Source organism: Dipteris shenzhenensis, chromosome 3, assembly GCF_047967505.1.
Source record: "Dipteris shenzhenensis isolate YYH24624 ecotype China chromosome 3, Dip_SZ_1.0, whole genome shotgun sequence".
NCBI lineage: Eukaryota > Viridiplantae > Streptophyta > Polypodiopsida > Gleicheniales > Dipteridaceae > Dipteris > Dipteris shenzhenensis.
The window spans coordinates 32,301,521-32,373,609 of NC_141598.1; positions in this window are offsets into that span (position 1 = coordinate 32,301,521).

Genomic DNA, 72,089 nt, shown 5'->3' on the forward strand with positions numbered 1-72,089 from the left:
CATGACAACATAAAAACAAAGAAGGACAGCATGGTTTGATAGAAAACTCAAAGACAAAGACATCAAGGAAGGTGACCTGGTTCTATCGTACAATACCAAAGTCCATAAGGGCAAGCTCAAATTTCTAGGTCAAGGACCTTATGGAGTTAAAAAAATGAATCCCATCGAAGCTGTGCTGCTAGAAACACTGGATGGAGTCTAGTTCACAACAACAATAAATGGGAGCCGACTAAAGCACTACTACATCAACATGCAAGCCATCCCCGACAATAATGAAGATTTGGGGGCCCCAAGTCTTCCATAGTTAGGACTAGATTGTTTCATGAGAACTCACTAGCATATGTATGCCTTCGTACATATAGGTATTTTCAATTGATTTCAACCTAGGGCTCAGAGGTGATGATTGAGTCCTAGTTCCCTATGATTCTCTTAGCAAATTAAGCATATAGGAGGAATGCCCACCTCACTAGTCATGCATAGCACACCCACATGTTTCGAGCACCATGAATAAATTAGATCCCCAAGAGATACTTGTTTTGATTCACACACGGGGCACCCTCATCACAAAAAGAGAAAAATGCATTAGCCACTCACAAAAGAAACAGGAACTCTTAGCACATAGCACTATATTAGCAAATGTCGAACTGGGACCTGATTCATGTGTGCAATGCCAGGGTGAAGACAGTCCAATAAGATGGGGAAAAGGCATACAATGTCATAGACAAAGTGACACCATGGCCCAAGCCTCAACAGGGCCTCAACCTCAATAGCCCTACTCAAATCACCAACTTGAAGAAGGACACGGTCCAGACACCAGCCCAGAGGTTAGCACCAAAATGACCACGGCTAATGGTTCTAGACAATGATACTAATGAGCAAATAAATGCTTGAACATGCCAAGAAGAAATGCCATAGAACCAAAGGATTGTAGAGGCAGGAGAAATTGAGGCATAGCAATTGACTATGTAGGTTGCACATGCAGAACACCTTGATGTGAGCAGACCAATAAAGAGCTAGCAACAGATGGAACTATACAACTTGTATGGCTATGAGTCTCAATGTTCGCCATGTCACCCGATGCTTACAATTTCTTACAGTCAAAGGGACTAGGTAGTCTTTTTTAGAAGCTAAAATCCTTCTTACCAACACCTGCTATGACAGAATACATTTGTCAATTAACACTTATTTCATTAATTTTGGACTTGTCAATGTACAAATTCATTTTTACATATACTTTTGGACTAGTTTTCAAATAAGAAAAACCCAATCTTCAAAGCACATATAAAAACACAAAAACAAGCATTTTTAAATATATTTTTTAAGGACATGAAACTAAAATTATAAAATTTAATGCAGCCTACATAAGTTACATGAAAAAATAAGATTCGGTTGTTGTAAACTCTCTTAATATTTAATGGTGTTAATAAACACCTTCAAAAGTTAAGCCTGAGATTTTCAAGACTACAGCCATTCAATTTGATGAATTTTCTATTTTCAAGTCCTTAGCCTAAATTCAACCCATTCAAGAGCTGAGCTCATCTCTTCCTCATTGATGTAGTTAAAATTATAGAAGAGAAGTAAGGATTGATGAATTTTCTCCTGCATAACACTTTGTTTATTCCGAATGGCTTGCACTTCCTTGGGGGAAAATCTTCCATAACGAGCCACACGTGAAGATATCTCACTTCGAAAGTCTATCAACTCTCTGCTATATGACTGCAATTTATCTATTTCAGTAGTAGCCATACTTATTTTTCTTTCCTCTTCCTTCTCTAAGCCCTTTTGACAAGCAAAGTCATCCTTCTCGTACTGGGTTAATGGAGCTGGATTTTGCTTTCTCTCCTCTCTCTTTCCTTGGTTCTCGGCAATCCATTCTTTGAGGCTGCTAATGGCTTGCTCGACAGAATCGATTACCTTAAAAAGATCCATAATGGCTGCAAGATGAAAGGAGTATGCTTGAGAAGAGGAGGTAAGGCTTGTTGGAAAACTGAAAGGAAAGGAAAGAGTGGACACAAACTCAGAATACTTGCATTACTTGCTTGTAGAATGAAGAAGAGTGAGGTCCTTAAGTAGGCACCTCATACATGCTCACTGACATCACTGATGACTTCAGAGCTCCACAATCATCTCCTCAATCTGCTCCTAGATTCTCTCAATCATCCTATGTGGCTCTCCACCACCTAACTGTGCTTATGGGCACCTAACTGTGCCTCTAGCACTCACACATAGAAACATAAGGTGTGCCTGAGGCATACACCTTGAGATATCCCAACAAACCCCCCTTCAAGGAAATGCCTCAGGCTATGTCAAGGATACATCTAGTCTCATAGTTTCTCATGCCATCTCATGGTGGTCAAGGATTAATCTATGGCTAGGTTCTCATGCTAGCAAGGGTTCCCTTGGGTGTAAGGTAAACAAAAAGGGATACAAAAAGACCTTCCAATGGTTATCTCCCCTGCATGTACATGCACACAATGTCTGCAGGAGGTACCATGGAGCAAAACATACACATGACCTACATCATAAGGTGACCAGAGGTGTTTACAAAACACACAAAACACAATAGTTTATTTTCATTCATTTTGGAGGACTATCCAGGCTGAGTACCTTGACATAAAAAGAGAGATCTAGAGCATACATAGAGATGATTTAAAATGCATAATCTTCGAAGGATGCCTCATCTTGTGGAGGCTCATCAACTGAAAGTAGATTTGCATTTTCTGTCTTTAAGGTTGCTTCCTTTTTGGCAACCATTGTTTTGGCAATCTTCAACAAGGAAGTCAGATTGGCATTTTCATCCTTTGTAGCATAACAAGACATTGCTTTATGTTTTGGCTTTTCACATATTTTGCATAAGCAAGCCATGAGAGGGTCTAACCCAGGTATTGGGCAGTGTCTTCTCTCTTATAGGGCTTAGAATAACAACTAAAATGCTTCAAAATATAAGCATTTAATGTAGCAAAGTCTTGTGACCAAATTTCAATCAATGATGCTTCTTCTTACATGCTTCATAGAAGAGGCTAAAATGAATACTTTCCAATCAAAACCAGGTCTAGCAATTCAAAACAAAACTGAAGCCACACTTGTACTGAAGTTATTGAAAGTTTCAAAAAACTAGAAATGCTAGAGTAGCATTTTATGTAGCATCATCTTCAAAAACTTGTCCAAAACTGTCAAAACTGAAAAGCTGAACTTGGAGGGCTTGTAGCTCACTCTTCAAACCAAGGAAAAGAGGGCTTTCTGAAGCAAAAAAAATCTCATATACCAGAGAGGGTCCAGCATAGAGGTTGGACGAAATGATGCGCACTTTTACCCGGGAGAGTTGCTACAGGCTGAAACTGAGTTTTGACGATTTCTCCCTTGTTACTAAACCAAATGACCTGAAAAATGGCTCAAAATCTTTGTCTTGAGGTCGCCCATCTACTCCTAAGAGGGCTCAAGCAATGGCGGAGCAGGCAGGGAGTATTGAGCAACAGAAGAAATTCGCTTTTTGGAGAATGGCAGCCACCACAGATGTTTTTTCTTCAATTGCTTGTAGGTGGAAGTTTGCCCATACCAGAGGAGTTTTCAGCTCAGAGGGTTTGGGCAATGGTCGTTTGTAGGTGGAGAACCAAGCTCTCAAAGATTTTGGGAAGAAAGAGGAAAATGGAGAAGAAGAAGATGAAGAAGAAGATGATGATGTGGCAGAAATGGGCTCAAGGGGGATCAAAGGGCTCTGATACCATGTTGGAAAACTGAAAGGAAAGGAAAGAGTGGACACAAACTCAGAATACTTGCATTACTTGCTTGTAGAATGAAGAAGAGTGAGGTCCTTAAGTAGGCACCTCATACATGCTCACTGACATCACTGATGACTTCAGAGCTCCACAATTATCTCCTCAATCTGCTCCTAGATTCTCTCAATCATCCTATGTGGCTCTCCACCACCTAACTGTGCTTGTGGGCACCTAACTGTGCCTCTAGCACTCACACATAGAAACATAAGGTGTGCCTGAGGCATACACCTTGAGATATCCCAACAAGGCTGCGGGCAAGATGGAAGGAGCAAGCTTGAGGAGAGGAGTAAGATAAGAAGAGTAAAGTGGAAGAAGTGTGGAGAGGAGTAAGGTAAGAAGAGTAAAGTGGAAGAAGTTTTTGCTGCGGGTGAGATATAGAAGATGAACGAGGTGAGGAAGGTAACGAGAGTGAGGAAAGATATAGAAGATGAACGAGGTGAGGAAGGTAATGAGAGTGAGGAAGGTAACTAGAGGAGATAAGGCAAGATGGAAGGAGTATGCTTGAGAAGAGGAGGCAAGGCTATGAGCAAGATGGAAGGAGCAAGCTTGAGGAGAGGAAGGAGCAAGCTTGAGGAGAGGAGTAAGGTAAGAAGAGCAAAGTGGAAGAAGTGTCTGCTGCGGGTGAGAGATATAGAAGATGAAGGACTACTAGGGAATTTATAGAACTACATATGCAAGACCGTAATGCGAGATGACTAGATGCAAGATCGTAATGCGAGACATTATAAAATAAAATGATGGGATGCAAGACCGTAATGGGAGACATTTGAGACATGTAAGATAGTGATAGTATATTGAAATCTATAAAATAAAATGATGGAACACAAGAATGATATAATTAATAGAATCTCATCATGAGAATTTCTTTTAATATAATATAAGTTAGTAATTATTAGAATCTCATCATGAGATATTCTTTTAATATAATATAAGTTAGACTTGCTGTACATAATAAATGATAGATTTTGAGTACATTGAAATCTATAAAATAAAGTGATGGAACATAAGAATGATATAATTATTAGATTCTCATCATAAGATATTTATTGTACATAATAAATTAGACTTTCAAAAAAGTAAAACCTAATGTATTGTAATGAATAAATATCATAAAATATCCTAATGTATTGCAACATTTAACATAAGTTTTAAAAACACTATCATTAATCAATACAAACAAGATAAAAATCTTCAAGGACTCATGTTTCTTTCTACATGTTTTACAACTAAATAGAGTCTGATGAGTCCTCTTGAGGCTGTGATTCTCTAAGAGTACATTGAGTCTCTACTTGTGTGGATGGTGTACATTGAGATTCTACTTCTGGTGCAATCGGGATAGACTTAATCTCTTCCTCCTTTACAAGATGTGATGTTGTAGATGCACATTGAGTCTCCACTTCTTGTGTAGGAAGAATGCATTGAGTCTCTAATTCAAGTGTAGAATTCAAGTGTAGACTGTAATGCTTCTACTTGAGGCTGTGATACAGAAGGAGACTGAATTGTCTCTTCTTTTTCTTTGGCTCCCTCAGGTTATTCATTGAGTCCATCATGTTGTTTCCCAATGATAGCAGTTAGATAGTGAACAGTCTTAGCCACAAAATCTTGTAGCTCGAGCTTGGTATATGCTTCTATGGAGACATGTTCAAAAATTTCATTGAGATACAACATGAAGTTGTAGGCAATTCTCCACCCACTACTAAACATGTCTTTTTGCTCCACTGCGAGGCGTGTCTGGAAATTTGGTTGGTCTTGATGCTCCCTGATTTTCATAATCGCAGAAACTAACTTGTTTGCAGACCTATCCATCATGACATATGACAAAGTGAATTTGTGTAGTAAATAGTAAGATGCATGTTCATAATGATATGATAAAAGAACACTTACCTGAACACCCCGTGAAAGCCTGTAATTGAGTTGACAAACCAACAATGGTTGTCATCAAGGTCCCATACTATCAGGCTCCAATGTGAACTACATCACCAATAAAGAGCGATAAGATTTATCACAATATTAAGTATTAATTGACACAATATTATAAATAAGAGAGTAAAAGAAAGATTGAGACCATACTTACTTCTCATAGTATGGCATAAAGACAAGTAGTATGCCATCCAAGTCTAAAGGTTGTAGAATTGAACAAACATCATCTACTGTCTTCTTGGTATCACTAAGTACAGCTGAAAGAAGAGAATCGAGCATACAGACGCGATTCTGTACTGATCTAGGAAAATGAGATATAACCGTACTACAGCAATAAATAAACAAATGTTAGAAGCAGATTGAATCAAATGATTGAAGTATCAAGCCAAGAGATGTTCATATCAAACCTGAGGATGGCCATCATGACTTTGTCATTAGCCTCTTTCAAAGGGTCGGAGAGGATTGTAACTTCCTCGCTACCAAAAGTCAAAACACGAGGTTGCTTGCTAATGATGACCTTAACCTCAGAAGAGCTCCCCATTTCGTCCAATACAGCGGTTACATCAGGACAACTTATGGGCGTAGCAACCAATGTTTCCTCTGGATGCTCCACCACGTTATCAATAAATGCCTTAATGATAGATGACATAAATGCATATAGATGCAAGTCTGTATATGTGGACAATGAGGTTTCACCGCCTCTCAAATTAAAAATTTGAGCAAGGAGCAAAAAGCAATTATATCCGACTCTCCACCCACAACTGTGGTCATCATTCTGCTTCGCTGTAGGGCATGTTACATACTCTATTTGATCTTCCAAGTCACCCTCCATTTGCATAAGTGCATCTATAGCACTTACCAACTTTCGAGCAGATCTACACATCAAAATAGAAAACATAAATGAATGTGCGCATTGCATAGGATGCATCTCATTGACATAATTATGACACAAGTAGGTTATACTTACTCTGACACACTGCCATGGATAGATGCTATTGAATTGACAAAGAAGCATTGCTTGGCTAAGATGTCCACAATTACCAAGCTCCAATGCAAGCTGCAGTATCAATTAAGAATAATTATTATTTGATATAATCCTCCACAATGTAAGAGATAAGCTAGGTAGGGATTGCTACTCACTCCTCGTGATATGCGGTAAAGATAACTCACGCCGCAGTCAAATCAATAGGTTGCAACCACTTAAAAACATCATCTATGGTCTTCTGCTTATTGCTAAGTACACTAGAAACAAGAGGATCGACCATATATGCACATCTTTGTATATATAGCGGAAGCTGTTGTAAAACCATACTGCAATAAAAAGAAAAGAATATTAGTTCATTTGATCCAATGGAAATACAAAAGCATAAAGTCAGTAAAAAGTTTGTGTCAAACCTGAGGATGGCTATTATAACCTTGTCATTGACCTCTTTCTTGAAGTTTATGAGGATTGAAATGTCCTCTTCATCGAATATAAAAGTAAGAGGTTGTTCTCGAACTTGAAACCTAACTTGAAATGACTTCTCCATTTGCTGCAATGTATGATTATTTTCTAGAGTCATCCGACGGATAGCCAGAGCAGCTTTGCTTTCTTGAGATGAGCTTTCTATATTCTCTGCTCTAGCTATGTCCTCCTCATCCTCCTCCTCTCCCTTCTCCTATAAAAGGATAAAATAATTATGAGATTCAAAATTTTAAATTAATTATAAATTTAAAAAGACCTTTAAATGAATAAATAAAATTAAACATAAGTTTTCATACCTCTACATATCTTTGTGGTCTTTTTATGTAACCTTCAGAGGCAAGGTCAATGTCATATCCATCTTCTTTTGCTTCCTTGCTATCGCTGGTGTCCTCACTATTATATCCAGAGCTTTGATCATTTTCATCATCTTTCTTTCTCTCATCATACATGATCATCTCTATGTCATCCTCTTCATGTGAGATCGGACCTTTCTTATCAAACTTTATTGTGCGAGAAGCCACGGTATCAAGGTATTCCAAGCAAGCAGGGCTCTCAATAATATTTACATTGTGTCCTTTTCTGATAAGAGCTTCAAATAGATGTCCCATTCGGCACAATGTGACTTCCCATCTGGACGGTAGCAAAAATTCCATCATACTAATTAAAAGATTAGCACTTTTTGCTGGCCTTTCATAGTGATTTGCGTTGCGATGGAGGGGACTTGGAGCTTCATGCTCTTCCAGCAGTAGTTGCAATCTCTTTGCATTCCCTCTTATATTGTTTTGTAAGGAGTGATCATTGTAAGGGCTCTTCATGCACAAGAAAAAGGTTTCTAGACTCCGTATCTTGAGACTGCATTCTCTCTTGTCCCTTTTTCTTGAGTATATCCCATTGTAAATCTTGAGCTCATTGCCATATTGTTTTTCTAGGGTAGCAGACATTTGTTCCTTGTCATCTTTATCAGCAAATATGACTATATTACAATGTCCCACTCTACCAATGGTGGTATGTAATATTCTGTCAAGGAGTTGACGGATGTCATCCGGTGATATTTCATAGACAAAGAAAAGCTGAGGTCTCTCCCAAGCAGTGTCGTCGGACAAAAAATCATTCAATGAAACTCCCTTGCACTCAACACTCTTTCCAGACTCTGAAATGATTTCATGTATGAAATAAAAGCCCTTGTTCAAAGTTTTTTCTTTTCTGAGAGTGTGGTTATTGATGACTTTTTGTGCATATGCATACACATTTTCCGGAATGTCACTTCTCATAGAGGGAGTAATTTTAGATCCATCATCTTCTACCTTCACCCATTTATGCGCCCAAGCCTTTTGTTTAGCTTGACGGTAAAGCTGATGCCATCTGCCTCACAATGTTATGATCAATTTTACATTGTCTAATTGGAATATTTTTTTCTCCCAATAAATATTCAATTGCACTCTTTATTGCATCACGCTTGACCTGTTGGATGATGCAATCTTCCATGCAATGATCTTTATCCTTTTTGCCAAAAAACCATTCTTTGGACATTAATTTCTCTGCAGCAAGGCTTGCGTATTTTTCTGGTAGGTTTCTTAAAGGCCTCCACATCCGAGCTGTCATCTCTTTTTTCTCAATCTTCTTTGCCTTCTCTTTAATCAATGATGGAGCCTCATATGTAACATCTCCTTTCTCACATGCAAGACACACATCTTTGATCTGATGAAAAACTTCATCACTATGGAAAAGTATGCTTGTGTAGTCTTGATACCTATCCCTTACTATCTTGAAGCTTGTAATCACCTCTGCTCTTTCCTACTTTCCCCTTGGTACAATGGCACTCAAGCATGTGTAGAAGTCAACAAGATTATCCGCTTCCACTTTAGTTGCAGTTCTTTTGAGAGTGGTCAAAGGAGAATTAAAAGTTTTCCATATGGTCCTAGCTTTGAGCAACATCTCTGAAGTGGAGGTGATTTTTCGTAGTGCATAAATGTCATGATTAAGTCTTTTCGACTCAATCAAATATTTTTTCTCGTTCTTGAAGATATAGATGCATGCAGAATAGTAGTGAAATTGAGGCACACTCGCGAAGGTTTGATAAGTAATTTCTCCTTTCTTGTATGCATCTCTAGAGCGCTCATTACAAGCATAGGCATAGTGCTGACCATCTATTGCCTCAAATGTACAATGAGCTAAGAAATTTCTCTTGGCATCCCTTATATGTCGTTCTGGATCATTCACTGAACTCTGTCCTTCTTGAAGTGAGGGAACTTGTTTTCCGAGGAACTTAGTGAATTGCATCTCAAAATCTATAGGCTGAGAGAAATTGATGGATTGACTATAATCTCCCATGACTGGCCAAAATGTTCTTGGACGGAGTACCAAATTAGAAACAATTGGTTTTTTTCCATCAATCAAAGCCTGAAAAATCTTTTCAGCATAGGCTGTATCTAAGGTCCTGCTGTTGGTGAAGACACTTGCTTTGACCACTCTTGAAGCATGTATAACTTGAGTCTTCTAGCCCCATATATATCCTGGATCCTCATCTGTCACAGCCTCATTCAAGCGAAGATTTAGGTTCTTCATTGATAACATTTCTACTTCTAGATCTGACTCCATTTCAAGACCCTCCGCATCCTCTTCATGTTCTTCCTCTTCTCTTCTTTGCCCTTTCTTTGTATATGAACGACCTCTTTTTCCAGTTATAGGACTTGAAACTGTAGCTCGTGAAGTACTTGCCTTTTGCATTTGACGTCGAGGTTTATTTTTTAGGGGCTCAATGTGAACTGCTTTAGATTGCCCTACTTCTTCTTCTATTGCCTCAACTTCAGGTATACTTAAGGGCTTCACTTGCTCTGTTATTCCATCAACTTCATGAGTTACACCATCTAAGTGAGTAATACCATGAACAAGAGATGTGTGTGCATGTCCTGTCTTATCTGATGCATGTCGTGTCTCACTCAATTCAATTTCTGTCTGAGATGCATGTGCATGTCCGGTCTCCACCAATTCAATTCCTGTCTCAGATGTAGATCCCTTGTAAGCATCCACGTGTACAAGACCCTCATCCATTGCTACAATGTGTTCTGTCTCATCCATTCCACTTCCTCTCTCATTTGTATTACCATGAACCAGGTCTACATGGTGTGTCTCATCACTTCCTTTCTCATGTGTGGATTCTTGCACCGTAGGTCCCTCCATTGAAGTTGAACCTTGTTGGATGACACCCTAAAAGTATTCAAGGATAATCTTTGACTACATTTTTCTTGCTTCCTCAATGGGAAATTCCTCCCACACATGTTGAAGGATCTCCAATGCAGGAACCAATTCAGGAAATCTAGGTGCTTTTGGCGGCGGCATCACAGAGCATTGCATCTTTCTTAGAAAGAAGAAACGATCTGTTGCTCATTCTTGACTTTGTGTAAATCATCATTGTACTACTGTCTTTTTCAATTTTTATTCCTACTAAGGTGCCCCCTTGAATCAAATTGCTCTTTGAGAAAGATACATTTGATGCCCACTCATCTTTCTCCAACTCTCTCTTTGTCATCACTAGAATGAGATTTCCTTTACTTAAGACCAAGAACCATGCTTTCTTTGTTGTGTCAACAACTGTCCAGTTTGTGAAGTCCTTTGGGGCATAAATTCTTCCATTGTATTTCAGTGTCATACCATTGACAAATGTTGTAGCCTCAAGATCCATCCTGTATTCAAGCACAACACAAATTTTAAGTACTTTGACAAACTACAATTACTTTGAAAAATCAAAAGTACAATGAGTCCCATTAATATACCTCAAGTTTTTATTCTTCCCAATCATATAAGTATCAATTTCATGCTTTGGGAATAGCCTAAAAGGCTTTATAAGGCTTAGAGCATAAATGCTTTGGGAATAGCCTAAAAGGCTTTACAAGGCTTAGAGCATAAATGTGAAAAAAAATAAGGATTTACAATGATCTCTGAATACAAATTTGAAGTCTGTCATATATAAGTGCAGAATGCTCTGTCAACTCCCGCAACTGATATAAGTGTAAAATGCTCTGTCAACTTCCACAACTGTAATCTGTCATGTCCACTGATACAACTTTCAATCATCTTGAAAGTTTAAAAACCTTAATCGTTGCTTAAATGGTAGGGTTGTTGTGACTGTGAAACCGAATGTGAACGAATGGACTGACTCCGATTAGGAACTAGTCGGGAAATTTTAAGCATGGCTTTGATTGGTTTTTTTGGAGTTCTCTCCTCTAAGGACAAACTAATCTATGCTAATCTAGACTACACCAACTGTCGAAGCGAAGAAAAGAAAGAAATAATTTATTTTCCATTGTTCTTTTAAATATCCTTAGGTTGCGAATTAAAAGCAAAAAATAATCTATTTTCCATTATTCTTTTTAATACACTAAGGTTGTGAGTTTAAAAAAGATAAAATTTATATTTTATCTTTTTTAAACTCACACCCCTTTCTCTCTCTCTCCCCTCCTTCTCTCCCCCCCCTTCTCTCTCGCTGCCGCCCCCATCCTCCCACCCCACCTCCCCCATTCTCACTCCCACGCCCACGTCCATTCTTTCACCTTCCCCATTCCCACTCCCTCTCCCACTCCCATCCTCCCACCCCTTTCTCTCTCTCTCCCTCCCCATTCTCTCTCGCTGCCGCGGTAGCGGCCCCCCCCCTTCTCTCTCTCTCCCTTCCCCTTCTCATTTTAAAAAAGATAAAATTTATATTTTCAAAAACTAATTTACTTACAACTCATAAGAATTGAACATTCACATTAATAAGAAGTTAAAATCTTAATAAATTTGAATTTAAATAATAAAAACTATAAAGTAGTTTAACTTAAAGTTTATGAAAAAATAACGTAAAATAAAGAAAACAAGACTTAAAATTAAAAATTTAATATTTACCTAGAAGAATATATTAATTCTCCCTAAAAAGAAATAAATTAAAGTAATAATAACGAATGTAAGTTAAACTACTTTTAAAATTTTAATTTAAAATGTAATAAAATTAAAATTATACTTTTTATATTCCAAAACAAAATGCATTATAGTCTAAATTAAACTAGTAAATTGAAAATGAAAGTGAAACTCATTTTAAATTCAAAAACAAAGAAAAATTTAAAATTCAAGTTTCTACAAGTTTTGCTTTTAGCATACATTTGTCTTTTCACATCCACGAGTTTGTCTTTTGAAACACAAGGTTGTCTTTTATCACAATTTTCACATCCACGTGTTTGTCTTTTGAAACACAAGGTTGTCTTTTATCACAATTTTCAAGTTTTCACACGTTTATCTTTTCAAACACAAGGATTCATAGTTTAAAAAAAGGCGGGAAATTTGAAATTTCAGTTTCCACACGTTTCTCTTTTCAAACACCAAGGTTTATAGTTTTGTTTGTTTAAGTTTCGACTAAATCACACACCAATCTCCTCTAATATGCCTCATTGATCATAGCTCCCAAATTCTTCCATCAAAACATCTCTCCTTTATCTCTTCTTGATCGTCGCCCACTCATTTTTTCTTCTCATTGGTAAGATTTTCTATCTCGATCGTACTTTCTCTTGTGCCCTTCCTCTCTAAATTTTCATCAAACACCAAGGTTTATAGTTTTGTTTGTTTAAGTTTCGACTAAATCACACACCAATCTCCTCTCATATGCCTCATTGATTGTAGCTCCTTTATCTTTTCTCGATCATCGCCCACTCATTTCTCCTCTTCATTGGTAAGATTTTCTATCTCGATCATACTTTCTCGTGTCCTCCCTCTCTAAATTTTCATCTCTCGTCCATCTCTCTCACTCTTCTCTCTCTCTCTTTCCTCTCCGCTCTAGTCTACGTTTCCTCTCATCTTAGTCTACTCTCTCCCCTCCTCTTCATTTCCCCTCTCTCTCTCTCTCTCCCTTTCTCCTCACCTTTTCCCTCTCTCTCACTTGCGCTCCCCACTCTCTCTCTCACTTGTCGCGGCCTCCCCCTCTCTCTCTCTCCCCTCCCCTCTCTCTCTCTCCCCCCCTCTCTCCCTCTTGCTGCCGCGGCAGCGGCCTCCCCCTCTCTCTCTCTCTCTCCCCCCCTCCCTCTCTCTCTCCCCCCTCCCTCTCTTTCGCTGCCGCGGCAGCGGCCCCCCCTCTCTCTCTCTCTCTCCCCCCTCTCTCTCGCTGCGCCTCCCCCCTTCTCTCTCTCTCCCCCCCTTCTCTCTCGCTGCCGCGGCAGCGGCCCCCCCTCTGTCTGTCTCCCTCCCCCTCTCTGTCGCTGCCGTGGCAGCGGCCCCCCCTTCTCTCTCTGCCGCCCCCCTCCTCTCCCACCCCCTTCTCTCTCTCTCTCCCCCCCTTCTCTCTCGGTGCGGCAGCGGTCCCCCCCCTTCTCTCTCTCTCTCTCCCCCTCTCTCTCGCTGCCGCGCCCCCCTCTCTCTCTCCCCCCCTCCTCTCTCGCTGCCGTGGCAGTGGCCCCCCCCCTCTCTCTCTCTTCTCCCCTCTCCTCCCTCCCTCTCCCCCCCCTCCCTCTCCTCCCCCCTCTCTCCGCTGCCGCGGCAGCGGCCTCCCCCCTGTCTCTCTCTCCCCCCCTCCTCTCTCGCTGCCGCGGCAGCGGCCCCCCCTCCTCTCTCTCTCTCCCCCCCTCCTCTCTCTCTCTCCCTCCCCCTCTCTCTCGCTCTCGCATCCCCCCCCTTCTCTCTCTCCCCCCGCTCCTCTCTCGCTGCCGTGGCAACGGCCCCCCCTCTCTCTCTCCCCTCCCCTCTCTCTCTCTCCCCCCCCTCTCTCTCGCTGCCCCCCCTTATCTCTCTCCCCCCCTCCTCTCTCGCTGCTGCGGTAGCGGCCCTCCCCCTCTCTCTTCCCTCTCCCCCCCCAGCGGCCCCCCCTCCTCTCTCTCTCTCCCTCCCCCTCTCTCTCGCTCTCGCATCCCCTCCCTTCTCTCTCTCCCCCCCCTCCTCTCTCGCTGCCGCGGCAGCGGCCCCCCCTCTCTCTCTCCCCTCCCCTCCCCTCCCTCTCCCCCTCCTCTCTCTCGCTGCCCCCCCTTATCTCTCTCCCCCCCTCCTCTCTCGCTGCCGTGGCAGTGGCCCCCCCTCTCTCTTCCCTCTCCCCCCCCTCCCCCTCTCTCGCTGCCGTGGCAGCGGCTCCCCCCTCTCTCTCTCCCCTCCCCTCCCCTCCCTCTCCCCCCTCTCTCTCTCTCCCTCCCCTCTCTCTCGCTGCCCCCCCTTCTCTCTCTCTCCCCCCCCTCCCTCTCTCGCTGTCGCGGCAGTGGCAGCGGCCCCCCCTCTCTCTCTCTCCCTCCCCTCTCTCTCGCTGCCCCCGCCCCCCCCTTCCCTCTCCCCCCCTCCCCCTCTCTCGCTGCCGCGGCAGTGGCTCCCCCCTCTCTCTCTCCCCTCCCCTCCCCTCCCTCTCCCCCCTCTCTCTCTCTCCCTCCCCTCTCTCTCACTGCCCCCCCTTCTCTCTCTCTTCCCCCCCTCCCTCTCTCGTTGCCGCGGCAGCGGCAGCGGCCCCCCCTCTCTCTCTCTCCCCCCCCCGTTCCTCTCTCGCTGCCGTGGTAGCCCCCCCCTTCCTCTCTCTCCCCCCTCCCCCTCCTCCCTCTCCCTCCCTCTCTCTGCTGCCGCGACAGCGTGTCGTGGCCTCCCCCCCTCTCTCTCTCTCCCCCCCCTCTCTCGCGCTGCCGCGCCTCCCCCTTCTCTCTCACCCCACCCCCACCTCCCCCATTCCCACTCCCACTCCCACTCCCATTCTCCCACCCACTCCCATCCTCCCACCTACACCTCTCACTCCCACTCCCATCCTCCCACCCCCACCCCTCCCCCCCCATTCCCACTCCCACTCCCATTCTCCCACCCTTATCCTCCCACCTCACCCCTCCCACTCCCATCCTCCCACTCCCTCTCCCACTCCCACTCCCACTCCCATTTTACCACCCCCCCACCTCCCCCATTCCCACTCCCACTCCCATTTTCCCACCCCCCCCACCTCCCCCATTCCCACTCCCTCCCCCATTCTCCCACCCCACCCCTCCCACTTCCACCCCCACCTCCCCCATTCCCACTCCCATCCTCCCACCTCACCTCTCCCACTTCCACCCCCACCTCCCCCATTCCCACTCCCATCCTCCTACTCCCACTCCCCACCCCTCCCACTCCCACTCCCATCCTCCCACCCTCACCCCACCCCCACCTCCCCCATTCCCACTCCCTCTCCCACTCCCACTCCCATTCTCCCACCCCCACCCCCACCTCCCCCATTCCCACTCCCTCTCCCACTCCCACTCCCATTCTCCCACCCCCACCCCCACCCCCACCTCCCCCATTCCCACTCCCTCTCCCACTCCCACTCCCATCCTCCCACCCCCACCGCCCCCATTCCCACTCCCTCTCCCACTCTCCCTTTCTCCCACTACCACCCTCCCACACTCCCTTTCTCCACTTTCCCACTCTCCCTTTCTCCCACTACCACCCTGCCAACTATCAATTCCACTATTACTTATGAATTCTAATTAAAACTATTACTTAAATAAATGATATTACTTGAAAACACTCATAGGATTTAAGGTTTAGGATTTCGTGGTTTGGGTTTAGGATTTGGGGTTTGGTGAGTTAGGGTTTAGGGTTTAGGGTTCAAGGTTTGAGGGTTAGGGTTTGGGGGTTAGGGTTTAGAGTTTGGTGGTTTAGGGTTTAGGGTTTGGGGGTTAGCTAAGGTTTAGGATTTAGGGTTTAGGGTTTAGGATTTAGGGTTTAGGGTTTGGGGTTTGGGGGTTCGGGTTTAGGGTTTAGGGTTTGGGGGTTAGGGTTTAGGGTTTGGGAGTTAGAGTTTAAGGTTTAGGGTTTAGGGTTTGGGGTTTAGGGTTTAGGGTTTAGGGTTTGGGAGTTAGGGTTTAGGGTTTAGGATTTAGGGTTTAGGGTTTGGGAGTTAGGGTTTAGGGTTTAGGGTTTAGGGTTTGGGAGTTAGGGTTTAGGGTTTAGGGTTTAGGGTTTGAGGGTTAGGGTTTGGGGGTTAGGGTTTAGGGTTTGGGAGTTAAAGTTTAAGGTTTAGGGTTTAGGGTTTGGGGTTTAGGGTTTAGGGTTTAGGGTTTAGGGTTTGGGAGTTAGGATTTAGGGTTTAGGGTTTAGGGTTTGGGAGTTAGGGTTTAGGGTTTGGGGGTTAGGGTTTAGAGTTTAGGGTTTGGGGGTTAGGGTTAAGGGTTTAGGGTTTAGGGTTTAGGGTTTAGGAGTTAGGGTTTCGAGTTTAGGGTTTGGGGGTTAGGTTTAAGGGTTTAGGGTTTAGGGTTTAGGTTTAAGGGTTTAGGGTTTAGGGTTTGGGTGTTAGGGTTTAGGGTTTGGGAGTTAGGTGTAAGGGTTTAGGAGTTAGGGTTTAGGGTTTGGGATTGAGGGTTTAGGGTTTGGGAGTTAGGGTTTGGGGTTTAGGGGTTAGGGTTTAGGGTTTAGGGTTTGGGGGTTAGGGTTTAGGGTTTAGGGTTTAGGATTTGGGAGTTAGGGTTTAGGGTTTAGGGTTTAGGGTTGTTATTTGTTAGGGTTGAGGGTTGAGGGTTTAGAGTTTAGGGTTTTTTTGGTTTACGGTTTAGGGTTTAGGATTTAGGGTTGTTATTGGTTAGTGTCTAAGTAAATTTTCAAACAAGTTCTGGATTTTTAAATCAATAATAAAGTAGATTATTGAGAAGAGACTAATGTTCTTTATAATGGTTGTTACAGCTTGTTTGCAAAGGAAACTCACAAAGGAGATGGCTACAAAATTTATTCCGGGGATGGAGGTGATTTTATGTTGCAAAAGAGAAGTAGTTGCATTTGCTACAATCCATGAAAGTGATCCAAATTCTATTTGTCACTTTAGAAGACTTGGCGAAGATAAGGTGGCGGTTATCGTATCAAGGATTCTTAGTGCACATGTTGAGCTAAAGCATAAGTGTGGGGATATGGAAATCCTTGGAGATGTTATGCCCTATAATACTTCCAACAAAGCATTTATTGCATGGGACAGAGATGAGACTTATCCAACACATGTCATCAGGAATACAAAGTGCATATCTTTGGATTTTAGAGTGGGAGATATTTTACAAATGTTATCATTTACAAATAAGTATGTAGCAGAAGGTCAAGTCTTGGGATTTGAACAAGTTGAACACTGGACATTTGCGCAGATGAGAATTTAAAAAGTTACTGATGATGGTATGGATGATAACTCAATGTCATTGGATGGTCCCTACTATGAGGTAGGTAAGGATTTGAGATGGAGCATGCAATTTTTAAAGATTGGAAAGACTCGACATGTGGTTTTTAATGATAAACATAATGTATACTACAACATCAAAGAATTGAAAGAATATGCCAATGTACCAAGCTCTATTCCTTCAAAGATGGATGATTCCAATGCACTCAACTATAGCACTGACGTCTTATCAGAAGTCGATGAGTTCATTGGTACCGAGAAAGAAAAATATTTCCCAAGTGATGCCTTATCCGGGGTGGATGAGTTCATGCACATTGAGAACTTGGGCAAAGATGTCAAAAGTGTTATATCTTCAAGCATGGATGGCTTCATGGATACTGATAAAGTTCTTAGAGTCAAAGCAGGTAACTATGGAATTATGAAAACATGCACAATAGTATAATGAGTGATGTTCTCTCTGGAGTAGAGGAGTTTCAAGACTATGGAGTTATGAAATCCATAGAAAGTGCATCAATGAGCGATGTTCTCTCAGGAATAGATGAGTTTGAAGATCATTCTGGACACTCTATCACCACTGACTATGGAGTTATGAAATCCATAGAAAGTGCATCAATGAGTGATGTTCTCTCAGGAATAGATGAGTTTGAAGATCATTCGGGACACTCTAATGCCGTTGTGACAAGTGGTTCTACGATTGTATCAAAAGTAGGGATGAGATCAACAAAGGACTATTCGGTGTTTGACTTTGATTGTGAACTTGTAAATGTTACAAATGGTTTGACGAATGTATCAAAAGCAAGGATGACATCAACAAAGGAATATTCAGTATTTGACTGTCAGAGTGATAAGATCAAGGATGCAACATCTCATGAAAACAACGTGACAAATAAATCTTACAAGGAGAACTACACAAATCCAAATAAGAATGTACAGAAGGTCCCAAAGCGGACATACAGATGCATGAAAAGACAACGAGTGCAAGCAGATCCAGAAAAGCAACCAAAGAGAATAAGAGTAATGAATGAAGATGTTATGCTAAAAGCAATGCGATCTACATGCTGTAAGCATACATGTATGCGATCCATTAACTTACATGACATCAAGGGTTGTAGAGAACATGTCTGGCAAAAGAAAGGAAGCAGAAAAAATGAATACCTACTCACGAGATTGTCTTGCTTTCTTGTAAATGATAAGAGAAGGCGAAGTTCAGGACATCAAATAAGGCCTCTTATAAATGGAAAAAGTATATGCAATAATGCATATCGCATTATTACAGGATTATCACATGGCACATATTGGAATTTGGCTAATAAAGCAAAGTATGGAGTTAAATTTAACATTCATGGAAACATAGGAAGGCCCAAAACAAGAGCCTCAACGGTTGTGGCAACAGCAATTTTGAAAGATTACATTTATGAAAATGCTTTACCGCAACCCCACCTATCAGAAATGCATCTTCCGATAGCTTTGACCAAAAAAGAAGTATTTAACTCTATTGGAGAAACACAGAGGCAAAGAGGGCATGCACCGGCATCTTTTCATACTTTGTATACTCTTTGGAAAAAAAGCTTTGGACATGTTAAAATCCCAAAGAGGCAAAAAATGTCAAAGTGCAATGACTGTGATGATCTAAAGCGAGCACTTGAGAGTGCAACATCTCCAGAACAAAAAGAAGCTTACAAAAGAAAGAGAGAATTTCATCATGGACTTGTTCGACATTCTAGAATAAAATATGCATTTTGGAAGGAGCTGTTGAGATATCAAGCTCTATCCCCGACATATCTCCTGGATGACTATCATTTATGTCACCGCCTATGTTAGTTGTACTCGTGGTGTAGTTAGACTACCACGTATGTTTTTGGTTTTGGGTTCACATATGAACCACGTATTCTAGGTTTTGACATATAGGGTATTTCCCTCTTCTATTGTATTGTTGTTGTGTGCAAAAGTGAAGAAAGGCTTCACCCTCCAACCTTGTGTCCTCTCTCTTTTGTGTGTTGTGAAGAAAGCTGAACTTGAGTCTCCTATCTCTCTCCTTATTCTTTACATGGTATCAGAGCCTTGTTCGTGGTAAGGAGCTCAAGAAAGCTAGCCAAGTTTGTGGTGTCCTGGTAAGAGGACCAGTGTAGCTTTCCTATTTCGAGTTTGGGAGCAAATCTCTGCAGGTAGCACAGCCAGAAGTGCAGGAGTGCACTGCTTCAGATTGAGAGGCCCTTCGCGGTGCGGCCATTTCGGGGCCCGTTTTGAAGGCGGAAGTTCTTCGCAGGCACTCAGAAAAAGGCCCTGTTTTTGCTGTGCGACCACCGCGCGGCTAGTCGGTGGAAAGGTGCCACAGACATTGCATCGTATGCCTATGTGCAGAGATATTGGGAGTTGCAGATTCATGCCTGTTGCCTGTTGATGCAAAATCGTCACGAGGAAGTGACTGTGTGGTGAAATACCACTTTCGTCAGTGTTGCAGATCTGCCCCTGTGAGGCTCTTTGCAGAAGTTTTGCTATTTGCCCTTCTGAGGCATTTGCTGTGTTTACAGGTTGCTGTTGCATTTCGTGATTTGTAAAATGTCTGAGAATCTGTCTACCATTGTCAGTGAGAAGCTTGACAAGAACAACTTCCAAGCATGGAAGTTCAGGATGACAAACTTCTTTATGGGAAAGGGAGTTTGGGATTACATCAGTGGTGAAACTGCAGAACCAGTTTTGGGTGCTGCTCCCACTCCTGCTGAATTGAAGGCCTTTAAAGAATGGCATGAAAAAGCCAGAAAATGCCTGTATTGGCTGTCCGTTAGCATTTCAGATTCTATGATTGTGCATATACAGGATCTAGAGACGCCTAAGGAGGCATGGGATACATTGGTGAAGCTGTATAGCACAAATACCAAAGCACGGAAGATGCAGCTAAAGCAGGAGTTGCACAATGTGCAAAGGAAAAATATGAATATAAATGAGTATTCCTTGAAGGTGAAAGGCCTTGCAGATTCTCTTGCCTCCATTGGAGCACCTGTTGATGATGAGGACTTAGTGTCCGTGACCTTGAATGGTCTTGGGAAAGATTATGCACAATTTCGGACATCCATTGGAGTCCGTGAAACATTTCCTGATTTTCAGGAACTTATTGCTCTCTTGCTGAGTGAAGAGCAAAGGAATGGTGGTTCAGCCACCTCAACTTCTCAAGAGACTGCTTTCTACTCGAATACAGGTAGAGGCAGGGGTAGAGGAAGAGGCCGTTCTGGTGGCCGTGCAGGAAATCAGAACCAACAGCAACAACAGGAAAACCAGTCCTATGGAGGAGGACGTGGTAGTTCTAGAGGCAGGGGGAGCCAAAGAGGCCGTGGTTCATGGCAAAGGAACCAGCAAGTAAATAGCAGCACAGAATGCTATTATTGTGGAAAGCCTGGACACAAGGAGAATACATGCTATAAAAAGCAGAATGACATCAAAAGTGGAAAGTTGCAGCAAAGCAACTATGCATCATCAAGTGGGCATGGTGACGACAGAAATGAGCACCTTTTTGTGATGCAGCATATGGTTAACTCCATGTCAGGAGATGCTGCAGCTTGCAATGATGTTTGGTATGTTGATTCAGGTGCCTCTAACCACATGACCAGTCATGGTGAGTGGTTTCATGATGTCAGAAATTTGGATAAGCCAGGTTATGTTGAAACAGGTGATGATACTGCGCACCCAATTACGCAGGTTGGTAAAGTGCCATTGGCTATGCAAGATGGCAAAACAAAGTACTTGGCAGATGTACTTCATGTTCCAAAAATCACTAAGAACCTGGTTTCAGTTGGCCAGATGGTTGAGCAAGGTCTGCAGGTTAGATTTAACCCTGATGGATGCTTCGTTGAGGACTTGAAAAATAAGTGCCGCTTGGTTGCGAAAGGCAACAAAAATGGCAGAATGTTCACCTTGGATGTTGATATGCCTGAGGTGAAAGCTGCTATGTTTGCGCATGGGAGAGGTGTCATTGCAGATATTGAGATATGGCACAAGCGCATTGGGCACGTGAATATACAAAGGCTGAAATCTATGCAAACGAAAAACATTGTTGCAGGTTTGCCTAAATTCAGAGTTGAGGGAATGCAAAAGGTATGTGAAGCATGCCAAATGGGTAAGCAGGCCAGACATGCATTTCCCAAAAATGCTAAGGTGAGCAGAAGACCTTTGGAAGTGATCCATTCAGATGTTTGGACAACCAAAGCTGCTTCTATTGGTGGATGCCATTATTATGTGACGTTTATTGATGACTACACTAGGAAGGTGTGGATTTATTTTATGAAGCACAAAAGTGAAGTGTTCAGCCATTTCAAGGCTTTTAAGGCCATGGTTGAAAAAGAGAAAGGTGTGCATATTAAAGTGCTAAGATCTGATGGAGGGGGAGAGTACTTTTCAGAAGAATTTTGTGAATATCTGAAAGAACAGGGAATTCAAAGGAAGTACTCATGCAGGTCTACCCCTTAGCAGAATGGGGTTGTAGAAAGGAAGAACAGGCATATTGCAGAAGTAGGACGGGCGATCCTAAATGAGAAAAACATGCCTGATTATTTTTGGGCTGAAGCAGTAGCAACTGCTGTTTATATTATGAACAGAACCCCCACTGCAGCTGTCCATGGCATGACGCCTGAAGAAATGTATACAGGCCAAAAACCAGATATTTCTCACTTGAAGGTATTTGGTTGCATAGCTTATGTTCATGTTCCTGATGAGAAGAGAACAAAGCTGGATCCAAAGGCAGAAAAATGCATCTTTATTGGATATGCTCAGCACCAGAAAGGGTATCGCTGTTATAACCCTTCCACCCGCAAAATGCAAGTGAGCAGAGATGTTGTTTTTGATGAAATGAGCAGCTGGTATGCACCAACTGTTATGGTAGGAGATGCAGATGCAGGAAATGGGAATGCTGCAATAAATGCAGAGCAGCAATCTCAAGCCTTGAGTGGACCCAGAGAATCCTCTACTAGTGGATCTAATGCATGGACAGGGAGATTGAGATCTAGTGAATCGTCACATGGCAGTCCTGATAGTGTTGTGCAGGTATCACATAAGGGAAAAGAAAAAGTGGACCATACTCCAGTGTTTGATGTGTCTGCTGGTAGCTCTCATGTTGATGGAGAGTCAAGCGGCTCTGAAATGAGCCTTGATGAGGAACTTGGGATTCCTTCTGTTGTTACACCTGGTGCAAGGAAAAGCAGGCATGATTTAAAGACTCCTGTAACTGATCCAGTTGTACGGAGGTCCACTCGTATTAAGTATCTAGTTGACAGGCTGAGATATGATGGGTATACAGCACATCACTATGCTTATATGGTCAAGGTTCTAAAGGAGCCAGAGCCCACATGTTTTGAGGATGCAGCAGGGCATAAAAATTGGGAAGCAGCTATGGATGAAGAGATGGCTGCCTTGGATGCAAACCACACTTGGGATTTGATGCCTTTGCCTCATGATAAGAAGGCTATTGGCTGCAAGTGGGTTTACAAAGTAAAGCACAATGCTGATGGGTCTGTTAGCAGGTACAAGGCAAGATTGGTTGCCAAAGGTTTTGCACAGACATATGGAATTGACTATGAGGAAACTTTCAGCCCAGTTGCAAGGATGGCAACCGTGAGAGCAGTAATTGCTATGGCTGCTGCAAAGGGATGGTCTTTGCATCAGATGGATGTGAAAAATGCCTTCTTGCATGGTGACTTGCAGGAAGAGGTTTATATGATGCAGCCAGAAGGTTATGAGGATAAAGCACACCCCGATTTTGTATGCAGGTTGCGCAAAGCCTTGTATGGCTTAAAATAGGTGCCGAGGGCATGGTCAGACAAGATAGGGCAATATCTTGTCACTATTGGATTTCAGATTTCCAATTCAGATTTTTCACTTTATGTGAAAAGGACAAACAGAGGGATTGTGCTTATAGTCATATATGTTGATGACTTGATTATTACAGGTGATAGTGATGCAGACATTAATGAAGTGAAGCTGCTGTTGAAGCAGAAATTTGAGATGAAGGATTTGGGAGAGCTGCGTTACTTCTTGGGCATTGAGGTTATTAGATCCCCAAGTGGGATATGGCTGTTGCAAAGGCAATACGGTTTGGACATGCTGTCCAAATATGGGATGACAGGCTGTAAGCCTATCTCTGTTCCATTGGAGCAGAATGTGAAGCTCAATGCAGAGTCAGGTGAGCTTCTTGAAGATATTACTATGTACAGGCGCATAGTAGGTAGCTTGATTTACATGACTATAACCAGACCAGATTTGAGCTATGCTGTGGGGCTGGTGAGTCAGTTTATGCAGGCACCGAGGAAGCCACATTTGGATGCGGCTAGGCGCATACTGCGGTATGTGAAGTCCACATTGCATTATGGACTGTTCTATGAAGCTGGGTGTGCATTACAGGTACATGGATACACAGATGCTGACTGGGCTGGTATTGTCTCAGACAGGAGATCTACTAGTGGTTTTATGTTTTCCCTTGGGAGTGGTGCCATCAGTTGGAGCAGCAAGAAGCAGCCAACAGTTGCCTTGTCGAGCACAGAGGCTGAGTACAGGGGTGCAGCAATGGCTGCATGTGAGGTAGCTTGGTTACGGAAGCTACTTGCAGATATGGGACAGTCAGTTCATGCAGCAGTTGTCATTCATTGTGACAACATTAGCAGCATCATGCTTGCTAATAACCCAGTTTATCATGCTAGAACGAAGCACATTGAGGTGCATTATCACTTTGTGAGAGAGAAGGTTCTAGCTGGTGAGATTGATCTTGTCTATGTCAGCACTGAGGAGCAGGTGGCTGATATTTTTACGAAGGCATTGGGTACCGAGAAGCTTCGCAGATTTAGGAGCTTGCTTGGTGTACGTGAGATGGATTTGAGCTTGAGGGGGAGTGTTGAGATATCAAGCTCTATCCCCGACATATCTCCTGGATGACTATCATTTATGTCACCGCCTATGTTAGTTGTACTCGTGGTGTAGTTAGACTAAGACGTATGTTTTTGGTTTTGGGTTCACATATGAACCACGTATTCTAGGTTTTGACATATAGGGTATTTCCCTCTTCTATTGTATTGTTGTTGTGTGCAAAAGTGAAGAAAGGCTTCACCCTCCAACCTTGTGTCCTCTCTCTTTTGTGTGTTGTGAAGAAAGCTGAACTTGAGTCTCCTATCTCTCTCCCTTATTCTTTACAGGAGCAAGCTATTTCTCACCCAAATGAGTACATGTGCATTATTGTAGATGGTATGGATCAAAATACAACAACATTACCTCGATTCGTTAACACTCCACCTAAGCTACAAGGCAAATACTTTTTAAAGACACATCTATGTGGAGTGTTAGTGCACGGATTTAAGTTTTTTGCAGACATATGGATTGATTCCTTGCATCTACACGATAGCAATCAAGTTGTAACATCCGTTATGAAGGCAATTCACAATGTACATGTAGAAAAAGGTCGCCTACTAGCAACTTTGAGAATACAAGTAGACAATTGCGGACGAGAGAATAAGAATGTACTCTTCTTTGCATTTTGCTCAATGCTAATCGCTCATAGAATCTTCAATGAGATTGAATTTGGGTTTTTGTTGGTTGGGCACACACATGAGGATATCGATCAGGTATTTAGCACAGTTTCAAGAGAACTAAAACACAAGGACATGGAGACAATGGATGACTTGATAAGAAAATGTGGGAGGCAAGTTGGTGGCCGTAAGGAAGGAACAATATGCTCAATGGTTGAGAGGATGTATGATTGGAAGAGCTTTATTCTACCTTTCATACAAAAAGGTGGTGATGCGCTGATTGGTCATAGCGCTCCACACTATTTTCGATTTTTCTTAAAGGATGAAAAACGAGTGATGCAATGGCAACACTATTCTCTTGATACAAAATGGGAACCTGAAGAACCTTACTCTCTCTTAACTTCAATCCCGAGCAAAGAAATGCATCCAACATGGGCTCCTATAAAAGAATTCAGCGAGAAATCCAAAGGTGAAATAGAAGGCTTAAAAGCTTTTATTGCATACAAAGAGGAAATGCTCCGGAGATTTCCTGATTGGAAGCCCTCTTGGAAGGAACACACTACTGTTGTAATTAGCAAGACCTACCAATTGATAAAGGACCTTGCAAAAATGCGAGAAGATGATATTAAGGCAGAACGGCCTTTATTTTGGCCAAATGTTGGTAATGACTTGCGTCCAGCATGTGGTCTCTTTGAAAATGAGTTTGAATTGTTGCTCCCACGTCCATATTGTGGACCCAAGAAGAGAGAGTTTATGCCACAAATAGACATAGATGTCCATTGTTTTGTTGCAGTTCGACCATCGGATGATGAACATGAGAACGTGAAGTTTTGGGTTGCGAAAGTAGTTGACGTGAGCATGGATGACCGGGGGAGAGCTACAACATTTACAGCGGTATGGTATGAGCCAAGGGGTAGGAAGGAGAACCAAGATAACAGTACATTGTATAGTAGTTGTTTGAAAAAGGAATGGGTCCCAAACCATGAAGCAATTTCAAGACTTTCCACAGAGACAGTCGTAGTATCCTGGAAATCAAGGTCAAAGAAAACAAAGAAGCACATGGGGTATGATGTAGAAGACAAAATAAAATTATTGCAACCAATTATTACACACATTACAGAGTTCACAAAGATGCTCGCCCGGGAGGAAGTAGAAGGAGATAGCACAAATGAAGAATGCCCATGATAACACCATTCAAATATCGAGAAAGAGTGAAGGTGGTGGTGGTTGTCAGATGAGAGTGAATGAAGATGGCACCCAAGCAACAAGTGACGACAGAAAGGACATTCTGAATAAGCAAATGTTTGGATCGCTCATCATGATAGAAAAGGACATTCAAACAAGCAAATGTTTGGATCGCCCATTTGTACTAAACTCATTGTAAAGGAAAAATTAAATTATTGAAAAGGCCACAGGAGATCCTTTGTACAAAGACTCATCCAGAGCAATATTTGTTGTAAAACTTATGACATGATAATGTAAAATTGCAAGCATAGCTATTGCTATTTTTTGGAGTACAAAAGAGGCTTTCATCATGTCTCATGTGTATATAAACCTTTTAATTTCTTGAATATTCAAGAGTGTTATAGTTTTCTGCATTGAAAGTAAAAAGAGTCTTATAGGTCTCTTATGTATACATTTTTAAAATGTTGTGAATCCTCAATAGCATGGTTTTTCATGGATTTAAACTAATAACTCGGATTTTTTATTTTAAGAATATGATTCTTATAAACAAGAAATACAAATTTAGGATTAAATAGTATTTTTTGCATTATTTGTACAACATTGTAGAGAGATATTTTGAAATGTCTTATGTGAAAATGATAGTGCCAGAAAGTAAACTTTTGATTCTCGAATGACAGTTTCATAAAGTAAACTTTTCAGTTGGGAAGGATTTTAAGGAATAGTCCAAAAGTAGACATATGAGTCCAAAATTAATGAAATAAGTGTTAATTCATAACATCATATAAAAGCAGAGAGTTGGAGAAAGATAAGTATGGCACAGTAACCTATAAAGAAAAGCCCTTACAGATCTACCTCAGTAGATCCACTATGTAAGAGGCTTTCTCATTTCTACAGGCACAAGAAGAATATCCAAAGAAACATTTCGATGCAAGATTCTTAGAAATTCAAGATTTATTCCCACTTACACAAAGTCACAAAGCTGGGGAATACGCCATGATATGATTCTAGATCTCATATGCAAAGAGGCAGGTAAGTTTTTGGTTGACATTTTCAATCATATAGGAGAGAAAAAACTATATGTCAGTAAAAACTCTTACACTCCTTAGTAGAGCAAAACTACAAGACTGGGCTCAACTTTTATCCTTGCTGTTAACCAATTATGTATCCACCACACATAATGACAAAAGCTACATTGCCCATCTGTTGGCCAACCCTTCATTTCCTCTTCCATTTACAGCATCTTTGGTCCTACAATTAAAAAAAGCCAAAGATGCTGTAAATGGAAGAGGAAATGAAGAGTTGGCCTGTTCAAATGGCGATACCTCTCCCCAAATAATTGCCACTTAGTCCAAGGCAAAGCAACGAATCTCTATTGATGAGGATATAAGTAGCACAAAGTTTAAGGAAATGTTTGGCACTTGCTCCAAGCAGGTAAGAAAATATTTAAAAAACATCATTTCCACTACTTTTGATTCATCATCTCATATTGGTGCTTCTAGTTGTATCATTTGGGCATCCACATCTAGCAACATTAGATGCATTGTTTTATAATTATCTATTGTATCCAACGTCTGTATCCAATTATTGATGTCACTTTGTGTATCCCCTTCTATGGGATTTAGTACATTGGTAGGTACATGGGATGCATGACTGGTGGGTATAGTGGAAGAAGTGTCTTCAAAATTTCTAGGAATAGTGGGTTTGATTTCCCATGTTCCCAGATTTATCTTGACAGCGATTTCTCTATTTTGGATAGTGATCCTATCGGTTCCCCAATCATGGAGTAGCGATGCTTCTGGAAGCCATGGTATTCCCAACAATATCTGGTATTCTATGGCACCCTTGGGAAGATCCAAGATAGTAAACTGGAGCATGAATGTTACTCCACCAATTTTTGTTAACACATTGTCAACGATACCCAATGGCTTCATTTTTGTGTGTAGGCGGATGTTAAATGTGGCCTTCTACATTGGAGGTAGGCCCCATTCTTCATATAGCTCTCTTTCCAAAATGTTTACTCTGACTCTATCATCCACTATTGCTGGGTATTGATCAAAGGCTTTATGCTCCAGTAGGATGGTTACATTTTTTATGTCATCCCTAGCACCGAATTTTATTGAAATTAACACTTATTTCATTAATTTTGGACTCATATGTCTACTTTTGGACTATTCCTGAAAATCCTTCCCAAATGAAAAGTTTACTTTATGAAACTGTCATTCGAGAATCAAAAGTTTACTTTCTGGCACTGTCATGTTCACATAATACATTTCAAAATATCTCTCTACAATGTTGTACAAATAATGCAAAAACTACTATTAAATCCTAAATTTGTATTTCTTGTTTATAAGAATCATATTCTTAAAATAAAAAATCAGAGTTATTAGTTTAAATCCATGAAAAACCATGCTATTGAGGATTCACAACATTTTAAAAATGTATACATAAGAGACCTATAAGACTCTTTTTACTTTCAATGCAGAAAACTATAACACTCTTGAATATTCAAGAAATTAAAAGGTTTATATAGACATGAGACATGATGGAAGCCTCTTTTGTACTCCAAAAAATAGCAATAGCTATGCTTACAATTTTACATTATCATATCATAAGTTTTACAACAAATATTGCTCTTGATGAGTCTTTGTACAAAGGATCTCCTGTGGCCTTTTCAATAATTTAATTTTTCCTTTACAATGAGTTTAGTACAAATGGGCGATCCAAACATTTGCTTGTTTGAATGTCCTTTTCTATCATGATCATAGAAATGAGCGATCCAAACATTTGCTTGTTCAGAATGTCCTTTCTGTTGTCACTTGTTGCTTGGGTGCCATCTTCATTCACTCTCATCTGACTACCACCACCACCTTCACTCTTTCTTGATATTTGAATCGTGTTATCATGGGCATTCTTCATTTGCGCTATCTCCTTCTACTTCCTCCTAGGTGAGCATCTTTATGAACTCTATAATGTGCATAATAATTGGTTGCGGTAATTTTATTTTGTCTTCTACATCATACCCCATGTGCTTCTTTGTTTTCTTTGACCTTAATTTCCAGGATACTATGGCTGTCTCTATGGAAAGTCTTCAAATTGCATCATGGTTTGGGACCCATTCCTTTTTCAGACAACTACTATACAATGTACTGTTATCTTGGTTCTCCTTCCTACCCCTTGGCTCATACTATACCACTGTAAATGTTGTAGCTCTCCCCCGGTCATCCATGCACACGTCAACTACTTTCGCAACCCAAAACTTCATGTTCTCATGTTCATCATCCGATGGTCGAACTGCAACAAAACAATGGACATCTATGTCTATTTGTGGCACAAACTCTCTCTTCTTGGGTCCATAATATGGATGTGGGAGCAACGATTCAAGCTCATTTTCAAAGAGACCACATGCTGGATGCAAGTCATTACCAACATTTTGCCAAAATAAAGGCCGTTCTGCCCCAATATCATCTTCTCACATTTTTGCAAGGTCCTTTATCAATTGGTAGGTCTTTCTAATTACAACAGTAGTGTGTTCCTTCCAAGAGGGCTTACAATCAGGAAATCTTCGGAGCATTTCCTCTTTGTATGTAATAAAAGCTTTTAAGCCTTCTATTTCACCTTTGGATTTCTCACTAAATTCTTTTATAAGAGCCCATGTTGGATGCATTTCTTTGCTCGGGATTGAAGTTAAGAGAGAGTAAGGTTCTTTAGGTTCGCATTTTGTATCAAGAGAATAGTATTGCAATTACATCATTGGTTTTTCATCCTTTAAGAAAAAGCGAAAATAGTGTGGAGCGGTATGACCTATCAGGGCATCACCACCTTTTTGTATGAAAGGTAGAGTAAAGCTCTTTCAATCATACATCCTCTCAACCATTGAGCATATTGTTCCTTCCTTATGGCCACCAACTTGCCTCCCAAATTTTCTTATCAAGTCATCCATCCTCTCCATGTCCTTGTGTTTTAGTTCTCTTGAAACTATGCTAAATACCTGATCGATATCCTCATGTGTGTGCCCAACCAACAAAAACCCAACTTCAATCTCATTGAAGATTCTATGAGCGATTAGCATTGAGCAAAATGCAAAGAATGAAAAGATGCCGGTGCATGCCCTCTTTGCCTCTGTGTTTCTCCAATAGAGTTAAATACTTCTTTTTTGGTCAAACCTATCGAAAGATGCATTTCTGATAGATGGGGTTGCAGTAAAGCATTTTCATAAATGTAATCTTTCAAAATTGCTGTTGCTGCAACCGTTGAGGCTCTTGTTTTGGGCCTTCCTATGTTTCCATGAATGTTAAATTTAACTCCATACTTTGCTTTATTAGCCAAATTCCAATATGTGCCATGTGATAATCCTATAATAATGCGATATGCATTATTGCAAATACTTTTTCCATTTATAAGAGGCCTTATCTGTTGTCCTGAACTTTGCCTTCTCTTATCATTTACAAGAAAGCAAGACAATCTTGTGAGTAGGTATTCATTTCTTATGCTTCCTTTCCTTTGCCAGACATGTTCTCTACAACCGTTGATGTCATGTAAGTTAATGGATCGCATACATATACGCTTACAGCATGTAGATCGCATTGCTTTTAGCATAACATCTTCATTCATTACTCTTATTCTCTTTGGTTGCTTTTCTGGACTCATTGTCTTTTCATGCATCTGTATGTCCATTTTGGGACCTTCTGTACATTCTTATTTGGATTTGTGTAGTTCTCCTTGTAAGATTTATTTGTCACATTGTTTTCATGAGATGTTGCATCCTTGATCTTATCACTCTGACAATCAAATACTGAATATTCCTTTGTTGATGTCATCCTTCCTTTTGATACATTCTTCAAACCATTTGTAACATTAATTATTTCACAATCAAAGTCAAATACCAAATAGTCCTTTGTTGATCTCATCCCTACTTTTGATACAATCGTAGAACCACTTGTCACAATGGCATTAGAGTGTCCAGAATGATCTTCAAACTCATCTATTCCTGAAAGAACATCACTCATTGATGCACTTTCTATGGATTTCATAACTCCATAGTTAGTGGTGATAGATTGTCCAGAATGATCTTCGAACTCATCTATTCCTGAGAGAACATCACTCATTGATGCACTTTCTATGGATTTCATAACTCCTTAGTCTTGAAACTCCTCTACTCCTGAGAGAACATCACTCATTATACTATCGTGCATGATTTCCATAATTCCATAGTTACTTGGTTTGACTCCAAGAACTTTATCAGTATCCATGAAGCCATCCATGCTTGAAAATATATCACTTTTGACATCTTTGCCCAAGTTCTCAATGTGCATGAACTCATCCTCCCCGGATAAGGCATCACTTGTGAAATATTTTTCTTTCTCTGTACCAATGAACTCATCGACTTCTGATAAGACGTCAATGCTATAGTTGAGTGAATTGGAATCATCCATCTCTGAAGGAATAGAGCTTGGTACATTGGCATATTCTTTGATGTTGTAGTATACATTATGTTTATCATTAAAAACCACATGCCGAGACTTTCCAATCTTTAAAAATTGCATGCTCCATCTCAAATCCTTACCTACCTCATAGTAGGGACCATCCAATGACATTGAGTTATCATGCATACCATCATCAATAACTTTTTGAATTCTCATCTGTACAAATGTCCAGTGTTCCACTTGTTCAAATCCCAAGACTTGACCTTCTACTACATTCTTATTTGCAAATGATAACATTTGTAAAATATCTCCCACTCTAAAATCCAAAGATATGCACTTTGTATTCCTGATGACATGTGTTGGATAAGTCTCATCTCTGTCCCATGCAATAGATGCTTTGTTGGAAGTATTATAGGGCATAACATCTCCAGGGATTTCCATATCCCCACACTTATGGTTTAGCTCAACATGTGCACTAAGAATCTTTGATACGATAACCGCCACCTTATCTTTGCCAAGTCTTCTAAAGTGACAAATAGAATTTGGATCACTTTCATGGATTGTAGCAAATGCAACTACTTCTCTTTTGCAACATAGAATCACCTCCATCCCCGGAATAAATTTTGTAGCCATCTCCTTTATGAGTTTCCTTTGCAAACAAGCTGTAACAACCATTATAAAGAACTTTAGTCTCTTCTCAATAATCTACTTTATTAATGATTTAAAAATCTAGATCTTGTTTAAAAATTTAATCAAACCCTAAACCCTAAACCCTAAATCCTAACCCCCAAACCCTAAACCCTAATTTGACCCTTGAAACCATAAACCCTAATTCCTAAAACCTAAACCCTAACCCCTTATTTTTAAACCCTAAATTCTATACCCTAATCCCTAATTCCTAAACCCTTAAACCCTAAGCCCTAGATCCTAAACCCTAATTCCTAAACCTAAATCCTAAACCTCTAGATCCTAATCTGTAAACCCTAACCCGTAATCCCTAATCCCAAAATCCTAATCCTAAAACTCTAATTCTTAAACCCTAACCCTTATACCCTAACCCTTAAACCCTAAACCCTAATACCTAAACCTAAATTCGTAAACCCCAATTCCTAAACCCTAACTCATAATCCCTAATCCCTAAACAGTAAATGTTATCTTGACTCTCTAAACCCTCAACCCTAACTAATAAAAACCCTAAATCCTAAACCCTAAGCCCTAAACCCTAACTCCCAAACCCTAAACTCTAAACCTTAAATCCTAAACCCTAACCCCCAAACCCTAAACCCTAAACCCTACCCCTTAGACCTTAAACCCAAACCACCAAACCCTAAACCCTAACCCCCAAACCCTGAACCCTAAACCCTAACCCTCAAACCTTGAACCCTAAAACCTAACTCCCAAACCTTAAACCCTAAACCCTAAACCCTACCCCCAAACCCTAAATCCAAACCACCAAACCCTAAACCCTAACTCACAAACCCTAAACCTTAACCCTAACTCAAAAACCCTAAACCCTAACTCACAAACCCAAAACCCTAACTCACCATACCCCAAACCCTAAACCCAAACCACCAAATCCTAAACCTTAAATCCTATGAGTGTTTTCAGTAATATCATTTATTTAAGTAATAGTTTTAATTAGAATTCATAAGTAGTAGTGGAATTGATAGTAGGAATGTGGGAATGGGAGTGGGAGTTGGGAGGGTGGTAGTGGGAGAAAGGGAGAGCGGGAGTGTGGGAGGGTGGTAGTGGGAGGATGGGAGTGGGAGTGGGAGAGGGAGTGGGAATGGGGGAGGTGGGGGTGGGGGTGGGAGAATGGGAGTGGGAGTGGGAGAGGGAGTGGGAATGGGGGAGGTGGGGGTGGGGTGAGGGTGGGAGGATGGGAGTGGGAGTGGGAGGGGTGGGGAGTGGGAGTGGGAGGATGGGAGTGGGAGAGGGAGTGGGAATGGGGGAGGTGGGGGTGGGAGTGGGAGGGGTGGGGTGGGAGGATGGGAGTGGGAATGGGGGAGGTGGGGGTGGAAGTGGGAGGGGTGGGGTGGGAGGATGGGAGAGGGAGTGGGAATGGGGGAGGTGGGGGTGGGAGAATGGGCATGGGAGTTGGAGAGGGAGTGGGAGGGGTGGGGTGGGAGGATAGGGGTGGGAGAATGGGACTGGGAGTGGGAATGGGGGGGGGAGGGGTGGGGGTGGGAGGATGGGAGTGGGAGTGAGAGGTGGACGTGGGAGGACGCGAGTGGGTGGGAGAATGGGAGTGGGAGTGGGAGAGGGAGTGGGAATGGGGGAGGTGGGGGTGGGGTGAGGGTGGAGGATGGGAGTGGGAGTGGGAGGGGTGGGGTGGGAGGATGGGAGTGGGAGAGGGAGTGGGAATGGGGAAGGTGGGAGAATGGGAGTGGGCATGGGAGTGGGAGAGGGAGTGGGAATGGGGGAGGTAGGGTGGGAGGATGGGGGTGGGAGTGGGAATGGGGTGGGAGGATGGGAGTGGGTGGGAGAGGCCAATGGGAGAGGAGATAATGATATAAAGGGACCAATGAAAGAGAAGCACTTAAAACCCTAGTTTTTCTTATATATACTCTCCTCTCATTGTTTCTCTCATTTCAACAAGGAAGAGCAAGAGGAGAAGCAAGAAGAGGAGGAAGAGCAAAAGCAAGCACAAGCATAGATCTCAACTTTTTTTTAAATTTGTATTCTTTGAAATTTTATTATAGAGAGAGAAATTAGAGAGCGAAAAGTGAAGGAAAGTCTTTTAGAGAGAGATTATAAGAGAGAGAGTCTTGCTGCCTCGGCAACAAAAGAGAGAGAGAGGGAGAAAGAGAGAGGTAGAGAGAGGAGAGACTTTTTGAGAGAGAGAGAAAGAGAGAGGAGAGACATTTAGAGAGAGAGGGTGAGAGGTAAAAGAGAGAGAGAGAGGGGAGGGCCACATGAGAGGAGAGATAGAGAGGGGGGCCACGAGAGGAGAGAGAGAGAGAGAGGGAGGGAGAGATTCACGAGACAGAGAGAGGGAGAGAGAGACCACGTGAGAGGAGAGAGATGTGAGAGAGAGATAGAGGGAGAGAGAGTGGTAGAGGGCTGCGGGAGATGGGAGAGACGAGAGGGAGAGAGAGGCAAGAGAGAGAAAGGGAGAGAGGGAAAGGAGAGAGAGCACGAGAGAGGGAGGGGGAGAGAGAGAAAGGAGTGCCGAGAGGGAGAGAGAGAGAGAGAGAGAGAGAGAGAGAGAAAAGAGAGAGAGAGAGAGAGAAAGGAGTGCCAAGAGGGAGAGAGAGAGACCACGAGAGAGAGGGGGAGAGAGAGGGGGGTGGGAGGCGCAACACGAAGGAGAGAGAGAGAGGGTGTGGGGAGGGAGAGAGAGGGAGGGAGAGAGTGGGGAGAGGGGGGGAGAGAGAGAGTGGGGAGAGAGAGAGAGGGGGGAGGCGCAATGCGAGGGGGAGGAGAGAGAGAGTGGGGAGGGAGAGAGAGGCACGCTACCATGGCAGTGCGCGAGAGAGAGAGGGGGGAGAGAGAGAGTGGGAGAGAGAGAGAGGGGGGGAGGCATAGCGTGAGGGGGGGAGGGAGAGGGAGGGAGGGAGAGAGGGGTGCGCTATCTCGACAGCGCGCTAGAGAGAGGGGAAAGAGAGAGAGTGGGGAGAGAGAGAGGGGGGGGAGGCACAACGCGAGGGGGGGAGAGAGAGAGTGGGGAGGGAGAGAGGGGCATGCTACCGCGGTAGTACACGAGAGAGAGAGGGGGGAGAGAGAGAGTGGGGAGAGAGAGAGGGGGGAAGGTGCAGCACGAGGGGGGGAGGGAGAGAGGGGCGCGCTACCGCGGCAGCGCACGAGAGAGAGAGGGGGGAGAGAGAGAGGGGGGAAGGTGCAGCACGAGGGGGGGAGGGAGAGAGAGGGAGGGAGAGAGGGGCGCATTGCCGCAGTAGCGCACGAGAGACAGAGGGGGGGAGAGAGAGAGGGGGGAGAGAGAGGGGGGGGAGGCGCAATGCGAGGGGGGGGGAGAGAGTGCGGGGAGGGAGAGAGAGAGAGAGGGAGGGAGAGGGGCGCACTGCCATGGCAGCGCACGAGAGAGAGGGGGGAGAGAGAGTGGGGAGAGAGAGGGGGGAGGCGCAGCGCGAGGAGGGGGAGAGAGAGAGGGCGAGGGAGAGAGGGGCACGCTACCGCACTGCCGCGGTAGCGCGAGAGAGAGAGAGAGGGGGGGAGAGAGAGTGGGGAGAGAGAGAGAGGGGGGGGAGGCATAGCACGAGGGGGGGAGGGAGAGAGGGGCGTGCTGCCACGGCAACACATGAGAGAGAGAGGGGGGAGAGAGAGAGTGGGGAGAGAGAGAGAGGGGGGAGGCACAGCGCGAGGGGGGGAGAGAGAGAGGGGGAGGGAGAGAGGGGCGCGCTGCCACGGTAGTGCACGAGAGAGAGAGGGGGGAGAGAGAGAGTGGTGGGGAGAGAGAGGGGGGGGAGGCACAGTGCGGGGGGGGGAGGGAGAGAGAGGGAGGGAGAGAGGGGCACAAGAGAGAGAGAGAGAGAGAGAGTGGGAGGAGTGGGAGAGAGAGGAGAGCGAGAGAGAGAGAGAGAGTGTGGGAGGGAGAGAGAGGGGCATGGGCACCATGAGAGAGGGAGTGGGAGAGAGAGGAGAGAAAGAGTAGGAGAGCGAGAGAGAGTGGGAGGGAGAGAGAGGGGCGCGCTGCCGCGGCAGCACATGAGAGAGAGAGAGAGAGTGAGGAGAGTGGGAGAGACAGTAGAGAAAGATAGAGTGGGAGAGAGTAGGAGAGCAAGAGAGAAGAGAGAGAGGCACAGCGCGCAAGTGAGAGAGAGAGAGAGAAAAAGAGAGGAGAGAGTGGGGGAGAGAGAGAGAGAGAGAGAGAGAGAGAGAGAGAGAGAGAGAGAGAGAGAGAGAGGAAATGAAGAGGAGGGGAGAGAGTAAATAAAGATGAGAGGAAACGTAGACTAGAGGGGAGAGGAAATAAAAAGGAGAGGAGAGAGAGAGAGAGAGAAGAGGAAAAGAGAGGGAGAGGAGAGATGAGAGAGAGAGAAGCATACTAGAGTGAGAGAGAGAGAGAGAGAGAGAGAGAGAGACAAGAAGAAGAGAGAAGCGTACTAGCGTGAGAGAGAAAGAGAAGAAGAAGAGAGGAGATGAGAGAGATTGATGAGAGATGAAAATTTAGAGAGGGAGGGCACAAGAGAAAGTACGATCAGAGATATAAAATCTTACCAATGAGGAGGAGAAATGAGTGGGCGACGATCAAGGAGAGATAAAGGAGAGATGTTTTGATGAAAGAATTTGGGAGCTACGATCAATGAGGCATATTAGAGGAGATTGGTGTGCGATTTAGTCGAAACTTAAACAAACAAAACTATAAACCTTGGCGTTTGAAAAGAGAAACATGTGGAAACTTGAATTTCAAATTTCCCACCTTTTTTTAAACTATGAATCCTTGTGTTTGAAAAGATAAATGTGTGGAAACTTGAAAATTGTGATAAAAGACAACCTTGTGTTTGAAAAGACAAACGTGTGGAAACTTGAAAAGTGTGAAAAGACAAACGTGTGCGAAAAGGAAAACTTGTGGAAACTTGAATTTTAATTTTTAAAATTTAAAATGAGTTTCACTTCCATTTTCAATTTACTGGTTTAATTTGTCAATTAAATTTTCTAAAATATAGTTTACAAAAATGCATTTTGTTTTGAAATATAGAAAGTATAATTTTAATTTTATTACATTTTTTAAAATTTTAAAAGTAGTTTAACTTACATTCGTTATTATTACTTTAATTTATTTCTTTTTAGGGAGAATTAATATATTCTTCTAGGTAAATATTAAATTTTTAATTTTAAGTCTTATTTTCTTAATTTTATGTTATTTTTTCATAAACTTTAAGTTAAATTGAATTTATTTATATTTTAAATTTTGTGATTTCAAAATTTTAAGTCTTATTTTCTTAATTTAACGTTATTTTTTCATAAACTTTAAGTTAAATTGAATTTATTTATATTTCCAATTTTGTGATTTCAAACTTATAAGAATTTACTTTGTCAAAGTTTAAACTTCTTATGATTGTGAATTTTAAATTCTTATTAGTTTTAAGTTAAATTAATTTGAATTAAAAAAGAGTTTGGGGGTTTGGGTTTAAGGTTTGGGGATGAGGGTTTAGGGTTTCGGAGTTAGGGCTTAGGGTTTGGGGTTAGGGGTTAGGAGTTTACAGTTTAGGGTTTGGGTTTGGGGTTAGTGTTTAGAGCGTTAGTATTTGGGGGTTAGGGTTTAGGGTTTAGCGTTTAGGTTTTGGGATTCAGGGTTTAAGGATTAGGGGTTAGGATTTGGGGGTTAGGGTTTAGGGTTTGGGGGTTTGGGTTTAGAGTTTAGGGTTTAAGGTTTTGAGGTTTAGGTTTAGGGTTTAGGGTTTAGGGTTTTGAGGTTTGGGTTTAGGGTTTAGGGTTTGGGGGTTAGGTTTTAGGGTTTTAAGGTTTGGGGGTTAGGATTTAGGGTTTAGGAGTTTAGGGTTTAGGGTTTAGGGATTTGGGTTTAGGGTTTAGGGTTCAGGGTTTGGGGGTTTGGTTTTAGGGTTCAGGATTTGGGGTTAGGTTTTAAGATTTGAGGGTTTGGGTTTCGCATTTAGGGTTTAGGGTTTAGGGTTTAGGATTTGGAGTCAAATTAAATTTGTAGTTTTTATTATTTAAATTCAAATTTATTAAGATTTTAACTTCTTATTAATGTGAATGTTCAATTCTTATGAGTTGTAAGTAAATTAGTTTTTGAAAATATAAATTTTATCTTTTTAAAACTCGCAACCTGAGTATATTAAAAAGAATAATGGAAAATAGATTATTTCTTGCTTTTAATTCGCAACCTAAGCATATTAAAAAGAATAATGGAAAATAAATTATTTCTTGCTTTTCTTCGCTTCGATGGTTGGTGTAGTCTAGATTAGCATAGATTAGTTTGTCCTTAGAGGAGAGAAAAAAACAATCAAAGCCGTGCTCAAAATTTCTCGACTAGTTCCTAATCAGAGTCAGTCCATTCGTTCACATTCGGTTTCACACTCACAACAACCCTACCATTTAAGCAACGATCAAGGTTTTTAAACTTTCAAGATGATTGAAAATTGTATCAGTGGACATGACAGATTACAGTTGAATCAGTTAAGGGACTAGACAGAGCAGATTATATTTGTACTAGTTGTGGGAGTTGACAGAGCATTTTACACTTATATCAGTTGCGGGAGTTGACAGAGCATTTTGCACTTATATCTGATAGACTTCAAATTTGTATTCGATTGTACTTTATTTCATTTTACACTATCCACGAGTTCATTGTAAATCCTTATTTTTTTTCACATTTATGCATGTGTCTAAGCCTTGTAAAGCCTTTTAGGCTATTCCCAAAGCATGAAATTGACACTTATATGATTGGGAAGAATAAAAACTTGAGGTGTATTAATGGGACTCATTGTACTTTTGATTTATCAAAGTAATTGTAGTTTCTCAAAGTACCTAAAATTTTTGTTGTGCTTTAATATAGGATGGATCTTGAGGCTACAACATTTGTCAATGGTATGATACTGAAATACAATGGAAGAATTTATGCCCCAAAGGACTTCACAAACTGGACCATTGTTGACACAACAAAGAAAGCATGGTTCTTGGTATTAAGTAAAGGAAATCTCATTCTAGTGATGACAAAGAGAGAGTTGGAGAAAGATGAGTGGGCATCAAATGTATCTTTCTCAAAGAGCAATTTGATTCAAGGGGGCACCTTACTAGGAATAAAAATTGAAAAAGATAGCAGTACAATGATGATTTATACAAAGTCAAGAATGAGCAACAGATTGTTTCTTCTTTCTAAGAAAGATGCAATGCACTTTGTGATGCCGCCGCCAAAAGCACCTAGATTTCCTGAATTGGTTCCTCCATTAGAGATCCTCCAACATGTGTGGAAGGAATTTCCCATTGAGGAAGCAAGAAAAATGCAGTCAAAGATTATCCTTGAATACTTTCAGGGTGTCATTGAACAAGGTTCAACTTCATTAGAGGGACCTAAGGTGCAAGAATCCACACATGAGAAAGGAAGTGATGAGACACGCCATGTAGACCTGGTTCATGGTAATACAAATGAGAGAGGAACTAGAGTGGATGAGACAGAACACATTGTAGCATTGGATGAGGGTCTTGTACACGTGGATGCTTACAAGGGATTTACATCTGAGACAGGAATTGAATTGGTGGAGACAGGACATGCATTAGATGATACCGGACATGCATATGCATCCCAGACAGAAATTGAATTGAGTGAGACACGACATGCATCAGATAAGATAGGACATGCAACACATCTCTTGTTCATGGTATTACTCACTTAGATGGTGTAACTCATGAAGTTGATGGAATAACAAAACAAGTGAAGCCCTTAAGTATACCTGAAGTTGAGGCAATAGAAGAAGAAGTAGGGTGATCTAAAGCGGTTCACATAGAGCCCCTAAAAAATAAACCCCGACGTCAAATGCAAAAGGCAAGTCCTTCACGAGCTACAGTTCCAAGTCCTATAACTCGAAAAAGAGGTCGTTCATATACAAAGAAAGGGCAAAGAAGAGAAGAGGAAGAACACGAAGAGGATGCGGAGGGTCTTGAAATGGAGTCAAATTAGCAGAAATATTATCAATGAAGAACCTAAATCTTCGCTTGAATGAGGCTGTGATAGATGAGGATCCAGGATATATATGGGGCCAGAAGACTCAAGTTATACATGCTTCAATGGTGGTCAAAGCAAGTGTCTTCACCAATAGCAGGACCTTAAATATTGTCTATGCTAAAAAGATTTTTCAGGCTTTGATTGATGGAAAAAAACTAGTTGTTTCAAATTTGGTACTTCGTCCAAGAGCATTTTGGCCAGTCATAGGAGATTATAGTCACAAGTTCCCTCACTTCAAGAAGGACAGAGTTCAGTGAATGATCTAGAATGACATATAAAGGATGCCAAGAGAAATTTCTTAGCTCATTGCACATTTGAGGCAATAGATGGTCAGCACTATGCCTATGCTTATAATGAGTGCTCTAGAGAGGCATACAACAAAGGAGAAATTACTTATCAAACCTTCACGAGTGTGCCTCAATTTCACTACTATTCTGCATGCATTTGTATATTCAAGACGAGAAAAAATATTTGATTGAGTCGAAAAGACTTAATCATGACATTTATGCACTACGAAAAATCACCTCCACTTCAGAGATGTTGCTCAAAGCTAGGACCATATGGAGAACTTTTCATTCTCCTGTGACCACTCTCAAAAGAACTACAACTAAAGTGGAAGCGGATAATCTTGTTGACTTCTACACATGCTTGAGTGCCACTGTACCAAGGGGAAAGCAGGAAAGAGTAAAGGTGATTACAAGCTTTAAGACAGTAAGGGATAGGTATCAAGACTACACAAGCATACTTTTCCATAGTGATGAAGTTTTTCATCAGATCAAAGATGTCTGTCTTGCATGTGAGAAGGGAGATGTCACATATGAGGCTCCATCATTGATTAAAGACAAGGCAAAGAATATTGAGAAAAAAGAGATGACAGCTCAGATGTGGAGGCCTCTAAGAAACTTACCAGACAAATACGCAAGTCTTGTTGCAGAGAAATTAATATCCAAAGAATGGTTTTTTGGCAAAAAGGATAAAGATCATTGCATGGAAGATTGCAACATCAATAGGTCAAGCGTGATGTAGTAAAGAGTGCAATTGAATATTTGTTGGCAAAAAAAAAAATTCCAATTAGCCAATGTAAAATTGATCATAGCATTGTGAGGCAGATGGCATCAGCTTTACCATCGACTAAACAGAAGGCTTGGGCACATAAATGGGTAAAGGTAGAAGATGATGGATCTGAAATTACTCCTTCTATGACAAGTGACATTCCGGAAAATGTGTATGCATATGCACAAAAAGTCATCAATAAGCACACTCTCAGAAAAGAAAAAACTTTGAACAAGGGCTTTTTTTTCATACATGAAATCATTTCAGAGTCTAGAAAGAGTGTTGAGTGCAAGGGAGTTTCATTGAATGATTTTTTATCCGATGACACTGTTTGGGAGAGGCCTCAGCTTTTCTTTATCTATGAAATATTACCGGATGACATTCATCAACTCCTTGACAGAATATTACATACCACCATTGGTAAAGTGGGACTATGTAACATAGTCATATTTGTTGATAAAGATGACAAGGAAAAAATGTCTGCTACCCTACAAAAACAATATGGCAATGAGCTTAAGATTTACAATGGTATATACTCAAGAAAAAGGAACAAGAGAGAATGCGGTCTCAAGATACAGAGTCTTGAAACCTTTATCTTGTGCATGAAGAGACCTTACAATGATCACTCCTTATAGAACAACATAAGAGGGAATGCAAAGAGATTGCAACAACTGCTAGAAGAGCATGAAGCTCCAAGTCCCCTCCATCACAACACAAATCACTATGAAAGGCTAGTAAAAAGTGCTAATCTTTTAATTAGTATGATGGAAATTTTGCTGCCGTCCAGATGGGAAGTCACATTGTGTCGAATGGGATATTTTTTTGAAGCTCTATCAGAAAAGGACACCATGTAAATATTATTGAGAGCCTTGCTTGCTTGGAATACCTTGATACCGTGGCTTCTCTCACAATAAAGTATGATAAGAAAGGTCCGATTTCAGATGAAGAGGATGCTGACATAGAGATGGTCATGTATGACGAGAGCAAGAAAGATGATGAAAATGCTGAAAGCTCTGGATATGATAGTGAGGACACCAGTGATAGTAAGGAAGCTGAAGAAGATGGATATGACACTAACCTTGCCTCAAAATGTTACATAAAAAGACCACGAAGATATCTAGAGGTATGAAAACTTATGTTTAATTTTCTTTATTCATTTAAAGGCCTTTTTAAATTTATAATTAATTTAAAATTTTGAATCTCATAATTATTTTATCCTTTTATAGGAGAAGGGAAAGGAGGAGGATGAGCCGGTTCCGAGACCGAATCCAACCAATGCAGTGTGGGGGTTAAAGGTCACTGTGCCTTAACCCCGGTTATGTACAATACTCAAACACATATATAAATGAATAAAAAAGAAGATTAGGGTGGTTCTGCACCCACCAAAACTTGTGTGGCTCTCTGTCTCTCTCTCTCCCTCTTCCGTTCTTGCTTCTGTTGAGAGCACTCTCAACTGGTATCCGAGCCCGGGTGATCTAGCTAAGCGTGCGTGAATGCTTGAAGCTCAGTAGCTCTGTGGGAGGAAGGAGAAGCTTTGTGGGAAGCTTTGTGGGTGACTTTACTTGCATCCGAGTGTGCAGAGACCTTGGAGGAACCTTTAGAAAAGTCACTTTGGCTTTGCGAAGTGGTTTTGAGAGCCTGTTAAGAGCTTTCACAGGAAAAGTCGTTTTTTGAGCTTTTCCCTGTTCCGTTCGATGACAGAGACTCCATATTGACTTGTAGAGGCAACTATTGCTTGCTTTTGGTGTCCACTTCACTTCAGGAGCTTGGAAAAACCTTCATTCTTAAATCTAGGATCATTTCAGTGGATTTCTGACTCACTGTGTCAGTTCCTGCGTTTTTTGCCTGGGTGTTGGAACTCAAGTTTGGAGCAACCATTTGTAGATCTGTCAGTTCTGGTGGACTCAGGAGGTCCTAAAACTGCTATGTTGCTCATCATTCGCACTCCGGTGGAGTTTACAAACAGCTCTGTTTCCAAAAACGTTTTTCAGTCCGTGTGTTGGACCCAGTGATTGAGACCATGGTTTCTAAAACCGTCTGTCCCATTGCGTTTCGGACGCCCAAAAACCCCTACCTGTTAGTTCTTGCGCAATTCGGTGGAGGATTTTCAGAGTTATAGATCTCTGTGTATTCGATTTCGTCTCTCTGTTATGCATTTTTCATTCTAAGGTTTTGAAACCTTAGATTTATGCCACATGGCAGTGGATAAGTGTTGACTCCCATTTCTCACTCATCGGTTGGGATTTTGGAGTTTTGGCAGAAGAGAGATATTTGCAGATTTTCTTGCTGAGTCCAATTATGCAATGGCGCCCATGTTTTTTTAGGCATCTCAGGTTCTATTTTCAGTAGCGCTCATTACCGTGGGACTATTATTTCTTGAGCATACCTTATGCAGATCACTCTGGTTGCAGTTTGAGTAGTGTGCGCTCCTTCGTGGTATGCATTGGGTTGCAGTGGATGATTTATAGGCCATTTGGATGCATTGCGGTCCTTGTTGTATGTGCTGATAGGCCCAAATTGCCTTGTGGGATGCTATTTTTTTTTAATGGACGCTTTGCACATGGATGCTATTTTATGCTGAGGGACAGCTTTGAAACATTGCAGGTGATGCACTGATAGTGCTATGCTCTCTTGGATGAGATATTATTGATGCATATGCCAGTGGACGGTGTTTATGCTTGAGTCATTTGGCACTTATTGGCATTTTCTTTTGGGCCAGATTTGCTCATATGGATGCATAGTATATGCACATGAGTCAGATGCATCTTTTGATGCTTTGAGCTTTGAATTTTGGTGATATTTCACTTTATTATGGCATACACATTTGGGTGCACCTGGTATTTGGTGTGATTCTCTCTTGCAGGCACTAGCATTTGGGATTTTATTTCATTTGCATCATGGCATCCTCTTCCATGTCTGAAAAGGAGTTTTTCAGCATTAAAAAGTTTGATGGGATAAACTTTTCTTTGTGGAAAGAATAGATAAGGGATGTGCTTATTCAAAAGAAGCAGATTAAACCCTTAGCAGCGATTGAAGCTAAGCCTGCAAATATGTCTGTGGATGATTGGAATGAGTTGGATGCATTAGCAAAGTCTACTATTAGACTTCATCTTGCAAAGTCAGTTTATTTCACAGTAGTAAATGAGCAGACTACGGAAGATTTGTGGAAGAAACTGTGTGCCACTTATGAGAAGGAAACTGCCTCTAATAAAGTTTACCTCATGAAGAGGTTGTTTGAGCTGCAGATGAAGGAAGGGGTCTCCATTGCTTCTCACTTGAATGAATTCAATATTATTTTTAGCCAGCTTCAGGCTCAGAAGATGAATTTTGATGCGGAGACTCAAGGGTAGATGATGGATCATCTATTGGTGGAAATGATGAGCCAAATGTGGCTGATATGCAAGTGGGACAGCAAGCTGAAATGCCCTTGAGAAGATCATCTAGAGTGTCTAGACTGCCTGATAGGTTTGTTCCAGGGGTAGACTATGTGATGCTTACTGATTGCGGGGAGCCTTCTTGCTATAGAGAGGCTATGATGCATGAGGATCAACGCAAGTGGGAGTATGCTATGCAATCAGAGATGAGTTCACTTATGAATAATAAGACTTGGGACTTGGTTTCTTTGCCACATGGAAAGAAAGCATTGCCATGTAAATGGGTCTACAAGATGAAGGTCACAGGTGATGATGTGCCTAGGTACAAGGCCCGTTTGGTCGCTAAAGGGTTCAAGCAAGAGAAGGGTGTGGACTTTGATGAGATATTCTCTCCGGTTGTGAAGATGACCACACTTAGATGCATGCTTGGACTAGTGGCATTAGAGGATATGGAGCTTATGCAGATGGATGTCAAGACAGCTTTCTTGCATGGGGATTTGCATGAGGAAATTTACATGGTGCAGCCGGAAGGCTTTGAAGAAAAGGGCAAAGAGCATTTAGTTTGCAAGCTGAAGAAGAGTCTGTATGGTCTTAAGCAAGCGCCTAGAGAATGGTATCAGAAGTTTGATGCTTTCATTTGGTCCCAGGATTTTAGGAGGAGTGAAATTGATCACTGCCTCTACACTAAAAGGGCTAAGGATAATAGCCTAATAATCTTGACACTATATGTGGATGATATGGTATTGGCTAGCAAGAATACTTATGAGCTAGATGCATTAAAGGCCAAGTTGCATGAGGCCTTTGATATGAAGGATTTGGGATTTGCAGGTCATATTCTTGGTATGCGCATCACGCGTGATCGGAGTAGGAAACTCCTTTGGCTTTCACAAAAAGAATATGTTACAAAAGTATTGCAGCATTTCAATATGGAGGGGGGGAAGGCAGTGAGTACTCCATTGCCTCCATATGTGAAACTGAGTCATACAGATAGTCCCAAATCAGATGAGGAAAGGGCCATGATGGCCAAGGTTCCTTATGCATCAGCAGTTGGGAGTCTTATGTATGCTATGATAGCTACTAGACCAGACATTGCATTTGCAGTGGGAGTTGTTAGCCGGTATATGGCTAATCCAGGAAAGAGGCATTGGGAGGCAGTTAAGTGCATCATGAGGTACATGAAGGGTACCAAGGAGATGTGCATTTGCTTTGGTAAAGGAGACATGTGTGTACTCGGGTACACAGATTCAGACTATGCAGGGCATGTGGATAGTAGGAGATCCACTTCTGGTTATGTGTTCACCTTTGCAGGTGGTGCAGTGTTGTGGATGTCTCGTGCACAGAAGTGCGTTGCTTTGTCTACCACAGAGGCTGAGTATGTTGCAGCCACAGAGGGTTGCAAGGAGGCTATATGGCTTGATCGGCTAGTGGGAGATTTGGGGATTCATACAGGTGTACCGACATTGCATAGTGATTCCATGAGTGCTATTCAGCTAGCACGGAATCCGGTCTTTCATGCAAAGACCAAACACATTGAGGTCAGGTTTCATCAGGGAGGTACTTGAGGACAAGTGCATAGAGCTTGTCAAGGTTCATACAGATGATAACCCTGCAGATATGCTGACGAAGAGTCTACCTAGTCAGCGGTTTGAGTATTGTCGTGTATTGATGGGCATTGGATAGTATGCTCACTGGTTCTTCTCCCTTAAAGGCACATTGTCCTTTAAGTGGGAGGTTGTGGGGGTTAAAGGTCACTGTGCCTTAACCCCGGTTATGTACAATACTCAAACACATATATAAATGAATGAAAAAGAAGATTAGGGTGGTTCTGCACCCACCAAAACTTGTGTGGCTCTCTGTCTCTCTCTCTCCCTCTTCTGTTCTTGCTTCCGTTGAGAGCACTCTCATGTAGGACAACAGATAGTACCAATTGCGGATGAGATTCTCGCGTGGACAAGAAGAAATGCAGATGCGTTGTGTTCTCTTGTCTGTAGTGTTAGTGATTCCATCATGGCGTTAATTCAACATGTCACCACAGCGGAGGAGGCATGGACGGCGGTCTTGAAAAATCAGTACGAGACTATGAATCAGACGTGGATTCAAAATCTGGAGACTCAACTCGCGAATGAAAAGTTGTCTGAGTCTGAAGCGGCAGAGAAGCTCATCACCAGGGTGAAGAATCTGCATGATCAGATGACTGCGATTGGCATCACGATCACTAGTGAGAATCTAGCACGAAGGTGCATACGGATTCTCCCACCAAAGTACGACGGTCTTGTTACGGTGCTAAATATGCAGAACAGAAATCCACCCCTCAACTTTGAGGATTTTAGTGCAATGCTTCTGGAGGAGGAGATGCATCAAAAGACGAGGACTGGAGAAGATTCGGCTTTTTGGATCAGATCAAAGAAAGGTGAGGGTAAGGACTCTGGTAACCCATCTTCTTCTGATAATAAAAAGAGAAAGAAGAAGATTAAGTGCTTCTATTGCAACAAGGCAGGGCACAAGTAGAATGAGTGCTGCAAGAAGATTGCAGATAAGAAGAACGGAGTGAAGAAAGAGTCCAGCAATAGCGCGCAGGTAGTAGCCATAGAGCTGTTCATCGCAATTGAGGAGATTTGCACAGAGGCAGTTCATGTACCTGCAGATGAACCTTGGATCATTAATAGTGGTGCATCGTGCCACATGACCAGTCAAAAGGATTGGTATACCTCTCTACAGCCGGTAGGGAATGACATCATGGTAACAGTCAGCAATGATGCAAAATGTCCAACAAAAGGAAAAGGTACGATTGCTCTCAAGTCAGATGGAGTTGTAAAACAGTTGTCCTTGGATGTTCTTTATGTGCCAGATATCAAGAGAAACTTGTTGTCCATTTCTGCGATCACGGATCAGGACCTCAAAATTCAATTCGATAAGAATGGTGCACAGATCCTGGATCTTCAAGGAAAGGTCGTTGGTAAAGGTACATGGCGCAACAACATTTACGAACTCTCAGCTTTCAGTGCTCGAGTAGATGTGAAGAACATTAAGCTGTGGCATGAGAGGTTTGGTCATCTAAACCTTAGTTCTTTGAAGGAGATGCATAAAAGTGGAATGATTGCAGACCTATCAGAAATTTCAGATCTGCCTGATGTATGTGAAGCTTGCATGATGGGCAAGCAGCATCGGCAGCCCTTTCCTAAAGAGGCCAGCAAAGTAAAGGCTCCTCTAGAGCTCGTTCACATGGACCTCTGCGGAAAGATGGAGACGAAAGCTTTGGGTGGTTCCTTCTACTTCATGATGCTAATCGACAACTACAGTAGAAGGATATGGATATACTTCCAGAAGACGAAAGACGAGGCTTTCAGTAGGTTCAAGGAATGGCATATAATGGTTGAGAAAGAATCGGGGAGGAAGGTGAAGAAGCTGAGATCAGACAGAGGTGGAGAGTTCACATCGACTGAATTCAAAAGTTACTGCAAAAGTCACGGAATCAAGAGGTAGAAACCCCCGCCACATACATCACAGCAAAATGGAGTAGCAAAATGCAAGATGCGCGTCATCTGTGAAATGGGCCGGAGTATGATGAAAGGGAAAGATTTGCCTAAGACTTTCTAGGCTGAAGCATGTAACACTTTCTAGGCCGGAGTATGATGAAAGGGAAAGATTTGCCTAAGACTTTCTAGGCTGAAGCATGTAACACTATAGTTTACATCCTCAATTGTAGCTACACGAAGGCTATGAACGGGATGACTCCACTGCAAGCCTTTTCTGGTAAGAAACCTTCAGTTACACATTTCAAAGTTTTTGGATGTAACTGCTTTGTGCATGTCCCTGATGCTACCAGGACCAAATGGGAACCAAAGAGCTGGAAGTGTATTTTCTTGGGCTACAATGAAGAGGCGAAGGGTTACCATCTCTATAACCCTATTACCAAGAAGGTAATTGTAAGTCGCGATGTGGTCTTCTCAGAACAACCGCATCAATCAGAGGAGGATGCTTCCTTCCTAGACAACCAGGACCAAGGATATCCATCTAGTAGTACCACCAATAGCAAACTAAACTCCCCCACCGATGCTTGGGAGGATTCAAGACAAAGAAGATGAGGAAGAGCCTACGGAACCACAATGGCAATGGCCATTCCCGAAGTGGGTAAAGCAGCTTTTGGACGGCAGAGAACCTCCAGCCATTGAGGAGGAACCATCCGAACACTGCTGGTCCAAGAGATTAGAGGAGCAAAGAAGGGCGTAGGAACACTTGGTCAACTATGCTTTGATGATAGAAGTGATCTGTGCTGATGAATCCAAGTGTCTTGAAGAGGCACAAGGCGATGATAGGTGGATGGAGGCTATGTAGTTGGAGTATGGCTCCATAATGAAGAACAACACTTGGGACCTTGTGGATCGACCACCAAAGTGTAAGGTAATCGGAACCAAGTGGGTGTACAAGATCAAGTACAAGTTCGACAGCACGTTGGATAAGTACAAGGCTCGGCTCATGGTAAAAGGATTTGCACAGGTACATGGTTTTGATTATTAAGATACTTTTGCTCCCACAGCTCAACTAACCACAATTCATAGTGTTTTGGCTTTAATTGCCCAGGGAAGTTGGCCCGTGTTTCAAATGGATGTGAAATCCGCCTTTCTGAATGGATATCTCAAGGAGGAGTTATACGTGGAACAACCACCAGGTTTTGAGATCCCCAGTTCAAAAGGTAAAGTCTACAAACTAAAGAAGGCACTTTACGGGCTGAAACAGGCCCCACGAGTGTGGTACCAACAAATTGATGCCTACTTTCTGCAAAATAGGTTCAGGAGGAGCCCATCTGATGCAAATTTGTATATCTTCAGAGAAGGAGGCAGGTGTATGATCATGGCCCTTTATGTGGACGACCTTGTCATAACAGGGAACCATGAAGAGAAGATCTTGTAGACGAAGCATTTGCTAGGAAGAGAGTTTGAAATGACAGATCTCTAACTGATGCATTTCTTGTTGGGGATTGAAGTTTGACAGGAGCTGAAACAGGTCTTCATTTCAGAGCTGAAATATGCTAGAGAGATACTGAAAGCATTTGGCATGGCTGAGTGCAAAACAGTTGGTACCCCTATGGACGTTGACGCGAAGCTCTCAAACAAGAATTCATCACCACTGGTGGATGAAGCGAAGTACAGAAGGCTTGTGGGCAGCTTGATCTACCTGTGCAACACACGGCCAGACATTAGCTTTGCGACTGGTGTACTAAGCAGGTTTTCCAATAAGCCCCGGGAGAACCATTGGAGGGCAGGGATGCAGGTGCTGAAATACATCAAAGGCACACTTGATTATGGCATCACCTATACCAAGGGCAACATCTTGATCGGATTCTATGACTCGGATTGGGCAGGAGACGTGGACAGCAGGAGATCAGTGACAGGGTACTGTTTCTCACTTGGATCTGGAGTTGTGTCATGGGTCAGCAAGAAGCAACCCACAGTTGCTCTTTCTTCTATCAAGGCCGAGTACAAATCTGCATGCTTTGCTTCTTGCGAGGCAGTGTGGTTGAGAAGGATTTTGGGGGACATGGGTGCAGTGCAGAACAAGCCTACACACTTATCATGTGACAATCAGAGTTGCATGGCGATTGCAAAGAACCCACTGTTCCACGCTCGCACAAAACACATTGAGATTCAATATCACTTTGTACGTGATCTGATCATGGATGGAGAGGTCGACTTGGTGTACTGTCCGACTACAAAGAATGTTGCAGACATCTTCACGAAGGCTCTTGGAAGAGACTTGCTGGAGAAGCATCTTCATCGACTTGGCATTGGGCTGAAAAAGTAAGTTCACTTGCGGGTGGACATTGAGAGGGGGTGTTAGATATCAATGCTCCACTCTCATGTAACTATATGGGAACTAGATAACTCTACTTGTAAGCCTCCCATATGAGGAGAAGGCATTTGAGTAGCTCGATTATCCGGTAGGTCCTGGTTTGGACACCAGATGGGGGCCATGTGTGGCCTTATGGCTAGACGGCTTCAGATAAAGTTGGCACACCGCCAACTAGGCTACATGCAAGTGCAAGAAGGCATCCCTTGACTGACCGCACTGAGGGTAGATGGAGCATTTATCGTGGCAGCCCACTCTGGGGTTGCAGGGCCCGTTTGGAGCCTCAGATGATCCTAGATGGCTGTGAACCGAACGGAGACCATAGGTTAGTTGCTCAGTGTTGCACACCGGTTCTATCGTATGGTCGGTGGCCTATTTCAAGACCGACCCCAGTCGACCATTTTGGGTGGATTGGGTCAGCCACCCAATTGAGCCTAACTGACTATGATTGGTGGCTATATAAGAGCAAGCCGGTGAAGCCCATTTCATCACTGGCTACAGCAATCTTGATTCCTTAGCATCCAGCCTCTGTCTTCTACTGTTTCCGGCATGCCATCGAAGCTTCTTTCACAAGAGTGCACGGTTGGGAGGCAGTGCCATCTATTGTATCAATTCTATAGTAATCAAATTTTTGATTCTCCATACTATCTTGTTTTCTCTCTTGCATATGAGATCCTATTATTTGTTGAGCACAGACGTTGTATTATTTTCTTACAATTCCAACCTATGTGCAAGGAATGCGGAGTTGGCCATGCTTGCATGGATTGCACACTAAGATCCTCAACCAACCACGGAAGTCAAACCTGATGTACCTCTAGGGATGATAAGTGTGGAAAATCACAGTGTGGCATCATAGCCAGTCTTGATCATAACAAGATAGCAGAAAGAAGCGGTATGGCAAAAACTCCTTTCTGCCCAAAAAGCAAAGAGCCCTTTGGAAAAGCAAGCCATGCCAATCCCACAACACAGTTGGGACCTTACTAAGAAATTGCCCTACAATGTGGGAGAGTTTCAAAGGATAGATCAGTCTTCACAATACCTCCCCCCCTTGAAGAAGAGGAAAATGTAATTAACACTTATTTCATTAATTTTGGACTTGTCAATGTACAAATTCATTTTTACATATACTTTTGGACTAGTTTTCAGATAAAATTTAAGAGAAATCCAATCTTCAAAGCCATATAAAAACATAAAAACAAGCATTTTTTTATATATTTTTTAAGGACATGAAACTAAAATTATAAAATTTAATGCAGCCTAGATAAGTTACATGAAAAAATAAGATTCAGCAGTTGTAAACTCTCTTAATATTTAATGGTGTTAATAAAAACCTTCAAAAGTAAGATTATTAAAGAAACTCTCACCATATTTATAATAGAATTTGACAAACACCAAAAGTTACAATAAGCCTGAGATAAGTTACACAAAAAAGAGTGGTTTAGTAATTGTAAACTCTCTTAATATTTATAATAGTGTTTAGGAAACACTTTCAAAAGTTACAAGTGGAAGTAGCAAACTCTCACAATATTTATAAAGGTGTTGAAAAACACCAAAAGTTACAATAAGCCTCTCACTAGAAGGCAAATCTATTCTTCACATATCTAACCACTCTTCCTGCCAACATCATAACCTCACTTCCCCTGGTTGCTACCACCCTCTTAACCTTCCTCGAGTCCATCCTAACATCTATTCCCTCCATCATCTCTTTGCTCATGCCTCTCAGCATTTTCAACTAACCCAACAATCACAAACTTACGAGCCCGTCACACCAAGCTTTTCCCCCTCCCTTGCTAATCCTACCCTTGAGGATTACCAAGTTGCTCTAACCATTTGCCCAATTCTTCCCCCCGTCCCCTCTGCTCCCCCTTCCGCCACTATCACTTTGCCATATTTCTCCCCAATGTCCCTCGATTCTCTCCCTGCCCCATCATCACCTTCGACACTTCTGGTGCTTCCATCAGCAGAAAATGACACAGTATTTGATTTTGAATATCAGGATATGGATAATCCAATTCGTACGCCCATGCCAAGTTCCAATGATGGGTATGATTTTGATGAGATACCACTTCCCAGTAACCCCATCAAGGAATTTTGGAGCAAATATCCTGATATGAAAACTCAAGGTGGATGGACCTTGGACAACTTTCCTACCAACCTTCATCAGTGTCAAAGTAGTGAAGGTTGGATTAGCAAGTTGGATCCACAACCTGATTGGCGCCGTCCCAAGCTCTTTGATGTAATCTTCTTAAAGGAGTACTTATGGGCACCTCCATGTCTCAGAACCCATCCCAAGTTCTATGCAGTTCCACGGCGTAAAAAATGGGAAGCCAACATGACACATTGGCGGATTTGCAAAAAATGTCAATCCAATGACCAATACCCAGAGTAAGAAAGAGCTCCAAAACTGTTTGTTAGCAGTGCATGATAACTAGTACATCATGCATGCTAAATAGCATATCATGGGTGGTAATAGCATAGAGCATATGCTACCTAGCACAAAACATATGCTACCATGGAGCATATGCTATCCACTATAGAACATATGCTAATGCTCTACTAACGTACATTTGCTATCTAGCATAAAATATATGCTAACATAGAGGATATGCTACCTAGCATTCAAGATATGCTAACTTGCATACAACATATGCTAACCAGCATACAACACATGCTAACAAGCATAAACCTAGCTACAACATGCTACCTAGCATACAACGTATGATGTTGAACATATGCTAACTAGCATAGGATAACATACAACATATGCTAACCATGCATGGAATGTATGCTAGCTAGCATGTGCTAATGGATAGATGGACATGTGCTAACCAACACGAAATAGACGCTACAAAGCATATGATAAATGCTAACTATTATATGTAAAAAGAAAACTAATGATGTATTTACTTGCTCGCCAAGCCACGTTGGAATGCATAGTCTTTGGAATCACCATAGTACAATCCGAATATCTACATACACCACCAACAGAGCATACAATTGTAAAGAAAATGGCATGGTACATGTGTCTACATGGTAGCATTACCAACATCAAGGTCTCCTCTACATTGAATGTTTCATTATGCAACCAACACAGTTTCCCGAATGAGTTAGGTTGTATGCATGACTAGTAACCACAGAAGTAGCAGATGGGAAAAGTCAAGCTTGGCACCCTGCCTGCACTTGGTGGAGCATCTCCAGAAGCAATGCATGGTTCCCTTCCAACTCCTTCATGAGGTGAGTGTAGCTTCACATCATCCTGCAATATAGAAAACATGCAAAGGAATTAATTTATATACACATACATATTACAATCAAAATAGAGAAACCAAAAAAATGATAAAAGTACCTCAATAAGGGATAGTGTATAGGAGTCATCTGATCCTACTCCAAGAAACTCCAACGTTGAATGGTTTGTTGCCATCTGCACCTCAAGTTTGGATCTCTCAATGGAATTTTCAAGAAGCAAGGAAGCTAGCTTGGCTTGTGCTGACAGAACTTGAGTTCTTAAAATACCAATGGCTATACCAAGTTTCTCATTGCTCATCTTTTGAATCTTTGCTTCCTCCATTGTCCTTTTTGCAATTGCAAGTGCATTCTTTGCAATGTCCTCTCTTTTTACTATGTCTTCAATTAATGCTTTAATCTTCAAGGCCTCAGCTTGTGGCATGCAAACTACACTCAAAATGCCACTGTTCGTTACTCTTGTTGATTGAGGAGTTTTTCAATTTGGAGGTGCTCCCGCATGTTGTCCTCTAGGGCATCACCTAGGGTGCCATTATTCAGCTTCCAATGCATATAATGACTTTTAAAGTGCCCCCATTTTTTCAATTCATTGTTGTACTCCTCAGCAACAACAACATCCCAAGCGAAATGCATGGCCTTGCTTTCTTTCAAAACCGTAAGAGTAAACCGGAGCACGTATGCCCTTACAAAAGCAACTCCAAATTCCATGTTGGTAGGACGCTTCTGGTATACCTTGTTGAAAAAAATCATCATGTCCTCAAAACTTTTTGGCCAAATACCATTGCACTTAATCCAATATGCTCAGTTTTCTTTTGTGTGATTGAAGACAAACAACCATTCGTGTTCTGAGACATCACTTTCCTTTAATAGCTTTGGGTCCTAGCCTTCTATGTTGAGCCCATATTGTGTGTAAAAATCCTCTTTCGTGAGGTCAAAAATTCTCTTTCTTGGATAACCCACCTTTTGTGCCTTCCACCTCGCTATGCAGAAACATAATATCAATATCCAAGAAAGAGACCCATGTAAATAATAACCAAAAAGAGAGAGAGATGCAGTTACAAAGAGGGAGATAGAGAGAGAGCTCGAGCAATCGAGAGCTAGAGAGAGAGACTAAGACTGAGTGATGGAAGATACTTCCAGAGGAGTCTCGCTTCATATGCATATTTATATCCTCTTCTGTAAGCAACCTTCAAGGTAGAGGGTCTACTATTTTCCTCTTATCCTCCAGTTATTCTCTGGTTCGCACTTGCTTCATGGTTTCTTCACATGAAAACATTGACAGAAGAAGTAGGAGGAGTACACATTCCACCACCCAAGGCCCGTCTTTAGTTATACTTCATGTGCCACTCACCATCATTCAAATGACTTGTTATTGGAAAATATAAATACGTGTAAAATAACTATAGGGCCGACTTGTATGCTTGTTACACCACCTCTTGAAATGTGTTTACAAGCATAAATAACATAGTACGTTAACTTGCTTACAACCCTACACAACCAAATGGTGTACGTGCAATCTCTCACTGTGCAAATGTATCCACTTCTATATCAACACCTATAGTTTCATCATTACCAATATCATTGTCATGATTTGATGATGATTCAAAAGTGGATGATCTAGCGTAGTATGAACAAGAGAATTTTCTTCATCCCTATGAAGGCCTAGTGCTTCTTCCATTTGCAACCATGTGAGTCTAATTGCCTTCCGTTGGTTTTCCCACATACATGGATTCTCTTGAAAATATTTCTTAGAGTTCTTCCAATCCACCCTATGTACATGTGCTAGACTCAATCTATCCTACTTCACCACAGTGTGTATGTTTGACCTACGATGTTTGAGTACCTCGCCCATCCGTCAAAGTATACATGCATAATCAAATGCATACATAGGTGGGTTTGGGTACTCTTACATTAGTTAGTCTAAGATATGCATTTTTTTTGTTTTGCCTTGCTTGTGTCAATCATAAAAAAGTGAGAAAAAAGCTCGCCCTAAAATGTGATGTGCAAAGCTACCTCATGTGACCTATCACAGCACCACCTTTATCATCTTCAATGACTTCCTTAAGGCTATTGATATTATACTACAAGTTTTCATTGTGGAAATTTTAAAAGTAGTTAGATGTGATGTTAGGGGTGGTGGTGGTGAAAGTGGAGGTGGAGCATTGAGGATTGGAGTCCGTGGTAGGGGTGGCGATGGGGCCAGTGGTAGGCTATGTCTCAGGATATCTATCTTGGCTAGAATGCACTGTCTCATCTATGTCTTTCAAGGAACCCCTACAACATCCCCGACTCTTCCTAAGTTCCCCATTCCCAGCAATCAATGATGCCTGACAATGGAGAGACAACCTCTCTTTTGCTAGGGAGGTGCGACCTCTCTCCACTAGGGCAATGAGGCCTACAATATGAAGATATTGAATTGTCTCATTGTACTAAGGAGGCCTCTTGTGAGGAGACATTGGAGAGGCAGGATACAAGGCCATGTGTGACTAAAGAGCCTATTGTAATGCCTCTAGCTACAATGGACTCATATATCCACAATCTCGTCCAAGCTCAACTTTGAGATGTGTGTCAAAACATCTTGACTATGATGTCGTAGACCAACATGAAGGCATAGCTATTATAATGGAAAGACACAAACAAACAAAAAAAATGAAACTATATCAACAAAATTGTATAAAAGAACAAAGCAAAATATGGAATACAAAAAAGAGAGAAAAGAGAGGGGGAAATAGAGAAAAGAGAGGGGAAAAGAGGGGATGAAGGGAAAAGCGAGAAAAGATAGGGGAAAAGAGAAGGAGAAAGCGAGAGAAGAGAGGGTGAAATAGAGACAAGAGAGGGGAAAAGAGAGATAATAGAGGGAAAAGACAAGAGAGGGTAAAGACAAGAGAGGGGGAGAAAGAGAGAGAAGAGAGGGGAAAAGATGCAAAAAAGAGAGGGGAAAATATACAAAAAAGAGAGGGTAAAGATAAGAGAGGGGAAAAGAGAGACAAGAGAAGGGAAAAGGTGTAGAAAAGAAAGGGGAAAAGATGTGGAAAAGAGACGGAAAAGATGCATGAAACAAATGGGAAAAGAGAGACAAGAGAGGGTAAAAGAGAGGGGGAAAGAGAGAAAATAATGGCGGAAGGGAAGAATAAAGACGACGACTATTAGTAGTAGTATTTTGTATTAAGAGAAAAGAGAGGGGAGAAACAAGCGGGGAAAAGAGAGAGAAGCGAGGGGTAAAAAGAGGGAAAAGATGTAGAAATGAGAGGGAAAAGATGTGGAAATGAGAGGGAAAAGAGAGAAAATGAGAGGGAAAAAGAGAGAAAATAGAGGGGAAAAGAGACTCGGGGGAAAGAGAAAAAAGAGAGGGAAAAGAAAGAGGGAAAAAGAGAGAAAAGAGAGGGGAAAAGAGAGAAAAGAGAGGGTAAAAGAGAGGGGAAAAGAGAGAAAAAAGAGGGGAAAAGAGAGGGGAAAAGAGAGAAAAAAGAGGGGAAAAGAGAGACAAGAAGGATATGGGGAGGTGTCGATGGGAGTTTCCAAGATGGGAGAAGAGATGCTAAGGCATAGGTGGGAGTAGAGCGGGGAGTGGAGGTGGGGAAGTAACGTGGGAGTTGAAAAGATAGGGAGTTATAGATATGAGAAGGGACCAGATATGCAGTGGCATAGGTGGGAGTTGCAAAGAGGCCAATGGTGAGGATGGTGCAGACTAGGTCATGGATAAAAGCCTCCATGAAAGCATACTAATCGTGTGATCAGGGAAAATTTTAGCCAAGTTTTTTTCCACAAAGCATGAAAAATAAACTTTATAGTTTGATAATTTGTGTGTTTCTAGCCTATGTGCTTGTGTCCTATGGGTATGATGCTTTTCACATGCATTAACCTCACCCCCATTGATGCCCATGTAAAGTATCATACCCACTAGATATCGTTTGCATGATTGTACATGCATATATACTTGTGGCTTGCTTATGCAAAGTACTATACCCACTAGATTTTATTTCCACAATGTTCCTAATGGAACAACAAAAAAGTGGTTACAACCAGAAGTTATCATACTATGGGTTCAACTACTTCTAGTATTCTTGGTTGTTTCACAAAGGTATGGTAACGATATCTAACAAAGTGCATGTATTGGTTTGAACATATCCCAATGGAAGAGTCAGAATGGGGTTATAATTAACCATAAGGTGTCATGCTAGGATCCAACATATTCATTTTCTTTCTAGTAGGGACCAAATTATGATTACTATCTTGAGGTATGCATTTGTATTCTTGACCAAGGTGAGAACCAAGGCACTATAAAAAAATAGTGATATCTACTAGAAGCCTTGCAAAAATAAGGGACTATTGTGGTAGTAAAAATAGCTAAGGAAACACTTCAATTTAGTCCAAGTTGACTTCACAGGCTTAGAAAAATAAAAATGAATGCTAACTAGCAAGGTCACCATGGATAAATCTTTCAAGAAACTCCCTACACCTTCTTTTCCTCCAAATAGCCATCCATCCAAATCCCTTTAGTTGGAGACATCTAATAGGAGTACTACATGTTGTTCATGTTCTATTTTATATTGGCCCTTTGTAATGCCTTTAGTGCTAGCAAATGAGATGGGTGTAGGATTTCCTCTCCTCTTCTCTCTTCCCTCTCATTTTCTCTCATTTTCCTCTGATGTCAATTCATATCATAACAATTGGTGCAGATAGGATATCATTATGGTCTCCATCAGCAAAAAAGGAATATGCTAATTTTTTAAATTGGATACTTCCATGTTCTGTCTGAGTCGATAAATGCATCATTGTTACCATCGGTATTTTCGTCGAACATCAATGGTTATTTCGATGATATTACCGATGCATATACTGACGGTAATATCGATGTTTTTTGGGCTCGAAAACTTATTCACAGATCCTATAGCCACGGTGCAAAAAACATTCTAAGGTCTGCAAGGTGTTGGGAGATAAGAATCAAAAATAGTTATATGCATGTTGTAGTGGTTGTACAAGCTGGGAAGATGTTGGCCTTACAGAAAGATTGTATCCAGTGCTAGTGTTACTCTTGAACTGATCATGGGTGAGGGTTGTTGAGATATCGAGCTCCACTCGTGATATGCCAGGGTGACCATTGTGCATTTATGTCACCGACTTCTGAGCTACAGATGTGGTTGGTACACCGCCCATGAATAATAGCTAGATGATAGTTATCTTTATGTACTCTAGTTAGTGGCTCAGTTAGTATGCCACCTGGGTTAGCTGAGTTTGGTTTGAGATCCACATATAGGGTTCACCTATTCCTTTTGTACTTAGAGAGAGTTCTTTTGGCTTTCACAACTAAGAAGACGAAAACTGTTTTTAGCCTCCACCTTTGTGTGTATTCCCCGATTGTGTATGTGAGAAAGCTGCACGTGAGACTCCTTACTTCTCTCCCACTCTCTTCACATGGTATCAGAGCTCGGTTCGCGGTAAGGAGCTCAAGAAAGCAAACTAAGTTCATGGTGTCTTGGTAAGACGATCAGTGCTGCTTTCCTTTTTTGAGTTTAGGAGCAAATCTCTGCAGGTAGCACAGTCGAAAAGTGCAAGAGTGGACTGTCTCAGATTGGGATGCCCTTCGTGGTGTGGTGAGAGGGCAATATATGCTGCAGCAAGGGCAAAGCTGTTGGTGACATTATTTTTTTGATTCGAGGCCATTTTATGGCCCGTTTTGGTGGCGGAAGTTTTCCATAGGCACTCAAAAAAGTGTCGTTTTTTTATTGTGCAACCACTATTCCGTAGGTCAGTGAAAAGTTATCATAGAAATTGCATCGTATGCCTATGCGAAGAGATATTGGGAGTGATAGAATCATTCTTATTGCCTCTTGATGCAAAATCGTCACTAGGAAGTGACTGTGTGGTCAAATACCACTTTCGTCAGTTTTGCAGATTTGCCCTTGTGAGGCTGAAGTTGTGTTTTTTGCAGTGACAGAATATTTTTGCAGTGTTCTGTTATGGTGTCTGATGCTCTTTTTCACAGATAGTCACTGAAAAGCTTGACAAGAACAACTTCCAAGCATGGAAGTTTAGAATGACGAATTTCCTTGAGGGAAAAGGCTATTGAGAGTTCATTACTGGAGCTGAAGAAGAACCAGTTATTCCTAATGTTTCGAATCAACAAGAGTTACAGGCATTTAAAGGCTGGCATGAGAGAGCCATAAAAGTTATGTACTGGCTGTCTATCAGTATTTCAGATTCTATGATTGTGCATATTCAGGATGCAAGCACACCGAAGGAGGTGTGGGATACTTTGACAAAAATGTATAGCACAAATATGCAAGCCAGGAAAATGCAGCTCAAGCAGGAGCTGCATAATGTGCAGAGAGAAAATATGAGCATCAATGACTACCACATGAAGGTGAAGAAGATTGCAGATGCACTTGCTTCTATTGGGTCACCAGTGGAAGATGATGATTTAGTTTCTATGACCTTGAATGGTCTAGGAAAGGATTATGCACAATTCTGTACATCCATTGCTATCCGTGAGAATTTTCCTGATTTTGAGGAGTTGATTGCTCTTCTAATTTTTGAAGAGCAGAGAAATGGTGGTGCATCTTCTTCAGGAGGAACTTCAAAAGAAACTATCTTCTACTCAAATGCTAGAAGAGGTAGAGTCAAAGGTAGAGCAGGCCGATCTGGAGGCCGTGGTAGAAATCAGAATATGTAGCAAATTCAAGAAAACCAATCCTATGGAGGAGGACGTGGTAACTTTGGAGGCAAGGGGAGCCAAAGAGGTCGTGGTGGATGGTAGAGAGGCCAAAATGCAAATAGCAATGTTGAATGCTACTACTGTGGTAAAATGGGTCATATGGTTAAAGAATGCTATAAAAAGCACAATGACATCATGACTGGAAAATTGCAGCAAGACAATTATGCATCCTCTAGTAGACAGGGTGATGATAGAAATGAGCATTTGTTTATGGTGCAGCACATGACCAATTCTGTGACAAGTGTAGAAGAAAGCAATGATGTGTGGTATGTTGACTCAGGTGTGTCAAACCACATGACAGGTCATGTAGAATGGATGCAAGATACAAGGAAAATGGAAAGACTAGGATTTGTGGAGACTGGTGATGATACTGCACATCCTATTGTGCAGATTGGTAAAGATCCTTTGTCTATGAAGGATGGGAAAAAGAAATACCTGTCTGATGTATTTCATGTCCCAAATATCACCAAGAACCTAGTTTCTGTTGGTCAAATGGTTGAACAGGGCTTGCAGGTTAGATTTAATCCTCATGGATGCTTTGTTGAGGATATGAAAAATAAAGGTCGCTTGATAGCAAAAGAGAAGAAGAAGGGCAGGATGTTTACGTTGGATGCGGACATGCCTGAATTGAGTGCAGCAATGTTTGCACATGGGACCAGTGTAGTTGCAAATATTGATATCTGGCATAAACGCATTGGTCATGTTAATGTACAATGACTTAAATTAATGCAGGCCCAAAATATTGTTGCAGGATTGCCTAAGTTTAAGGTTGCAGAAATGCATAAGGTATGTGAAGCCTGTCAATTTGGAAAACAGGCAAGGAAACCATTTCCTAGACATGTTGAAGAGAGTAAAAGGGCATTGGAATTAATCCACTCTGATGTGTGGACTACTAAAGCTGCATCTATTGGAGGCTGTCGTTATTTTGTCACTTTTATTGATGACTACAATAGAAAAGTTTGGGTGTATTTTATGAAAAAGAAAAGTGAAGTGTTTGGGATTTCAAAGCTTTTAAAGCTATGGTTGAGAAAGAAACAGGCCTGCAAATAAAATGCCTAAGGTCATATGGAGGGGGAGAGTACCTTTCAAATGAGTTTGCAAGGTTCTTGCAGGAGCATGGCATAAAGCAGCAATATTCATGCAGTCATACCCCACAGCAAAATGGACTTGCAGCAAGGAAAAATAGGCATATTGGAGAGATATCTTGTGCCATGCTCAATGAAAAAGACCTGCCACATTATTATTGGGCTGAAGTAGTTGCTACAGTAGTCTACATAATGAACAGGACTCCCAGTGCAACAATACATGGCATGACGCCAGAGGAGAGGTATACTGGTAGGAAACCAGATATTTCTCATTTGGAATTCTCTTACAAAATTGTCCCAATCTCTGGGAGAGTTTCAAAGGTGGATTGAATTAGCAAATCCCCCTCCACCTATGGAAGACATAAAAGACATCCCTATGCCGATGGGTGAAGGATATGACATATGCAACATCACCGTGCCTTTGATCCATAAAGCATATGATGAAGTCCAAGCCATGCAAGAGAAGTTTACACTTGTCACATGATGAAGAAAGGTATACCCTTGGGTAGTGTGCCTGTTCTTCTAGCTAAGGATGAAACGATTGTGAAAAGAATGGTGAGATGGGTGGCACGTGATGATAATTTGGTTGGCTTTTGTTGCAAGGCAACACAAGTATGGTATGGATAGGGAGTGGTAGCTACAGGCTGAGGGAGCTGGTCCGGGAGATGGTCCAGGACTTCAACTTGCTTTGATACCAAATGTGAGAATGGAGAGAGGAAGAGGTGAGAGTAAGAGAGCAAGAGTGAGAGTGCAAGAGAGCAACACACAATTGAATAGAAAAGGGTAAGAAAGCTTACAAGATTTGGGGTTTTGTCTTGGTGACAAAACCTAACCAACGCACTAACTGTGGTTAGGGGAAAATCCAACATATTCATTTTCTTTCAAGTAGGGGCCAAATTTTGATTACTATCTTGAGGTATGCATCAGTATTCTTGACCAAGGCGAAACCACAAGGCACTATCAAAAAATAGTGATATCTACTAGAAGCCTTGCAAAATTAATGGACTCTTATGGTAGTAAAATCAACGAATGAAACACTTCAATTTAGTCCAAATTGACTACTACTAAGGCTTAGAAAAAGAAAAATGAATGCTAACTAGCAAGGCCACCATGGCTAAATATTTCAAGAAAATCCCTACACCTTCTTTTCCTCCACATAGCCATCCATCCAACTCCCTTTGATTGGACACATCTAATAGGAATAGTACATTTTGATCATGTTGTCTTTTACATTGGCCATTTGCAATGCCTTTAGCACTAGCAAATGAGATGGGTGTAGGATTTCCCTCTCCTCGTCTCTCTTCCCTCTCATTTTCTCTCTTTTCCCCTCTCGTCTCTCTTTCCCCCTCTCTTTTCTCTCTTTTCCCCTCTCTTTCACCCTATCTTTTCTCTCTTTTCCCCTCTCTTGTCTCTCTTTTACCCTTTTTCTTTTTTCCTCTCTTGTCTCTCTTTCCTCCGAGTCTCTTTTCCCCTCTGTTTTCTCTCGTTTTCTCTCTTTTCCCTCACATTTCCACATCTTTTCCCTCTCGTTTCTACATCTTTTCCCTCTTTTTTCCCCTCTCTTCTGTCTCTTTTCCCCTCTTGTTTCTCTCTTTTCCCCTCTCTTTTCTCTCAAGATTGAATACTACTACTAATAGTCCTCGTTGTCTCTGTTGCTCTTTATGCTTCCCTTCCGCTTGCCTCTTTCCCCCTCTCTTTTACCATCTTCTGCACCTTTTCCCTTCTCTTGTCTCTCTTTGCCCCGCTCTTCTCTCTCTTTTTCCCTCTCTTGCCTCTTTTTTGTATCTTTTCCCCTCTCTTTTTCACATATTTTCTCTTCTCCTCTCTCTTTCCCCACTTCTCTTGTCTTTACCTTCTCATATTTTTCCCTCTCGTCTTTTCCCTCTCTTGTTTCTCTTTCCCCCTCTCTTCTCTCTCTTTCTCCCTCTCTTTTCCCCTCTCTTTCTCTGTTTCCCCCTCTCTTTTCTCTCTTTTTCGTATTCCATATTCTGCTTTGCTCTTTTATACAATTTTGTTGATTTAGTTTTTTTTGGTTTGTTTATGTATTTCCATTATAATAGCTATGCCTTCATGTCGGTCTTCACCAGAGTCAAGCTATTCTACACACATCTCCATACTAAGCCTGGACGTAATTGTGGATAGTATGAGTCCATTGTAGGTAGAGGCATTACAACGGAATCTTTAGTCATGCATGGCCTTGTCTCATACCTCTCTAATCTCTCCATATAGCAGGCCTCCTTCATACAATGAGACAATTCAATTTCTTTTTATTGCAAGCCTCCTTGGACTAGTGGAGAAAGGTCACACCTCCCTAGCAGAGAGAGGTTGTCTCTCCATTATGAGGCATCGTCAACCACTAGGAGTGGGGGCCATAGGAGGAGTAGAGGATGTTGTAGGGGTTCCTTAAAATACATAGATGAGATAGTGCATTCCAGCCGAGATATAGCTTAGAGTCCTGAGAGACAGCCTATCACTGGCCCCATCGCCACCCCTACCACAGACTACACCCCTCGATGCTCCTATAATATCAATAGCCTTAAGGAAGTCATTGAAGATGATAAAGGAGTTGCTGTGATAGGTCACATGAGGTAGCTTTGAATATCACATTTGAGGGGGAGCTTTTTTCTCGCTTTTTTATGATTGGCACAAGTAAGGCAAAACATATCTTAAACCAGCTAAAGCAAGAGTACCTAGACCCACCTACGTATGCATTTGATGATGCATGTAAACTTTGACTGATGGGCAATGTACTCAAACATCGCAAGTTAGACATCGACATCATGGTGAAGTAGGGTAGATTGAGGCCACCACATGTACATAGGGTGGATTGGAAGAACTCTAAGAAAGAGTTTCAAGAGAATACATGTATGTGGGACAACCAACGAAAGGCAACAAGAGTATGTATATGGACCCAAGGTACTTCACACCTCGGGAGTGGTACCAAAAAAGGCATTGAGGCATGGGTGGTAAGTATATGTGTGTTCTAGCATACTTCTTTTATAATTTTTAGTTTGGTTTGAATAGATTGTTTTTCTCATAGCACTTCATGTAAAGTTTCTGTATTTAGTTCACAAGTATGGTGGGATTGGCTGGTTCGACGAATGATGAATAATTATGCATTTACGCATGGGCCAAAAGACCTCTTTGAGAAGTTGGACCAAATGGGAGTACCGGTCAAGTGGAGTGCAGTGGTAGGTTGTCATGTATGTCTTTGATCCTCCTCGTTTTTATTCATGTTTGAGATTTCCATTCTAGTTATTTTTTCTAAAGTATTCTTAGCGTAGCATTGTTAACCCAATTGAGGATATAGGTGAGGGAGGAGACAAGAACGGAGGTGAGGGAGACAAAGGCTAGGGAGAAGGAGATGATGAAGAAGGAGATGAGGAAGGTGAGGGAGGCAATGCAGGAGGAGATGACGATGAGTAGGAGTAGTTTACCTTGATTGAGCCACACTTAGGGCATTTTTCCATTTTGTACCTCTCATTCAACTTTTGTACTACCCTCTTTGGAAGGGTGAACTTTTGTATACATAATAACACATGATGAGATTCTTGGGCAATTTTGTAGCTCAAATGGCATGCATTCATTTTTGTAGTACCTTGTAATAAAGTATATATAGTGGGGCAAAATGGGGCTGTGACAAACCCCATTTTGTCCCAATCAAAACTCCAATGGAAATGACAACAGATTTTTCTAAAAGAAATTTTGATGGAAATAAGGACAATTCCCCCTTGAGCAATTTTATTACAAAAGTGTATTTTCCATAAAAAAGAAACCGATACCTTATCGTAAACCTTAGATTTTACCACTTGAGGTAGGATCTTTAATCAACATACCTACATGAGAGACGTACCTTGGTGCACAAAGATCTCACTAAAGAAGAGAGGAGATCCATGAAATGTGGGAAAGCTCTATTCAAGATTGAAGGTTGGATCTATGATTGCAACTCTTTATAAAGAGCACCATCTTGAACATCCTTTTTGGATTGCAAAAGTGGTAGATTTCCAAATATCTATGCAAGGGCAAGTGATTTCCATTGTTGTACAATGGATTAGGACTACACATGCTAATCCATTGTACACAAAATATGTGCATGAATAAGTTGCATGCCCACAATAGAAAAGAGCAAGAAGTAGCACCAAAATCAAGCCATGATATTGTGATAAGAAGAAAACACGTATATAGTGAAAGCGGTTTCTACAATGAAGTGGAAAAACAAAAGCTATCTAAGTGACAAAACAATGACAGCCTCCAATGAATGCAGCTTTAATAGTCCACACATCAAAGTAAATTAATTCCAATGACCTATTACTCTTTTGAACATGTCTAGGAAATGGTTTCCTTGCCTGTTTTCCAAATTGATAGGCTTCACATACCTTATGCATTTCTGCAACCTTGAACTTAGGCAATCCTGCAACAATATTTTGGGCCTGCATTAATTTAAGTCACTGTACATTAACATCACCAATGCGTTTATGCCAGATATCAATATCTGCAACTACACTGGTCCCATGTGCAAACATTGCTGCACTCAATTTAGGCATGTCCGCATCCAACGTAAACATCCTGCCCTTCTTCTTCTCTTTTGCTATCAAGCGATCTTTACAAAGCATCCATGAGGATTAAATCTGACTTGCAAGCGCTGCTCAACCATTTGACCAATAGAAACCAGGTTCTTGGTGATATTTAGGACATGAAATACATCAGACAAGTATTTTTTTTTCCCATCCTACATAGACAAAGGATCTTTACCAATCTGCACAATAGGATGTGTAGTATCATCACCAGTCTCCACAAATCCTAGTCTTTCCATTTTCCTTACATCTTGCATCCATTCTGCATTACCTGTCATATGGTTTGATGCACCTGAGTCAACATACCACACATCATTGCTTTCTTCTACACTTGTCACAGAATTGGTCATGTGCTACACCATAAACAAATGCTCATTTTTGTCATCACCCTGTCTACTAGAGGATGCATAATTGCCTTGCTGCAATTTTCCAGTCATGATGTCATTCTCCTTTTTATAGCAGTCTTTAACCATATGACCAATTTTACCTTAGTAGTAGCATTCAACATTGCTGTTCGCATTTTGGCCTCTCTGCCATCCACCATGACCTCTTTGGCTCCCCCTACCTCTAAAGTTACCACGTCCTCCTCCATAGGACTGGTTTTCTTGAATTTGCTACATATTTTGATTTCTGCCACGGCCTCCACATTGGCTTGCTCTACCTTTGACTCTACCTCTTCTAGCATTTGAGTAGAAGACAGTTTCTTTTGAAGTTCCTCTTGAAGAAGATGCACCATCATTCTCTGCTCTTTAGAAATTAGAAGAGCAATCAACTCCTCAAAATCAGGGAAATTCTCACGGATAGCAATGGATGTATGGAATTGTGCATAATCCTTTCCTAGACCATTCAAGGTCACAGAAACTAAATCATCATCTTCCACTGGTGACCCAATAGAAGCAAGTGTATCTGCAATCTTCTTCACCTTCATGTGGTAGTCATGGATGCTCATATTTTCTCTCTGCACATTATGCAAATCTTGCTTGAGCTACATTTTCTTGGCTTGCATATTTGTGCTATACATTTTTGTCAAAGTATCCCACACCTCCTTCGGCATGCTTTCATCCTAAATATGCACAATCATAGAATCTGAAATACTGATAGATAGCCAGTACATAACTTTTCTAGATCTCTCATGCTAGCCTTTAAATGCCTGCAACTCGTGTTGATTGGGAACATTAGGAATAACTGGTTCTTCTTCAGCTCCAGTAATGAGCTCTCAATAGCCTTTTCCCTTGCAGCTTTCTCACATACACAATGGGAGAGAAGTAAGGAGTCTCACTTGCAGCTTTCTCACATACACAATGGGGGAATACACACAAAGGTGGAGGCTAAAAACAGTTTTCCTCTTCTTAGTTGTGAAAGCCAAAAGAACTCTCTCTAAGTACAAAAGGAATAGGTGAACCCTATATGTGGGTCTCAAACCAAACTCAGCTAACCTAGGTGGCATACTAACTGAGCCACTAACTAGAGTACATAAAGATAGCTGTCATCCAGCTATTATTCATGGGCGGTGTACCAACTGCATTTGCAGCTAACAAGTCAGTGACATAAATGCACAATGGTCACCCTAGCATATCACGAGTGGAGCTCGATATCTCAACACTCCCCCTCAAGCTCAATCCTAATTCCTGCACACCAAGCAGGTCTCTGAACTTGCGCACATTCTCTGCACCCAATGCCTTTGTGAATATGTCAACTACCTGATCCTCTGTGCTGATGTAAACTAGATCAATAAAACCTACTAAAACCTTCTCCCGCACATAGTGATAATGCACCTCAATGTGCTTTGTTCTAGCATGATAGACTGGGTTATTTGCCAAGTGTATACTACTCATGTTGTCACAATAAATGACAATTGGCCCATTTGTAGACTTATGCATATCATAAAGTAGCTTATGTAACCAAGCTACCTCACATGCAGCCATTGCTACACCCCTGTACTCAGCCTCTATGCTCGACAAGGCAGCTGTAGGCTGTGTCTTGCTGCTCCAAGTGACTGCACCACTCCCAAAAGAGAACACATATCCACTGGTAGATCATCTATCAGAAATACTACCAGCCCAATCAGCAACTGTATCTGAACCTTAGTCTCATAAAATAGTCCATACTGCAATGTGGACTTCACATACCTCAATATGCGTCTAGCCGCATCCAAATGCGATTTCCTTGGAGCTTGCATAAACTGACTTACCAACCCAATAGCATAGCTCAAATCTGGCCTGGTAATAGTAAATCAAACTTCCTACTATGCGTCTGTACATAGTAGGGTCTTCCAGAAGCTCACCTGCATCTGCGCTCAACCTCACATTTGGCTCCAAAGGAACTGAAATAGGCTTATAACCTGTCATCCCATATTTGGACAGCATGTCCAATCGATATTGCCTCTGCAAGATCCATATCCCACTTGTGGATCTAATCACCTCAATGCCCAAGAAGGAACACAGCTCTCCCAAATCCTTCATCTCAAACTTTAGCTTCAATAGCATTTTCACATGAAGGATATCTTCATCACTATCACCTGTGATGATCAAATCATCAACATAAATGACATGCAGCATAATTCCTTTCTCTGTTTTTCTCACATAAAGTGAGAAATCTGCCGTAGAAATCTGAAAGCCAATAGTGACAAGATACTTTCCTATCTTGTCAGACCATGCTCTGGGTGCTTTTGCTTCAAGCGATACAAGGCTTTCTTTAACCTGCAAACAAACTCAGGATGAACAGCATGCACATAACCTGGTGGCTGCTCCATATAGACCTCTTCTTGCAAATCACCATGCAAGAAGGCATTCTTTACATCCATCTGATGTAAAGACCATCCCTTTGATGCGGCCATAGCAATGACTGCTCTTACGGTTGCCATTCTTGCAACCAACCTAAATGTTTCTTCATAATCAATGCCATATGTCTGTGCATACCCCTTGACAACTAATCTTGCCTTGTATCTGTTCATAAAACCATCTGCATTGTGCTTCACCTTATAAACCCACTTGCAGCCAATTGCATTCTTGTCTTTAGGCAAAGGCACCAATTCCCATGTAGCATTTGCTTCCAAGGCATCCATTGCAGTTAAAGACTGGTCAAAGTTGGGTTAAAAAGGGTGGCTGGATAGTCTGTAGCAGTCAGTTGAGAAAGCAGACCCAGTTGGGCGGGCTCACAGTTTCAGTTGGCTGGTTTCCAACTTATATAAACCCCCTGCAATTCTCTACACATTGTGTAGCAACACCCGAAGCATTTTGCGAGGCACCGTGGACAGGAGAGAGTGATCTACTTGTGTGATCTCAGCAATGTAATCACCTGGATTACTGGTTTGTGCCCAGCCCCTTTGGTCTGAGGTTTGAGTGACTTAGACTTCTATTCTCTGACATAACCCTCTTATTGACTTTAGACAAGTGGGAGCTCTTTACTTCCTTTGTCTTTGATCATCAAACGTGCCCTTCAAAGATATAGGCGTTGGAACTTACTTTAGAGAGAGAAAAATGACACCTTTCACTTTAGAGAAATCACCATATATTGCAGCTAATTTATGTTGCTTGAGCAATAGAGAGCACCCTTTGAGCGTTTTGATGTTAATGCAAGGTTTCTCCTCTTAAATAAAGGATATTTACAATGCACTCTTCTTCAATAAGGGTGTGAAGTACCTCCTCTTGTTGAAGCTATTTGGCTTGTTGAAGCTTGGTGCTTACAGAGCACTCAGGTAGAATGGAGTAGAATAGGAACTCTATCTCACACTCTTGACTAACAGATATCTTTGAGCTGAAAGCTCTTGACTCTTGCAATGAAACTCTTTCAAAAAAATCTCAATGAAAACTCTTAACGGAAGTCCTCTCTCACTCAGAAAGAAGAATGTCTCAAATAATGAATTGAAATCCTCACAAGGAAATCTCAAGAAACGAATGGAAATCTCTTTCAATCAAATGGATGGAAATCTCTTTCATCAACAGAATGAGAGGATGCTCACTCAATTAGTCTCAATCTCTCAATCTCTCGATCGATCTCTATCTCACTCTCAAGGGTTGCAACGCCTCAACAGAAGGCAAGGGAGATACGATACCATGACAAAATATGAAGAGGGGAGAGGAGAAGAGTGGAGATGAGGAGAGAGGGCACAGTTAGAGAGCACACCACAAATGATTAACTGTACACTAGATTTAGTTGAAAATGTAGAATATATACAAACCCATTTAGGGTTAGGGTTAGGACATCTATTTCCTTTATAGCACTCTATTGGGTTAGTGCTATGCACATATGATCACATGATGGTGCTATGCACATATGATCACATGATGTTGAGCATGATCTCTCAACACTTTGCTCTATGAAATATGGTCTTGTAGTAGTAGCTAATGTAGAGGCATGAAGTTTCACAAAAAAGAACTATTATTTCATGGAATTTGAGATCATGCATAGCTCTCTTGCTCCTCTCTTGTGATGGTGAATGTTGTGCATCCATTGCATGGCAACAACAAACTATATTTCATGTGGAATGGGTATCATTGTACCTAAAAGAAGAACAAAATGGAAGACTTGATTTTTTTTTTCGGTTCATTGTATCACTAAGAAAAAAAAGGATGGCTAAAGTTTAGGATAGTTTTTGTAATTTAAAAAACCCTTAAAATTTTGATAATTCTTAGAAGTACAATATAGAGTCCGGATTAAAGGAATTGAAATTTTCTATAAATTTTAAATAAAATTTGGTTCAAAAGCATATGAGCTTTGGTCTAGTTGACAATTGAGAAAGCCACACAAATCCTCTTAGCCTACAAGTGCATTCTCTTTTGTATCAAACTTACATCTTCATTATGAGCAAGATCATCATCAGCATTAAATGAAGAAGTGGATGATCCATCTTCCTTAGCATTATCAATAGGACTTCATCCCTATGGAGACCTAACATTGCTTCCATTTGCAACCTATGATCGCAAGGAAAAGCCAATGATATGGGTGGCATAGGATGGAACCTTCTCAAAGAGAATGTGAAAAAATGTTCTAAAGCATCCATCGAAATTTGTAAGTTGTTAAAAATTATAGAGAAGTATGTCTAATTCTTCAAGATCAAGAACATCCAAGAGTCGCTAGTTTTTGGTACCCCTTCATTTCCTTTTCCATTTGGACTAGCAACTAATTTGAGAACATAATTTCCTTTCATTAAGTTCAACAATGTCCTACTAGCTTTGCAAGTGGAAATGGATGTCCAAGAGGATGCATAAGTGAAAAAGAGCCTCCCATCACTATCATGTGGCTTTCAAGGTTGCATTTAAGCCCCCCTCCCTACCCCCCTTTTGGGGGCGACCTAGCCATGGTGGTTGGGCTAATAGGCACTAGCAATTGGCTCTCCATGGCATCCTTATGTTACTAGAAGCATAGTGATTTGGAGCATGGCCATGGGGAGTCTACCCATTGATGGCCACGTCATATATACGAGAAATTGTCTTGTTTTGCTAGTACCTTACTATATATGGCTTTGGCATAAGGGAATTGTTGATAAGACTAATGTCAGATCATTCCTCTTGGTTGGTCATACTCACAGTCAAGTAGATCAAATGTTCAGCAGTTTCTCCAGGAAGATCCAAAGAAATGATGCATTCACTTTGGTAGAGATATTGGATCTTGTGAAATAATCTTATACTCCATGGCTTGAGCTTTTTCACTTGAATGAGACGTATGATTTTCGAAGATTTAATCAAGGTGGAGAAGGTGAGGATTGTTGCACAAAGAGGATGAATGACAAGAGCTTTCAGCATCAATTTCTCATAAATAAAAAAGTAGACCAAAGAACGTATCTATATGGTAAGCAATATGGCTCTTCTCTAGATTGGTGTCATTTGTCCGAGTCCATGAAGATCATGCTTTGGTTCAAGAACTTTTGGTGATTGATAGTGAGGTGAAGTAGGCACAAGCTCAAGGAAGGATATTGACTATTTAAGGTGCATGTGTGAGAAGAGAAGTTTGATTGAGAAGGCAAAAACATACTCTAGAAATGGAGATAGAAGATTGTGATCGAATACTTTCTTTGAGGATGAATCCCTCACCCATGATCAGTTCAAGAGTAACACTAACTAATTAATACAATCTTTTTATATGGCCAACATCTTCCCCTTGTTCTGAACAACTTGTACAACAATTACAACACACCTGTAACTATTTTCAATGCTTATCTCCCGACACCTTG